This window comes from Mytilus edulis, chromosome 6 (assembly GCF_963676685.1).
Source record: "Mytilus edulis chromosome 6, xbMytEdul2.2, whole genome shotgun sequence".
NCBI lineage: Eukaryota > Metazoa > Mollusca > Bivalvia > Mytilida > Mytilidae > Mytilus > Mytilus edulis.
The window spans coordinates 38,856,453-38,917,400 of NC_092349.1; the positions used below are offsets into that span (position 1 = coordinate 38,856,453).

The 60,948-nt window shown below is 32.2% G+C and overlaps 1 protein-coding gene and 1 long non-coding RNA gene across 3 annotated transcripts; one reads left to right on the plus strand and one right to left on the minus strand.

Moving 5' to 3' along the window:
• Window positions 1-19,997: 19,997 nt before the first annotated feature.
• Window positions 19,998-60,690, minus strand: LOC139527625 (protein starmaker-like). 2 transcript variants are annotated; one of them, XM_071323154.1, is made up of 12 exons: window positions 60,581-60,690; window positions 55,680-55,800; window positions 48,877-50,703; window positions 48,122-48,184; window positions 44,569-44,658; window positions 42,888-42,971; window positions 42,243-42,326; window positions 40,739-40,822; window positions 34,927-35,095; window positions 33,731-33,820; window positions 32,584-32,742; window positions 19,998-20,075 (listed from the first exon to the last, which is right to left on the minus strand). In XM_071323154.1, exons 1-11 carry the CDS (start codon window positions 60,634-60,636, stop codon window positions 32,612-32,614), a joined length of 2,799 nt encoding a protein of 932 aa, XP_071179255.1. In that variant the 5' UTR covers window positions 60,637-60,690; the 3' UTR covers window positions 19,998-20,075; window positions 32,584-32,611. The 2 variants fall into 2 exon arrangements, with proteins under 2 accessions (XP_071179255.1, XP_071179256.1); XM_071323155.1 differs by lacking the exons at window positions 42,243-42,326; window positions 42,888-42,971; window positions 44,569-44,658.
• Window positions 23,675-31,714, plus strand: LOC139527624 (uncharacterized). The gene is made up of 5 exons (XR_011665403.1): window positions 23,675-23,865; window positions 27,679-27,813; window positions 28,730-28,856; window positions 29,893-29,977; window positions 31,577-31,714. It is a non-coding gene; the product is annotated as an uncharacterized lncRNA (long non-coding RNA).
• Window positions 60,691-60,948: the final 258 nt, after the last annotated feature.

A 60,948-nucleotide genomic window follows, 5' to 3' on the forward strand; every position in this document is an offset into this window, starting at 1 on the left:
TCATTTCAGAGCTGTTCAAATTATTTTGTTTCTCAGAGGAAGTAATTCGGCGTTTGCATAAATTTGATGAATCACTTACCTTTGACTTTGTTCAGACTTGGGTAGATACAAATGAAAATACATTGATCGAAGTACGTATGTCATGTGTTACGTCAAAAAATCTCCATGCATATTTGCATGATTTTGACAATAGACCGCCTGCTTGACTACAAAAAAGAAACATTGTTTTCTGGAAAGGAATATACAGCTGAATGGGTTAAAATTTAATTTTGCGCTTTTCCAGCAGCTTTAACGATGTTAGACAAAATGACATTTGGCGTTTACCAAGACACAAAGTCCGTATTACCAATTACTAGAGCGATGAAAGGGTAAATTATTTCAATCAAAATGTAACACAACGATAGTTTTTTTTCCTTACTGGATCATATTTAAGTTTCAAAACTTCTACAGTTATATGTATTTATTATTGTATGAAGTTTAATCATGTATATTTGCGTTTGATCAATGTATATATAGTGGGTAAAGCAAGCAACATTGTCAACCAATCTATTCTGAAACTAGACATATCTGATAAAATATGCTTTTTGAAGATGGAAGCACTATTTAATATTTATAGCATTTTTGTTACATATTGAAGATGTGAAATTCAATGTGAAAAAACATACCAAATAGTCTCATTGCCATAGATAAAACATTGTAATTGTTCTGTAGTTTTGGTTCCATGTGATGTTTCTAAGTATCGAACTAATGAATATATTATGAAGTGCATCGATATTTATGTCACAAAGTTCCGGTTTCTACCTTATTCTACCTGTCTAGGCGTGTTTTAAGTAGTTGTTAAATATTCTAGAATAATGTTTTTCTTATCAATAGATCTACTATATGTTGTTTATTTCTGATCGTTTCTACTTTGACATAAAAAGAAAAAGAAAAATACTGAACCGGAGAAAAATAAAAACGTAAAGTTCCTAATCAAATGGCAAAATCAAATTCTCAAACACATCAAACGAATGGATAACCACTGTCATATTCCTGACTTGGTAGAATTATGTAGAAAATGTGAGTTGAACCTGGTTTAAGAGCTAGGTTAACCTCTCACTTGTATTAGATTTGATTTGGTTCAACGTAATTTGTACGATGTTTTGCGTTTGCAGTTAGATTAAAAATAAACCCGACATAGCAATATAATATAGTTAATTGCCTAATTGCTACCTCAGTTTGATATTAATAAGTATTGCAATTTTCATTGATATTAAATGTTATATCAGTATTTATTACGAATATAATCTTAAATCAATCCTAATTCTATCTTATTTTTGTGAAAAGTTTAAGTCATTCAAAGGTGACGTACTTTTTTGTGTGCTGTTTTAGAATTTCAAATGTGACGTCATTTTTTGTGCCTTTGCACCATTTCATATGTGACGTCACTTTTTTCACTTTTTGCGTTGAGGCCTTGACTTACTCGGGTGTGTCTATTTTTTGTGTTAGTTTATGTAATGTATCATGTTTTTTTTTGTAATTAGTTAACACTTCAGTTTTATCATGTATATCTTTTATATAGTCATTTTATAAAATTTACTGTTTGCTAAAGTATAAATTGTTCTAAATAATAAGGATGTTCTTATCCCAAGCCGAAAACCCTAGCCGTATTTGGCACAACTTTTTGAACTTTTGATCCTCAGTGCTGTACTACTTTATACTTATTTTGGCTTTCGAACTTTTGTATCTTAGTTCGTTTCTGTGTGTGTTACATTTTACTGTTGTTTCGTTGTTCTCCTCTTATATTTAATGCGTTTCCCTCAGTTTTAGTTTGTTACCCCGATTTTTTTCCATCGATTTATGAGTTTTGAACAGCGGTATACTACTGTTGCCTTTATGTATGACAGTCGCATCAAATTCTTTATATTGGTAAAGATGCGTGAACAAAACAAACAGACGTAATAGGTAAAAATGTACAAAATACGGATACAGCAGTCAACATTGTGTTATAATCCCAATCACTATAAACACAAACAAATATGTAACAAAGAGACACAAAAAGGCATATATTTAACAACCTCATACATTGCTTTTTGTTGTTTAATTATTAGGTGTATCAATTACCACCATTTAACTGCCCCGTTTGTGTACTTTTCTTTCATGTCTTCCTTGCAATTGTGCTGTGTGGTAATTAAAGTTCTTATCAGAAGTCTCGTGGTTAAGATGACTGCATACAGAAGAGCTTTCAGCAAATTACAATACAGAAAGACAATATTGCAGCATTTTCTGAAGATTTTGATAAGGCAAATAAATAAATCACCATATATACCAGGATTAAATTTTGTATTAACGCCAGACGCGCGTTTCGTCTACACAATAGATAAGGTTATCTATTCCTGCGGTAGAAAAGTCATAGTAATTCAAAAATTCATTTTTTTTAAACGGTTAATTTATAAATATGACCATATCAATGAAAACTCAAAGGGTTTTCTTTACCATAATAAAACTACGCCATTTGGTCTCTCGTGGAGAGTTGTCAAATTGGCAATTATACCATAGCTTCTTTTTTTTATAAGCCATTAAAGTACATAAAACATATCTAAATCGGGGCATACACAATTTATATCCTTAAAATAAGTACACAAAATGAATGTTTCAATTTCGTAACCACTTTTTCTCGAATGCTACCTACAGAATTACACTTATCACATGATAGTTACTTCCATGAGCAACTCGAGGGATGCAATATATTTAGCCACATGTCTAGCAGGATCTGATCACCCTTCCGATTCACCTCGAGTTTTTATATTCGTATTGCCCAGCATTTGGTTTTGTGTACTACGTTTGTCTCTTTTTTTCTTTTTTTTTGCATGGTGTTTTTAGTTTATTTTTGCCTCCATTTTAAAAATGTGTTTTCACAAATCAATATGAGACATCAACTCAAACAAACTAAACGGATATGAATATGCCATTGTTTTGGGTATCCATCAAGCCACATGCATTTTCCATAGACTGTTTATGTGTTCTGTTTATGTAGGTTTAAGGTGTTGTATGTGCACTCCATATTTGGTTTTTTTGGGGTTTTTTCAAAAAGTTTAGTCTCGTGCATACCTGATGAAAATAACTTCCGAACCAAATGAATAGAAATCGAATGAGGTAACTGTTCTGAAGTTTAGGTTGCACATCACAGAGGCAAAAACTCCTTTCGGCAAATTGAACAGTAGTTTCGACAGTTCTATTTAGACCCTCTTGAATTTTTTTTCTTCAAATTTGATATAAATAGAATCAAAAACTTCTCTTAGAAGAGTGACGAAAGATACCAAAGGGACAGTATAACTCAGAAATCTAAAATAAACTGACAACGCCATGGTTAAAAATGAAAAAGACAAACAGATAAACAATAGTACACATGACACAACATAGAAAACTAAAGAATAAACAACACGAACCCCACCAAAAACTAAGGAGATCTCAAAAGTACCGCCATAAAGGTTATTTTACATATCGTATGTGTTTTGCTCCGAACTCCTTCGTAAATTTTCAGGATTGATTGAATAGTTCTTCTGTTCAAAAAGATTAGGGAATTTAAGAATAGCCACTTCTTTCTGCATCATAACAGTTCAGAATTATTCTTTTCACGTTTACAATCAGGGTTTCGTATGGAATGTGTTTGATGTTTATTCATTTCATCTTACTCTCAATATTTGTATCGGTCGACTCTCTGTGTAAGTATTCTGTTGAATTTTTCACTTTTCGTTTGTTATTACTTTAACCACGGCAGAATGATAATCTATTTTACATTAAAGTCGCTTCCAATCATCGTATACAATACTATATCTAATTTCCATCAAATACTATAATGTTGACATTATGCCACTATAATGTGAGTTGTAAAATTTGTTATTTTGATGTTTTATTTGACATCAAGAAGCCTATGATCGATCTTTGGGCATAGTAGCTATAATTGGTTTAGGCTGTTATCAATACTGAACCGATAAGCGATTCGGTTTCGCAATGATGCCGAAATTTATAGCCAAAAACCTCTTAAAATGGACGCTGTCATCTGTTATTATGTGTTTGTCACTGACTTAATCTTCTATAGATCTCATATAGACAGTTTAATTTTCACTTTATGACTTTGAGGACATTTTCGTGGTATAGTAAATCGGTAATCCGCAATGATTAATTATCTGGTCAATATATCGATAAAAATCCTAACGATGTCATCATCTTTGTGCAAATTAAAGAACATGAAAGATAATTATATCGATGGAACTATAAAAGATAATATTATGTTAGGTCAGTGGTTGACAGTGCTGTGTCGCTATGCCTCTCTGCTCTCAAACATACATTTTTATCCTTATTGTATTGATCACCAATTATAAATCTATCTTTATTTTCGTTTCATGAAAGGACACTTCGAAAGATATCAAAATGAAAAATTAGGATAGATGAATATATAACGTGTTGTAACCTTTCCTATTCAGAGTTCTAACATTTTAATGTGATACCGATGTTATTAATTTGATGTCGTATGTCATAACTCTAGTTTATGAAGTGAACTTAGTCTATAATTTTCTCTACTTCCTGATGTTATAAAACTTTATAGGTATATAGGTGCCACTGTGTATTTCTGTACACTGCATATGTTCAATGAGATATTTAGATTGAAATAGGTGTACCGTAAATTTGATTAGCTGAGGCGAGTGACAAAAAAGCACCAGGAATTCTGAAACAGTTAAATGTTACAAAATATATCTAACAATGATGTCAATATTGATATGTATTGTAAGTTGTTGTCTTCAACTTTGTACACTATTTGGCCTTTTTAAAAAAAATTTGATTCGAGCGTCACTGATGAGTCTTTTTTAGACGAAACGCGCGTCTGGCGTAAATATAAAATATTGATCCTGGTATCTATGATGAGTTTATTATACATATGGATTGATTTCGATGTGGATTCTATATTATTCTTTGGAAGAAATCGGAGCTTTGAATCTATTTTGGAAAAACCTTGATTTTTTCCATTAGACAAATTTCAAACCTTACGTGTACCATTTTTTTTCTCTCTAAAATATGGTTAAATGTTCGTAGTTTTGGGGTGAATTGAGTCTTTTTAAAGCTGATAGACATGTTAAACTCTAAAAAAAATCAAATTTAATTATACACAATTTTATTTTTAAATAGGATCATTGTTTTAGCACAAATGCACTGTTTGCAACTATTGGTGTACGCGATTCCAATTCCATCGGACAACTTCGAGATGATGTTAAAAAGACCCCTTTTTGGTTCATTTTGTCAATTTAAACAGGAAATTTCAATATTTTGTATTAATTCCGTTCACACGGATCACTGCTTCCAGCCGCCTTTTCATACTACCACATATCCGTGGTATTTGTTGTTGTGTTAACTGATGAAATTCATGGTGCAGTGCATTGTGCATAGGAGGTGTCATTTTCCGCACTTTTCGACCGATGATGTCCCAAATGTGCTCTTTCGGGTTTAAATCGTGGCTACATGCTGGCCAGGGCCATGTCTCCACTGACTCGTCGTGAAGATACGCTGTTACAGCCCGCGATCGATGCGATCGTCGTGCATTATCGTCCATGAAAATGGGCCTTGTCCTCAACGGCTGATTGTCAAAAATGCGGCCCAACACTTGCCTCAAGGATTTCCTGCTGGTATCTTTGCCCATAAGGGTTACCACGAACAGTTTTCAGGTCCAACTTGCAGTCATAAGACACGCATCCCAACACCATAACGGAACCACCACCGAAAGCGACTGTCTCAACAATGTTCCTTTCGGCATATTTGGTATTTGGCTGCTGCCAAACACGAATTCGACCACCCGTGACATGCAACACAAATCTGCTTTCGTCGGACCAATGCACCCTTCTCCAAGATACCAAATTCCAGCGACGACGAGCCCGTTACCACCGCAATCGTCTAGCTTTGTGTCTTGGCCTTAACAATGGCCTTTTCACGGGCCTTCGGGAACGGTATCTTGCCCTTTAAAGTCGATTTCTTAAAGTTCTTGAGGAGAGTGCACGATGTGGAAACCACTGTCTTTTCAATATTGTACTGTTAATGAAGGATTTTCTTCAAACAACTCGGCTAAGAGCTCTGTTTTCACGATCGGAAGTAACTGAAGGTTTTCCAGTTCTGGGAAGGTCCTTCACAGAATTGGTATTTTGATGTGTACTTACAATTCTGTTGATGGTTGAATGGTGGTGGCCCTCGCGTCGGGCAATCTGCCTTAACGACATTCCAGCTTCTCGCATGCCAGTAATTTGCAATCTAACATCAGTAGAAAGTTGAGTAGGACCCATTTCATCAACTGTTGATAAGTTTTCACAAACAAGCTAACATACAGCATACATTTTTACCCGTACCTTAAACTTGACTTTTGAAAGTTTTAAGTGACGGCCACTGACGCACGGACAGCTCATGGGAAAATGCATTGGCGGAAAACAATTAATTTAAGGTCAATAAGTAGGACAGGTGTACTTTATCAGATAAATAAAAATGAAAATAAAAAAAAAAAAATTTCAGTTTTTTATTTCATTTTATATTTGGTGTTGCAATACTTTTTTCCAGGTGTATAAAATGATAATTAACGTTTCTTTTTCAACAAAAAAATATTTAACTAAAAAGTATATTACTTAATTATCAAACATTCACTTATCATATTTTCATAGTTATTCAGAGTAACTCTTTTTTTTTACAATATATTGTATTAATTTCCCTCACTCGTGGCTGTTTCGAAATATAATACATTAAAATATGCTTATTAATTGTAGTTAAACGGGTTTATATTGACATATTGTAAAATGTCTTTATATTTCATAGCGAGGATGTGCAAACAAGTAAAGATGCCCCAGTAATTGTTTGTGCAATTCTAAAGATCTAAATATATACATTTCCAATGTAAAAATGTCCATCTATTGTAAGGGATTGGACGCATGACAGTTATATTGTTTACTCAGGGACGTGAAAACTGAATTATTTGACACCATAAACGCATTTGTCATGCCTTGACGTCAACCGAAAGTGTATTTTATTAACAATATTCGTTTCTATCACATCTTAACGCAATTATATAAATTGTTTCCTCTTAAATTCTTGTTACTCTGATATATTGGTGTCGTCTGCAAATATTAAGACAGTTCTACCATCACGTTAATTGTTTTAAACAGTGTGTTTTCCTCTTCCAAATATTACAGATTTGTAATTGCATTTATTCTTTTATTTCGTTTCTATCTGCACAAACGTTAAACACGTTGAAATCATACGTTACCTAAATTGCAAACATGTTGAAATCTTAATATGTCGAATTTAAAACCTGTTTTAACGGTGAACATGGTGAAGTAAATGAGAAATGTGCTTGCAATTATTGACTTAGGTAATTTTTAACGAAAGTTCTGACAAAATCATGAACAAAATATTTAGTCTGCGAAAGGAATGGTTATTAATAAACGTTAAAAACAACTTAACCAATTCGTGTATCGTTCGTGTAAATTTAGATTAATTTCGTGTAAACTTCATGAACTTATTAATTAAGGCTACCACTTTAACACTGTAGTAGAATCTTTGAATATTGTTTTCATCGGTGTTAATACTGATTTTATCATTAATAGATCAAAACAAAATTGAAGGAAACGGGTGCACCAAGTCAGGAATATGACAGTTGTTTTGCTTTAGTTCGATGTGTTTGAGCTTTTGATTTTGCCATTAATTTTGATAAAGTACTTTCAAATGTGAATTTTTCTTGACGTTAAGTTTTATCGTTACTTTACTTTTATATAGTATTGCTATACAGCTTTGAACCTTTACGGCCCTGTACTCAGTCAATACCTATATTTTGGTATAACACAAGATCATGGGGTTTTTTTTCTGACTGTTTCTGACGTCTTTACCTAAAATCAACTGTAAGTGTACTAATTGATATTTTAGTCCTTGATTCATAATTTGTTATTAGTTGTTATCCGCTTTGAAATAGCATAATGAAACTGCGTGTTCTGTCTAATACGTACTTTGTGTCTTAGGGGCTTTTGTAACTTCCTTTTTATGTTTTGTAACGATCAAATGAATCTATATATATAAAAGAAAATGTTCTGCGATTGCCAATGAGACAACGCTTCACAAGACATCAAATGACACAGTAATTAACAGCTATATGTCACCGTACGACCTTCAACAAGGAGCAAAGCCCGTCATGACCGCATAGTCAGATATAAAAGACCCCGATGAAACAATTCGAGCAATAAATTTAACGTCCTGATTTATATAGAGAAAAATGTGCGAAAAACAAATATGCGCTAATCTGTACACAAGCAATGTTCCCTACTATTGCCTTTTAGATAAACTTATTCTTAAAGTTATCTATTTACCTCTGAAGTAAACATTTTGAATATTGTCTTTTTCCTTGATTTATTTAACTAGATATTAGTGATGGAATACAATTATAACAAGTTTGAGCGTTCTAAAAAGATAAGGACTGCTTCGCTCTATCCTAATTTAAGGTAATATGTGTGCATGTGGTTGTTAATTTAGTATTGGAAATGTGGTATTTTTATATATTGATTGATATACAGTAAATTGGATTTATTTTAAGAGTGTGCGTCATACACCCTTGCTTTTAAAAAATGTGTACACTTTGTTGAAAACATTTACAAATGGACACGACTCTGGATGTGTACTTTTCTAAAATGTGTTCCTAGATTTGCGGAAGTTATAAAATACAGATAATGCATTTTTGTAAAATTGTATAGGAACATCGTTTAGCAAAACAAATGGTGCATATTGCAGATTAACAAAGCAAATAGACACGCATTTATAATTGATATTTCAATATTAAATTTCAGTGTGCAATATATCCATAGTAAAACGAACATGAATTAAAGACAGTTGAATGGAACTGTAATACACATAGTTAATTTTCCGGCATTTGCAGTCTTATTCTGAGACGAGAAAATTCTGTAATTCTTTTTCTCATTTAAGCCAAAAGCTGTTGCTGTAACTCAGCCGCATCATAAAGCAACTAATCCTAAACTATTTATAAGTTATTACTTAAAGATGGCGTGTGTGTCGACTGAAACTAATAGCTCCGCACCGTGATGCGAAGCAAACACTTATGGTGATACATCCACCTGTCGATGCAGTGTACTTTTAGCGCAAGGTCATGTTTTTCTCATACTGTTTATGACGTTTTACACATTTTGTTTGATATTTTAGTCAGGGAAAACATGATTAATCAATAGTTTGAATTGGCTTTGATCTAGATTTTGATGACTGTGAGTACTCTTAGATCTGTACTTAAAGTCATATGACAGTGACTGGTGAAAAATCCAATTCTTGAACAAATGCACACATATATCATAAACTGTGCACGACTTTATCATTTTTTTTTTCGCATAAATTTCGTATAATCGTCAATTTTTTTTTTCAATCGGTCAGTGTTGTTGTGAAAATATGGCAGGTAATTAAAGTTCGTGTTTTGAAGCCGAAGTTAAACGATTGTCACACGGTTGTCAACAATCAACAAAGAAGCATGGATATTGAGCACGTGTTTAACATGTACAATCAGATAATAGTTTATTTCAGTGACAGATCCATGCGTATTGCGATTACACGGAAATATGTCGGCGAATTGCTTCCTGGAAGCAAGCAATTAAAAAAAGTAGACTTTTCCTGAATTTTCTTCAGAAAAAAAGTATATGTAATAAGTTTGATAATGAAAACTATCCATGTTTTTTTTTTATAAAAAGCATATGCTTCATTCTTTTTTTTAATTTGAGGTTTCATATGACTTTAATATCTGGTATTTGATTGTTCGGGAATGTGTGTGCTTGATGCCGATCTTATTATTCGTGCCTTTTCTAGTCGTTTAGAATTTATTTTCATATTTTACGGCCACCCCACTGTTTCGTATGAGGGATGTTTGAGCGTTCACAGACAATCTGCCAATACCTAAATTTTGGCATTGCCCATGGTCATGATTTTCTCTGACTGTCAATGACTGTTTTCACTAAATCAATTATAATGTTGGATGTGTATTAATATAAAGTCTAACTCTTGGATACATGATGTTTTATCATTTGTTAATGGCTTTGAATAAGCTGTCAGTAACTGCGAGTACTCTCAGAACTGTTCTCAGTATCTTTTTTGTTGTTAAGGATGATGATTGGATATATACCCGGTCACGTCCTGTCGGTGTTTTTCTTTGCATCTATCTGATGAGTTTAGCCTTTTTCAACTGATTTTAATAGTTTCTTATATTGTGCTATTGCACCTCTATCGCACGTTAGCTGAGGGATGAACGCTCACAAACATGTTTAACCTTGTCACATTCTTTATGTACCTGCCCATAATCTAGAGCCTGTAGTAAGGTCATGTCTGTTATACTCATTTTTCATTAATTATTTGTTATTAATAAAGTCGTAAGCTTTCACTGTTGAATGGTTTCATATTTTTCATGTCGGGGCTTTTCACTAAATAATACAAAGTTTGGTGACTACTAGAATACAGTTGTTCGAATATATCTCATCGAACTAGAAATAAAGGATACTACATGTAGAGATACAATTAATTAGTTTGCTTCATATCTTGACTTACATCTAGAAATTGACAATAAAAGAGGAACGAAAGATAACAGGACAGTCAAACTAAGGGTCGGTTGAAAACAAAACTTCACAACAAAAGAGACGATTTAAGCTTCCCAATTGTGAACTTTTCATTTCTATGTAGCAACATTCCAGCAACGCATGTATACGGAGAATATAGCCCAATTGATACGATATTCCCGTGCTTGTATTTCCTTGATAGAGGGTTGCTGCTCACAAGGAAGCTATTACACCAAGAGTTCAAAAGAGTGAAGTTGAAATCATCCCTTCATAAATTTTACGGACGCCATTACCAGTTGGTAAACCGTTACGGAATAACCGTTTCACAGATGATATCGAATATGTTCCTTATATCGTAACTACGATACCCTTCCCTTTTTACGAATGTGACCTACCGAATTAGGGTATTTGCCGGATTTATAATACCATAAGTTACATGAAGGGTGCCACATGTGAATCTGCTTACCCTTCCGGAGCACCTGAGATCACCCCCAGTTTTTGATTGGGTTCGTGTTGCTTAGTCTTTGAGTTTTCTATGTTGTGTCTTGTGTACTACTATTAGTATTATTTGTCTGTTTTATTTTTATTTTTCAGCTATGGCGTTGTCAGTTCATTTTCAATCTGAATTTGACTGTCCCTCTGGTATGTTTCACCTCTCTTTTATTGCGGATTATACAGTCTGAATTTATCTCATTGTTGAAGACCTTACGGTTGCCTATAATTTCTTACGTCCACTGCATTTGAACATCTGTGGATAATTGCCTCATTGGCAATCATAATACATCTCCTTATTTATATATTAAATCGTATTTTCTTTCTTTGAGCGTTTCTGATGTTCACAAATTTAAACCATGTATCTATGATGAGTTAATTCACATGCAATTATATTACTGTGATTATCCAATAACATTTGTGGTATCAAAATAGAAATGGCTTAAGCGGTTTATCAAATTGCAGTTTGAATTCTTCTCCCATAAACTGATCAACTGGTAAAATATTTTAACCACTTGCTCAAGTCAAATGTTAATATGAAGTGAGTGCTTTGAAATAAAAAGTTGTCCTTACCAACCAGCTCCTGTTAGTTGATGTCTGTCATAATTTCAAACAAAATAATAACTTACTAAAATATGAGTCACTGCTTTAGAAGTTCCAACTTTGACATGGAAACTTATAGCATCAATAAATTTTATAGATAAATAGTTCAAAACATTGTTCTGTAAGTCTATAATCTATAGCTCTGTTTTCCAACAGCGTAATTGTAATTTGGATTTTTTTTTTCTAGATTACTAATCTGCAACTATTTAAGGGAATCAATTTACATCACCTTAAAATCATCAAAAGTGTGTTCTGTTTGACAAATATCAACTTCTTTCATTTTATAAGTAATTTCTTTTTATTAATATTTCCACGACTGTTTAACTTTTATCCTTTGTTCTGAAAAGAAGACTGAAATTTATTTTTTAAGATATTTAAAACTTTAAAAACAAACTGTTTAAACATATTATAAATCACATTCAAAGTTCTAAAAAGAATTTAAATTTCTCTGTATACGTAAATTAAGAAGGTTTCTCAAGCTCAATAGTCAGCAATTGTATATTGACATGAATTCAAATTGATATGGTAAAACTATAGATAACTGTTTTGCAAAACTATGAATTGTTAAAAGTATAATGATTTTCTACCACTCAGGATTAGATAACCTATTAGCAGTATAGTAAAACCTTTCATAATTTTGTATCCTCAATGCTCGTCGTAATTTGTCATTAGAGTTTTCTTAATTCAAGTCGTATTAATGAATCTTTTGAAGGTAAAATCATAATAGATATAGGAAGATGTGGTGTGAGTGCCAATGAGACAACTCTCCATACAAATAACAATTTAAAAAGTAAACCATTATAGGTTAAAGTACGGCCTTCAACACGGAGCCTTAGCTCACACCGAACAACAAGCTATAAAGGGCCCCAAAATTACTAGTGTAAAATCATTCAAACGGGAAAACCAACGGTCATAAGCCTGGTATCATTGATTAAATTTTTAATATGAAATAACTCAATAAAATTATTTCCCTTTAATGCAAACAAATCAGAAATTCATATAGAAAAATATCCAAATCACAATTACACAATAACTTTCTTCTTAGAAAATAAAGGTATAAAATATTGACCTACAAAAAAATATTTTTAACTATTCATTTATAAAATCTTTCTGCGATAGAAGTTTTCAAGTCAAAGGTAACCTTCTTAATCAGTGACTCATATTACAGTAAGTCATTATTTAATTTGCATTACATGACAAAGACATCAACTAACAACCTTTCACTTGAGCAATTGTTTAAAATAATTTACCAGTTGATAAGTTCGTGGGTGAATTCAAACTGCAATTTGGTGAATTGTTTTGATATTGTGAAACCACAAAAGATAATTTGTTTATCATGTCTATATGTACTTGTTTCATTGTTTTTTATGCATTGTAAAGCGCTAAGAGTAAATGTTTATTTAGATAAGCGCTATATAAGCACTGTAAATAATAATACTGAATAAGCACAGTAATGTACAAACACTTCACATGCTATATGTCAAGAATATTGTTTTTTTTAAGTAGAGGTCTTTTTCTAAAAAAAAAACTACAACTACGACATGAACATGAGGCAATAGACAAATTTTGCACTTTGATGTCATCAAGACATAAATGAAGAAGAAATATACACTTACAAGTAATTCAAGTTATCTTAGCACTTATTATATGAACCATAATTTTAGTTAATATTATGTAAATGTTTCTTCAGCGTCAAACAAATCATACCAACTATCCTAATGAAGTTAACTTTCTTAAGAAAATGTGCAATCACTATCCAAGTAGTTACTACCTTGTGTTAAGATGCATTATAATAAGCTTGAATTACTCGTGACACTTAAGTATTCATACATGCTTATACATGGTCTTAGTTACGTAGTTTGGTACGTCTTATTTCAGTTCTTTAATAAGCTTTACATAAACATAAACAATTTAAGCAGTAATTTTGAAAGTCATTAAATATAAAACAATTGTATCCAAAGAACTATAACTCATATTTTAAATCCATTATCTGTCCATATTTTACCTCTGGAATTTTTTCAATATTCATAAGTGTGGGCTGAGTCTGACACATGGTTAAAGCCACAAGTTGGAGAGTGAAACTACAACTAATGTACCTAAATAAGACATGAAACAATATACAATTATGGCCCGTTGAAAAGGTAAATATCCAAAATTGTCAACACGAGAAGGTTATTTCAATGAGGGCGCAGCCCGAAGTGAAATAACTTTTAAGGGTTGACAATTTTGGATATTCATCGGTTCTAAGGGGCCACAATTATTTTCTTATACCGAAATAACAGTGGAAAGGCCTATTACATACTTACTATATTTTTAACATAACAAACACAAGCTGACGTTTTAAAATACCTCAGGAAAATACATTTGTGTTCTGGAATTTCTTGAATGTCCAACAAAGGTAGAATCTTTTTGTAAAATATTGATGGCCCTGAAAAGGATCGTTTATTAGAGATATCATCGGCTGATGGCACTCTATTCATTTCCAAAGCCTTATTTCCTAGTCTCTCAATGGGCTGTCAGTGTAACACTTTGTTTATTTACGTCTGTGACGTCATTTTCATGGGAGAAAACTCGAGTACAAATCTAGACATTCAAAAGGTCATTCGCTGTTGAATAATAGGGTTATTCACCACTGGTGTAAATTTTTAGGGTTATTCATCCTTCCTTGCAATTAATTGCAAATTAACTGAATTATTCCATGTCATGTGACTAGAATTGTTTGTAATATATGTAAGGTATAATAATACGATATATTGGGTCGTTTATAAACAGGCCTTGCCACAACACTTAATGATAGCCAAAAGAAAAGAGGATGACAATCAAAATATAAAACTGTCAGCATATATATAACTACAAAAAAAATTCCCCATATTTCTATAAATTTTACAATACTATAACAAGTGTTAAAAAAAGACATAAAAAATTATGCATATTGAATTTGTTTCAAGTATAAACTTAATACTGAAATTTAACAGTTAAAGTTCTAAATCTTTAGAAATTATTATTAAACTAGATGTGTCAAAGTGACACGAATGGCCCCGTCTCAAAAAGTTAAAAAATCTGCAATTTTAATAACACATGTGGACACAAATTAAACATGATGGTAGTCAAAAATCAGCTCAAAATCTAGAGACATGCCTAAAAATAGTCCATATAACTGTGGTTTTCAACAATTTTCAAAGTTGTAAACCCTTAATTTTGGCAAAAATTAGAGGAGCAGAACGAAACTTTAACTTGATCTGTAACTAATCATGGTTAGCTCACATACCAAAATTCAGCCCAATATCTGAAAGCATTTAGAAAAAAGGTCTGTATAACTGATTTTCAAAAATTTATCAAAGTCCAAATCCAAGCAAAAATTAGCTGAGCAGAACGAAACTTAAACTTGATCTGTAATCCATCCTGAACAACTCATATACCAAAAATCAGCCCAATATCTGAAAGTGTTTAGAAAAAAAGTCTGTATAACTGTGATTTTCAACAATTTATCAAAGTCCATAGCCCGTAATTTCAGCAAAAATTAGCTGAGCGGAACAAAACTTAATCTTGATCTGTAACTCATCTTGGTTAACTCACATGCCAAAAATCATCACAATACCTGAAAGCGTTTAGAAAAAAAGACTGTATAACTGTGATTTTCAACAATTTCTCAAAGTCCAAACATGTAAATTCCGCAAAAATTAGCAGAGCGGGAGGAAACTTAAACTTGATCTGTAACTCATCATGGTTAACTCATATACCAAAAATCATCTCAATATCTGAAGGTGTTTAGCAAAAAACTCCGTATAATGGTTTGTTGCGGAATGACTATATGGTACCAACAACTTCGTTACGGGCCCTAAAATGTTCAAAATTTAAAGGAAGCTATTGATACTAAAAGCAATGTAGTTTTAAGCAAATTGATCCCAGCATATATATCTGAGTTGGAAAACAGTATGTGAAAATGATCTCGATTCTATTGACTAATAGTAAACTACCATAACATTTAAGGGAAAATTGGAAAACTGTCTAGTGTCAATGTTGGCTTATTTTATTATTTGCAATACAAAATAGTCGTGTGTAACATGTGCAAATATGACTTAAATCTGATGATATTGTCCTGCAACCCAAATGTTGCTAAACACCTATCCGACCTCCATGATAAATATGTTGTTGTCCCCGCAGACAAAGCCCCAAATAACATCGTTTTTGTCTGTAAAAGTCATTACATTAATTGCTTGATAAACGAATTAGGTACAGACAATTCACTTGGAAACTCAACATATACCCTCACGACACTTACCAAAGAGGAAATCCTGGATAATCATAGGTCTGTTCTTTGTTCCTTTAGTATTTCAACCAAAGATGAAGAACTGGATCTTCCATCACTGTATTGGATACCTAAACTACATAAGTGTCCTTACAAACAGCGGTATATTGCTGGGTCTTCCAAGTGCTCCACAAAACCTCTTTCTAAATTATTAACATCCATTTTATCAGCAATCAAAGACGGGCTTCAAAGTTATTGTGAAACTGCCTATTCTAGAGGTGGCGTGAATCAGATGTGGATACTTAAAAATTCCAAAGATCTTTTAGAGTACATACAATCTAACTCTCTTTCATCTTGTAACAGTATTAAAACATTTGACTTCTCTACTCTTTACACAAGTATTCCACATTCCAAACTTAAAGACAAATTAAAAGAGTTGGTATTACTTTGCTTCATAAAAAAGAATGGCCAACGTAGATACAAGTATCTTGTCTTAGGGAGGGATAAATCCTACTTTGTAAAGAATCACTCTGATTCAAACAAAAAATTCTCTGAAACCGATATTATCAAGATGCTTGATTTCTTGATTGACAACATATTTGTTACGTTCGGAGGACGTGTTTTTCAACAGACTGTCGGCATACCAATGGGAACAAACTGTGCCCCTCTACTTGCTGACTTGTTTCTTTATTATTATGAGGCTGACTTCATGCAGGAACTTCTTAGGAAGAAAGAGAAGAAGTTAGCAATATCCTTTAACTCTACTTTCCGCTATATAGATGACGTTCTTTCACTAAACAATTCAAAATTTGGTGACTATGTGGAACGCATCTATCCCATCGAATTGGAGATAAAGGATACTACAGATACAGTAAAGTCAGCTTCATATCTTGACTTACATCTAGAAATTGACAATGAGGGTCGGTTGAAGACAAAACTTTACGACAAAAGAGATGATTTCAGCTTTCCAATTGTGAACTTTCCATTTCTAAGTAGCAACATTCCAGCAGCACCTGCATACGGGGTATATATCTCTCAATTGATACGATATTCCCGTGCTTGCATTTCCTATCATGATTTTCTTGATAGAGGTTTACTGCTCACAAGGAAGCTATTAAATCAAGAGTTCCAAATGGTGAAGTTGAAATCATCCCTTCGTAAATTTTACGGACGCCATCACGAGTTGGTTGACCGTTATGGAACAACCATTTCACAAATGATATCGGATATGTTCCTCACGTCGTAACTACAATCCCCTTCCCTTTCATGAATTTGACCTACCGAATTAGACTATTTACCGGATTTGTAATCACATAAGCAACACGGCGGGTGCCGCATGTGGAGCAGGATCTGCTTACCCTTCCGGAGCACCTGAGATCACCCCTAGTTTTTGGTGGGGTTCGTGTTGTTTATTTCTTTAGTTTTCTATGTTGTGTCATGTGTACTATTGTTTTTCTGTTTGTCTTTTTCATTTTTAGCCATGGCGTTGTCAGTTTGTTTTAGATTTATGAGTTTGACTGTCCCTTTGGTATCTTTCGTCCCTCTTTTGGAAAGACAAGAAGTTTTTTCAAAAAGATGGTGTCAAATTTTTCAATTTAAACTTATGACATACCTTAAAATACGCCAAACAAAACCAAAAATGTCAAACAACACGTCACAACATAATATGGACTTAATATGACAAAATGAGTATCCCACCAAAATTTGACAAATAATAAACGTACCAATATGTAGTGCATGATCTACTGCTCACTATCAAGTACCAGTCTTGCTTTTGATTGAAAGGAAATACCTTAACATCTACCAGATTGTGGAAGCAGACGAAAGAAAGCAGAGAAGCACACAGGGTTAAGCTTATCTATACTATTAAACGAGAAGACCTCATTTTGTGTTTTGATTTTCTTCCTTCCACGATAAATTAATCATCATGCCTCTATGTTCTATAGGTAACATGCGTAGTCGCATTTGTCATCCATTCTAATGATTAACGACAAAAAGGAGTCCAGAAATTGATTCCGTCATCAGACTGACTTTTAGTCATAGATAACACATCCGGTTTGAAACATGCACAAGTACAACCAATTGTATGATAGATAACAAAAATGAAAAATAAATAAGCCAATCAGACGTATCCATATCATGCATATGGTGTTTAGATCACAAGAAACACAACTATTATACCTCCTTAGAGAGAACAATTGTTTTTCGCGTAGATCTACATGTAAACTACGATTATACTACTTTAATATATAGAGACTCTCTGTATTCTGTCTACTGTTTTCTTTGAAATGTTTACTATTTAAGGGGTCATATCAGTTACAAATATATTAAAAATAAGCGAAACATGTGACACAAGTACAACCAATCGTATGATAGATAACAAAAATGAAAAATAAATAAGCCAATCAGAGAGTTCTCCTAATCATGGTGTTTAGATCGCAAGAACCACAACTATCATACCTCCTTAGAGAGGACAATTGTTTTTCGCGTTTTTCTACATGTAAATTACGATTATACTACTTTAATATATAGAGACTCTGTATTCTGTCTACTGTTTTCTTTGGAATGTTTACTATTTAAGGGGTCATACCAGTTGCCTATATATTAAAATAAGTAAAACATGTGGAAACAAGAATGTGTCCATAGTACACAGATGCCACATCGGCACTATATTTACTAAGTTTTGAGTTGATTGGACTTCAACTTCATCAAAAACTACCTGGGCCAAAAACTTTAACCTGAAGCTGGACAGACGGACGAACGAACGAACAAACGCACGGATGCACAGACTAGAAAACATAATGCCCATAAATGGGGCATAAATATTTGTTGTTGAAAATGAAAGTAGAGCAGAGATTAGAGGGAGGCAGAACTTTTTTCGGGACGTTGGGATCGGGTGTTTTAAGCTAGGGATTTGGGATTGATCCTTCCAGGATCCGGGAATATATTTTTGATTTCGGGATATGAATTTCTTTAAATTCTGCATCTCGGGATTTCATGGTTTTAAGCCCGGTATTTCAGGATCAGGACCCCTCCGACAACCCCTCAAATTAGCCTCAGATTCGTATCCTACCATTGGCATGTTAATAAGGCTCTCAAAAGAAAAAGCACTGATGGATTGCCCTAGAAGCATATTTTATTACACTAATAAAAAGTAAAATCACAAAAATACTGAACTTAGAGGAAAATCAATTCAGAAAGTCCATAATTGCATGGCAAAATCAAATAACAAAATGCATCAAAAACGAATGGACAAAAACTGTCATATTCCTGACTTTGGTACAGGCATTTTCAAATGTAGAAAATGGTATAGTCTATATATAAGCAGTTACATTTACTTCATGTTTGAAGCGGTGCAAATTTTTAATTTAATTTGACTTTTACCAAAAGATGCATTGTAGCAAAGGAGAAGAATAATTGTGGTCTGAGGCCAGAAAAATGAAAACAATTATATTTAACAGAAAGGAAACAAATATTGGACTTTGGGAAAGGGAGAGGGCTTTTGATACCTTTTATGAAATTCTCCATACTTAACATCTTTTACAAAAAATCATTCTACAACAGTTCACAAGCTGTATATGCCCGCGATTTAGCGGGTGTGTTCTAGTAAATATTAAAATGTGTACTCAATATGAGGAGGTTATAATTTGCAGTTGCTAATAAGAATTAACACAATAAGAATTTCTTGGCAAATAGAGTAGATTAGTGAAGGATCTTATAATTGTCAGACAGTATAGCCTAAATATATGAAAATTGATACAAAACATCAACATTGAAGCTCTGCTTTTTTTATTTGCTGTTAGAGAAAAATGCTATGTAAATGTGTTATGGACAGACAGACAGAGAGGATGGTTTAATAAAGAAATCCACAATTTGTTTGGAAAACTGTCAAACTATCTAACTATCTATAACAATCTCAATTTGAGGATACTTTCATTCAAACACCATTTACCACATGAAAACAGCACAAACTACTACTTCTACATTTTAAGTGAATACTCCTTAAATAAACATAATCAATTGTGGCAAAAAATAAAGTTCAGAACTCAAAATATTTCAATATCATTTTGTATTTCATTAAAAGTCTACTCTCCATGACAAAATGTTACATCTTTTACATTGAATAGCACTACACAGGCAATTTTTTCCAACGTGTGTTTCACGTTTGTGCTCATCACGTGAGAACAACGTTTTTCACACGTGTGTATCACATGGGTTAAACGTTTATATCACGTGTATTTTACAAACATGATATTCTCACGTGATAATCACGTTTTAATCTGATCATGTGGTATTCACGTTAAAATATCACATTATTATTACATGTAAAAATTTTAACGTGATTTTAACGTGTAAATATTGTGTTAATTTCACATGTAAATTTTTTAACGTGATTTCAACGTGTAAAAATTGTGTTAATTTCACATGCAGATTTTTCAACCTTATTTTAACATGTAAAAGTTGTGTTATTTTCATGTCTATTTTTTCACATGATTATGATATAAATTTATATCAATATCACATGTATTACTTATGTAAGTGCAAGTTGTTTTTTCATTGGCCATGTTTGATGTTCATGTATCAAGTGAATATATAAGGTAATGCATGTGCATCATCAATCATATAAATTTTACCTTCAAATTACTGTCACAAGAAAAATAGTAATATACATGTACATGTACCTTATATTTAACTTTCAGTTCAAACAAGACTTAAATGTACAGTTATTATCACTAGCGTTGCACTGAATTAAAGCAAAAGTTTAAAATTCTGAAGTTTTATTAATATTTAATAGAAAACAGACTACTGTACTGTAACCATAGTTTTGAAAGTACAACATAAAAATTCAGCAATTGCAAAAAATGAAATTGTTCGTTATTGTATGTTGTTTACTGTACAATATTATTCCTTCACATGAGTTATTCTGAATTATGCTTTGTTATGCTCTTTGATAATTAAGTCTTTTCCTTCATTTCCTCTTCAATGTTTTATTATCTTCCTTTACTTAAAGTTGACAATGGTCTGGTCTTCAATAAAATTACAAGAGGAACATTCTGTAGCAAGTCTTTTTGACAGAAATAAACTCATTTCATATTCTGATATCTTCTTTTCACAGTCATAATAATTTACTGCTTCAGACAATTATTTCCTCTTTTTATTCCTAATAGATGTTACACTTCGCCAATTTTCCCTACAAACATAAGAAAAGTTATATTGGTCAAGAAAAGAAGTATTGTTTTTGGCCCCTTGTGTATAAACTTTTTTAGCCATAACCCCTACCCAACCTCCTTTGGGTATGGAACCTATGGTACAATTTCATAAAGATTCATTTAGTTACAAAAGTTATTGCCTGGAAACAAAAAGTCTTCAGACGATGATGCCATACCATAATATGGTTGCAAAAAAAATCAAGGTTTTATAAATATATCATGAATAATATAAGAATAAAAACTTTATTTAAGGGATTCGAAAATAAAAGTAATGAAAAGCAAATGAGGATGGAAAAAATAATTTTTGGAGGTTCAATGAATGCAAGATATTTACCATACCCCAAAAAATTAAAAACGGCATACCGGTAGACTTTTATATAAAATAAATATATAATTAGGAGATAACTGTATTGTATTTTAAGCTCCGATGGCATCAATTGGGGATTTGATGGTCGCAAATTAAGTTTACTGGGGACGCGTTAGCAAAGACAGTAAACGGGTATTTGCGATCATCAAATCCCCAATTGATGCCGTCGGAGCTTAAAATACAATATTGTTATCTCCATTCTAATGAAACTGACAGAAACAACGTTAAAACATGAATTTAAAATCTGTCATTTGCCGTCTGCACTTGCGCATACGTCCCATAGCATCAATTGTCAATTGATGCCATGTAAATAAGCGACGTTATCCAATCAAAATGAACGCTACAAACGTTGTTGCATTAGAATGTGCAATGTATATACATTAAATGACAAGCCTGCCTGATACAAAGTTATCAGTAACACTGAAGAAAATTTTGGGATGGATGATGGGACAAAAACAATCATACTAGTACTCTTGGATCTCCTTATGTACATAATGAGGTTGCATGGACAAGTTAATATACAAATGTATATAGCCTTTATTTATATCTCTAACCGAAGCGGATTATGTAAAATGTGAAGAGTCAAAAATTAGTTTTATGGTTCAATAAAATCAAAATAAATTATTGCCATTCATTATAAATAAATTTGTATCAAAAATAAGGCTTAAAGAACTTTTTATATTGTTTATATTAACAATAACAACGTACACACATGTTGGCGTATGAATACACAACGTCAGAGTGGGCGTGTCGCCATCAAAATTGACAACATTGAAAATAAATCTAATAATTTTAACCAATCAGAAAACAGTAAATACACCAAATTTATTTATTAGTTATTAATGCCTGTATCCTTTGGTCTCTTGAGTAGAGTTGTCTCATTGGTAATCATACCACATCCTCTTTTTTTGACATTTGTTTTGACATTTGTATTGACACTTATATTGAAGTCTTTGTATTAACTAACAGATGCCTCTACTGATTTTGTTGTTTGTTTACGTGCTGATTGATTGAAATATAGACATTTATCTCAATGGTTTGATTGTTACAGCCAAGATAATCAAGTATATAATACCTGCTTCTTTCACTTCTCCTCCTTATAGAAAAGTACATTTCCTTTGTTAAGCTTTTTCCCCAATGATCTCCTCAATAATTTTCTCTGTTCATTTATATCTAGGGACTTGCAGACTTGTTGTATCCCTAAAACATAAATCCAATTATTCAATTGATGGAAAATATCTAATTTTCATAATGGTAATATTGTTTGGTTAATAATATTTAATACACAATAAAAAAATAACTTCAAATAGTTTTTCACATGTAGCTTAAAAGTTTGTAGTAATGTCATTAATGTTTAGGCTAAACATGAAATAAAAGATGGCTGTTCAAAGCTGATAAAATAAATTCTATTTCTTTCAACTCCACATGCATTTAATTTTAAATAGAATATGAAGACAAATATCCGTTGAGGAGGAGTTCCATAATTGGAAGAAAATACATATAGAAGAAGAAGACAACTAATTGTTTACCACTTACCTGAGCACTTACCTACCCAAATTATATAGTTAAAATTTGCCTTATAACCTTAGGCAATCATGCAATATATGCACCCCCCCCCCCCCCCCCCCCCGCTTTTTTATCAAAATTTATGGATCCACCACTGAGTATGGAAAATAGTTCGTAAATCTGCTTGACTTGTGTCTTATAGAGTTTGTGTTAAGTGAGGTGCTATTTCTTAAACTTAGGCAATGTTAGTAGGGTAAAAAAAATCAGATAAAAAACGGTAATTTTGTTGAACTTACCTGCACTGCAAATTCTTAAAGTCACATGTACGCAGTAAAGTAGACCAGAGAAGTTTTTTTACTGCTAAAGTTGCGTTATCAGTACACAGACTGTCAGTTGTAAAGAAACGGGTACTGCATGGACAAGGAGATTGCTTGCTAAAAATAACCGCGGGAAATACCGCGCACCTTGATAAATTTCGGAAACTAATCCGTTAAGGAAACACAGCTAGCTGTGTGTGCTCCAACACTGGAGGGATTTACATAAAGAAGAAGAAGAAGAAGGTGTGTAGCCCAGAAGAGGAATCATTATTACCATTGTTTTGTTTTCAATCTGGTAGCATAGAAAGATTTAGATTTTAAATTTTATCAATATTTTGAAGGTTTGAATATGAAATGCAATCGATAAATGAAGTTTAAATGAGAATTGATGTGCTTCGTATCTCAGATCATTATCCCGTACGGTTCACGGAAACGAGCGTCCTATGCCAGACGACATGAATATTGACACCACAGTACTGGAAACGGAGAGTAATACAGCTCTTGGAGATATATAAATCAGGTATATAATTCACAAACACGTTCTAAAGGCATGTGTACAGTAGTAAATTATAGTATACCAATCCCAGAACAAAGGCAATTTGAAAAACCTCACCTGTCAATGTCATAACACCAAAATTTTAAATTTCTTAAATTTAAACAGTTAAATCATTTGATATACATGATATACCTATATTTGGTATGTGAGTTGTGTGTCCTTTTTCATTAAAATTTTACTGTCACAACAAGATTTATACGTGTCTGGGCGGTATGATTTTTATGAGTATCATGAAGACCAATAATGATAATGATCACAAAAATACACAGGCACTTGTTTTTGTCAATGTGAGGTTTACTATCCACCCCCTTACGAAAAATCGCTTCGTACAGGTGTGGATAGTAAACCCCACATTGACAGAATATGTGCCTGTGCAATTTTTAAAAGAAAATTACCACGGCACACGCTCTTGTCAATGTGGGGTTTACTCTCCACACCCGTAAGAAATATTACAAGGTAGCTAAACTGATCTGTCCTTGCTTGTCATAAACTAAAGCCATGCAGATACTTTGGAAGTCAATAAGATATAACAGATATCATATTTTATCTCACAACCCATTTAGGCAAGTTGACAATAGTACTACAGTAGTATAGTTAATTCTTGCGGTGGGTACGTTGGGGTCTAGCGAATCCAGGGCCATTCGCCCCGATTTCGGTTCGCCCTAGTTACTGTTCGTCCTAGTTCCGTTTCGCCCTGAGACTGTTCGCCCTGATACCTGTTCGCCCTGATTTTTATTTTTTATTATCATCATGGTGTTGTGTTGTGTGCATTTAATTGAATATGTTGAAGTCGGTCTACAGTTTCGCCGAATATTATATTTACGATGTATTATATTGTCTACAGCTAGCTGCTACTACATGTACATGTAGGTTATAAGTTCATGCCTAACAAATGTACATCAGTGTTTTTACCCATCCAAGCTGACTATTTTATTTGAGAAAAATGTTTTTTTCATTATTAATCATCAAAGGCAATTCATATACCAATCAGTGATATCAAAGATTTCAAATCATACCTAATCAGCAATAAAAATTCAATCAACAGTAATTAAAAGTAATTATAAGATAAAGTGTAACAATGCAGCCAAGAATTTTATTTAATTAATATTCTGTATTTAACTGTTAATAGATATACATAAATTTTAATATATACAAATATATATTTCTTTCATTAATGTAACATATACATATCATAAATGAAAATAGGGCGACAGCCCAAGGATAACAGATTACCAGGGCGAACAAACTCAGTGCGAACGAACCTAGGGCGACCATGTTATCAGGGCGAACGATCCCTCAGTAATACCGTCTCTAGCTGGGAGACCTCAATACTTAATTGATAGGGTGTGCTGCTGTGGTTTTGTTACCCCACCCTTTTTATATAAATTAGTCTAATTAAAAATGTAGACCTTTTCATATTTTACGTAGGGAAAAATGTTACCTTATCCCATATTGACTTTTATTATTGTTTTTGTTTTGGTGGTGTGAATGTAGTCCAAAGTCGTAGGAAGGCGTCCCAGAAAAAAAACTAAAATAGCCTTGCAAGACGTCATTATTATTTGGACTAGTGTGAATGTAAAAAAAGTGGAGTGCCAAAGGAGAGCAAATTAGTTGATAAAAAAACACAGCCTTCGGCTTTCTTTTGAAAGAAAATTACCAAAGACACTACAACTTTGTATAATCTCTGTAAAAAAATATCTTGATGCCCCCTTTTAAAAATCCTGGATCCCCCTTTTCCCAAATAAAATATACATGTAATTCAAAAGTTTAAAAGAAAACTAAACAGAGGCGGATTGAGGTGGGGGCCAAAAATGTGGTTGCTTATATAGGGAATCACTGAGGCGTGACTGGAGCGGGTCCCCTCTTAGGCAGTCAGTGGGCCCCCACTTATGGAAATGTCTAGATCCGCTAGTGCTAAAGTTAGTATTTATAGATACATGTACATTGGTAGATTAGTTTATATTTATATATCCATTTAAAATAAAAAATTATGAAAAGATTGATTGATTGTTGGTTGATTAACGTCCAGTGGACTGTGGTATTATCATTGATTATGAAAAGAAAAGTAGAGTTAGGTTATGAGGATTTTTTTTATTTTGGAATATCATGAATAAAGCCAGAGGAATCTGAATATCTGGCAAAAACTCAAATACAGGAGGCCTTTTTTATATTCAGCTGCAGGTTAAGATATACATGTATAACACTGATCTATCTGAAGTGGTATATAAACTTCACTTGCCATGCTTGTCTCATACTGAACATTTAACTCCTTTCCTTTAACAATTTAATATACATGATTATGATGATACATGTCAAGATTGTTCACAGAATGACACTTGAGTTATCAGGCAATTAACTTTCACTGTCCCACTATTTATGGGCGTATTGCATTTCCGCTAATTTTTCAAAGTCCCAATGCTACGTTTCCGCAAATTTAAAGTATACGTTTCCGCAATTTGTATTTATTACTTTTCCGGAAATTTACCTGGTAAACTATAAATAATTGAATATAATATATTGACTTGAAAAATGTTGCTATGTCCTTATACAGAGACAGGCGAAAGCAGTTTCCAAAATTACCTAATGTAGATTAGAAATTCACGAGACATTAAGACAAATAAATTTGAACACTAACAAAATTGAAACTCATATTAACTTTTAATTAGTCAATGATTTTGATTCCGGAATCGTTATACCAACTTGGTATGTCTATGTAATGAAATAACTGATATTTTCATAGATGGCACATTTAAATCCTGTCCGAAATTCTTCTACCAACTCAGTTTATTCGATACATGGATGTAAAAATGGTAACTACATTCGTCTTGTATTTGCGTTACTTCCACTTAAATCCGAGGAATGTTACACGAAACTGTTGGATCGGCTTATTGATGTGTGCACTACCCGAAGAATAACTCTCCAGCCCGAGGTAGTTCATAATGACTTTGAATGTGTAATGCATACTGCTGTTACGAAAACACGAATAGTGCCGAGTCTTTTCATGCCCACTTGAACGAGCAGTTTTACGCTAGCCATCCTAACATTTTTTGTTTGTTTTTATCGATGTGTTATTGAAACTGCAAACAACATCTTACATAAAGGTGAGAACTCTAACTGTAAAAGCACCCGTTTGGAAATGTGAAAAGGAGAAGATGGACTTCCTTAAGTTCTTGAACAAAATACAAAACTTGTAAACGGTGAATGTACTACTGTGGACTTTGAGCGGCGCGCGTGTTGGCTACAAATATTCTGCCAGAACTGACTTATGAACTCATATCAAGATATTTCTGATTAGTGCTGACTTTTGAACATACGTTTTCATAGATTTAAATGATGAAGTTTACTTGCATGTTATGATGACCTTTGACTTACTTAATATTTATTTTATATTATGGCTTTGCTTTCGATCAACAGGTATTCCTCAATTATTTGCGGAAAAGCAATAATTTATTTTTTCCGGAATAGTTACTTTTTTTCCGGAAAAGTAAGATATTTATTTGCGGAAATGTAAACTTTTTTTTCTGGAAACGTCATCTTTTTTTTCCGGAAAAGTAATGCCAATTTGCGGAAACGTAAAACGCCGCTATTTATCACACAATTTTGGTTGAAATCAAATTATGTTATGCCCAAATTGCAACATGGCTATAGTTATCATAATATGCCTATGGTAGTCACTGTAATTTTCCTTTAAAGTTTTATCAGACTATGACAATAACTGTATATGTTACTGTAAATGAAATGCTGAATATTTATGCATTTATTTTTTCTATATAACAGTTATTAAGCAGGTCTTGAATGAAGTCTTGATTATGGAGGATCTGTTTGTAAATTCCTGACATGAAAAAGAAAATGACAGAGGGAGAAGTCTGGGTCAGTGTTAGAAGGACAATTCAACAAAGTTCCAACAGATATGTATGCACTTATTCCATTTTATTAAATGTTATGCATTTAACATGTTTAACAAAATAGTATGCTCTAAAAATAGTATGCTCTAAAAAAAAAACCACATTCCTTTTGGCTTGCAGCAAATGCGCAGAGAAAGAATATATTTCATTTGTTACATTAATGCTACATATGATATTTAAGTAACTTTGCAACAAAATGCTAGCATTAACTATTTGCTACTTGTCAACTGAAGGATGTCATGTAATGCATACAAAAATTTATAAACATGATAAATCAAATGTTCTACAAAAATGTACTGCCTTCTACAATATTTCATTCTAAACTTTAAACAAAATTGATATGAATTTGGAGGGCTTGCAATCGTGCACTCCTATTGCAGCTGTTTACTTTTTTATTAACACACTGTACAATAAGCCTGCATATTTAGAATCATTATACACAAAAAAAAATACTGATTATGCTAAAAAAAAAATGGACACTGTCACATTTATTGATTCATTGATGTCTTTATTTCCTCATACTAAAAAGTAATTGAGGTCACTTTAAACACCATGGTGCTATTTTGTGGCATCCTGTTTTTATTAGTGGAGAAAACAAGACCTTTATAAGGAAAACTGACAATTCTAGTCAATTAAGTCTCTTAATTTAATATCACACAACAAAAGGAATAGTAAAATAAAGAGAGAAGAAAAAAGAAATGTTTATACATACAGACAAAAAAATATTTAAGTCTCTCAGCATAAAATCCCTGTGCAATGATGCCAATCTTTAATGATATAAAATATTCATAATATCAACATTACTAAAGATGAGTATGTGACATTTTTTTTTCAGTCAGTGGAAGGAGGCATACTACATGTAATATGTGTATTAAATTTCATGTTAATTAACAAGTATTTGAATATATTTATTTTTTTTCCAGAAAATAAAATCTGAATTTGAGGCAAATATATATGTAAGATGAATAGAAGACATGATACTCTAGCAGTGCTTCAGAATCACACTACAGAAATATGAAGAATTTTGATTGTAATCAAGTTAACCTGAAGGTAATTTTATAGTAAAACAAGAAAACATTTCCTATTCAAGTATACTATAATATAATTTTTTTGATGTTTAGGTCACAATAGGATAAAATTCTTTTTTCTGTCTTACTTTCCATCTCCTTACATTTTTTTAAAAAAAAAAATTGGGGGGGAGGGGGGGGGGTCATTTTCTGGTAAAGTAATGTTAAAAGTCAAAATTTATTTGATAAAGCACCATTGAAGTTTAGAACATGTTGTATATAATCTGTTAATAATTAGATATAAGAAAAAAAAAAATAATGCAACTATTTTATCTATGTATATTCTATATAAAAAAAAGAAAAGGTGTGGTATGATTGCCATTGAGTTAACTCTCCACAAAAGACCAAATGAGTCAGTTATTAACACCTTTGTCCTATAGGTCACTGTACGGCCTTCAACAATGAACAAAGACCATACAGCATAATTTACTTTATCTTTCTGCTAGGAGAGAACAAACAAGTGTATACATTTTTTTTATTTCATTGTTCAATAATGTTGTTACAACCCATAACCAAATAATGATTATATCCTTCATACTGCAGGTTATTTATTAACTTGCATACAGGAAATCTCGTCAAAGATGATTGAATATTTAGAGTTTCAGTAATTCATAAATTGTCTTATTGACAGCTCATTCAAAATTGAAATCTAAAGTTATGACTGTCCAGTAATTGTGGATTTTACAATGTTGACAGCAACAATAGCTTAAATGCTAAATTGACATAAAAAGTTAACAGCAATCTGAAACTGATGCTCAGAACCTTGAGGAATATCTAGAATTTCATTTTGATCTTAAAAACTGTATAATATAATCATTTTCTTGACCTTATTTCATTTTATGAACCATTTATTCATTCATTGACAAAGTTTTAAATGAAAGGCTCAAAGCTTTGAGATTTATAAAAAATAGTTAAGATTTCCAGATGAATGTTTGCCTTTTTTCTCCTGTTTGCTCTGTTTCAATCCTGTTCTAAAGCACATATTGACAATCTGATGTTATTTTTTTTTTAATTTACAGCTTCATAGTAAAACAGATGCTAGGCAACACCTTCACTATTCAAGTCAGACTATAAAAGGAAGCTTTTTTGTTGATAGCTGCACTTGTAAGTAATTATATCTTATGTGTATATTGTACATTTTAAAGAAGAAATAAGAAATCATTTCAGAATCTAAAGGATTATGGGTAATCTTATTGTTTGTACACCAAAATGAAAATAATGTTATGTCATTGTTTGAATTTCTATTGTTTTAGAATATTTTAAACCAACCACAACGTTTTAGTGTACACTTTTGAAAATATAATACAAAATGCACTTATTTAGATTCTGATAAGTTGAATTAAACAGGCTATAATAGAAATGATTGAAATGAAAAGATAAGGTATTATTGCCAATGAGACAACTATCCACCAAAGTTCAAATAAAGTGGATGTAAGCAATTATGGGCTACTGTACATCCATAACAATGAAAAAAATCCATAATGTATAGTTGGTTATATATATAGTTCAGTATGTGGTTAACATTTTTTTATTTAAGAAATAATTCATGGAAGTCATAGATTTCTTGGAAATTTACACATGGCCTTGGTTGTGATATTCAAATTTTATCCTGAGCATTAGCTGATAAAACAACTCTCCACAAGAGACCAAATGAAACAGAAAATATGACCTATAGGTCACTGTATAGCCTTCAAGAATGAGCAAAGCCCATACCACAGTCAGCTACATGTATGAACATGATAAATCACAAACTTTAAAGAATTCAATTGAGAAAACTGACAGCCTTATTAATGTAAAAAACAATAAAAAAAATAAAAAAATTATGTAACGCAGCAACAAACAGCAATCACTGAACTACAGGCTCCTTACTTGGGACAGGCACATACATACAGAATATTAGATGGATACAAATAGAATTACATATATAACAAAAGCACTAGTGGACATGGATTTGTAATTGTACATCCAACAACAAAAAGACAGTAATTAAAGATCTGAGAGTACTTGCAGTTACCGAAAGCTGGTTCAATTGAGAATTTTAATGGGCTTTTTCCAGGAACTTTTATTAAAATTTGATGGGTGGTGGTTATTTAAGAACACTGCTTGAATATTTAAATGAAATATCCAAATTAAAATGTATGCATGGTGGGGTCAAATAAAAAGTGCCTTCCTCCCCCTTATCTACATTTATTTTTGGAACAGCCCTCACATTGTTGTTTTACATTTAAGCAAAAGCAACATTCATATTAGAAGTAAAATAAAGCTTTCATTATGTATGCTAATCACCTGTTAGTGATAAGAAATCTTCACATCTAGGCAGTCTGGTATAGACCCACCATGGAAAAGACTTCTCCTTGGGTTTTATAGACAGATAATATGAGGATTATGTGAATTTACAATGGAGACAAAAAGCCTTTTCTTCTATCATGTCTATATCCAGACAATAACATTAGCAAACAAAGGGGTAACTTCCATTCATGAGCATGATGAGGACATCATTACAAGAGAAAACATCAATAGCATTATATAAGAAAAACACATAACAAATCAATTACAAACCAACCGCGCGCCGCGACAAAGTTACTGAGAATTGTCGAAAATCACGCGCTTACCACAGCGCTATCCAAAAATCCTGGGGAGAACACTGGCTAATATAAGATAATACTAATAACAATAAATAGAATTCTTTTTTTATCCTTTCAGATGAAGAAGAAATCAAAGAGTGGAGCATTTAGAAGATAGAACATTCAAATATTATTTGTTACTATTTCAGTAACTTATCAAATGTGAACTGTTTAAAATATTCTTAAATATGAATATAATTGAATTTCAAGTTGGAAAGTGTTTTTTCTTATTTAACATTTGGCAATATATGTCTTTGATAGGGACATTTTTTTTAGTCATAAGCTGATTATTTTTAGATCATGATAAACCTACAAGGGACATAACTCTTAATAGTTATCAAAGGTACCAGGATTATAATAAAGTACGCCAGACGCCCGTTTCGTCTACATAAGACTCATCAGTGACGTTCATATCAAAATTTTATAAAGCCAAACAAGTTCAAAGTTGAAGAGCATTGAGGAAATTAAAGAATGGACATTGTAAAATAGCTTGTTTGTATTGAAATGTTGTTTGGTATACATTTGGTTATGCATAATTTGTTGTACAATTTCGAATTCGACTTCCTTTCAAACTTTGAAAAAAAGATTTGGATTAAAATATATTGTAATGATAGTTAAGTTTTGATGTATGCTTAACATCCAGCTGCAAATATTACATACATATTCAGGATGATAACAGGTACATTAAACATGCATATGAGGTAGCTGATAATCAGTTATAACCTACAAGATAATTTATTGATGTTTAACTCACAGTTACCATACTTTTAAGATAAAGAACCAGAGAAACATCTTCAAATAGAGATGACCAAGAAAAAAAATGATATGTCAATAAGTACAACAAAGACAATATTTCATTTTTTCCAAATGGCTGTTTCACATAAATGTCCTGTTGTATTATCACGTTGATATCATGTGGCATTATACACAACGTGAATATCACGTGTGACCAACGTTTTGTTCACGTTTGTGCTCACAACGTGAATATTACGTTTCTGCTCGTTTCACGTTCTACTCACGTTGTGTGGACAACGTGAATATCACGTGATTCTCATGTTAAAATCACGTTGGAAAAAATTGCCTGTGTATCTTCTTCAAGTCTTATAACAAATATTTAATCTGACTCTTCACTTTCTATCAGATCTTTTATACGACTGAATTTGACAGGAGATACATGTGGAGCAACAGGCTGTGGTTTTCTGTCATGTCTGTTGTATTTACTTCTTGCATTACGTTGACCTATCACTAAAATGAATAAAATGCAACGTAAATTTAAAGTAAAATATAATACAAATACAGCTTATAACCACAATAAAATAAGTCCATAAAACAAACTTCATTTTACGACAATCTGTACAAATGGGATTGATATTGGTTGGGTTTTCTTCGTCATTGCTTTGCAGATATGCAGGAAGCATTTTTAGGTACACACCATTTTACCTCAGCTACACACCAGGACTTTGTTACAATTAAGCTTTATTCAATTGAACATAATTGCTCAGTGTGGGGAATTTGGTCTTAAAGACATCTTCATAAAATTTCATCAAATGCAGTTTTGGAACCTCAGTATGTATTTCCATAGTAAAAGTGTGCTTTAAGTAAAGGACAGCATACAAAATTGTTGTCATGCCAAAGTTTTTACAGTACCTGTTATGATTTTTCTTTCGAATCAGCCCCAATGTACATGAAGATAACACTCAATAGAATAAAGTCAAAATCAATGAATAATAGAATATTTTTCATTTGTCTTTGTTATAGTTCATAAAACAAGACTTACATATATTTGTATATATCATTGAAATAAGAACACATATTCAGACTTGATCTGATGAAAAGGAGATAAAGGATATACATTAATGTGACAGTAACCAAACATACACTTTAGAGACATCTAGTGGTCAACTGTCTACAAAAACAGGTGTTTATATAATATGTCAAGGTCTTAATCATATAATGTCTAAACATTTTATGAAAATACTGACATATTTGATAAAAATACTGGCATGTTGCATAGAATACCAGCATATTGTATAAACACATTATTTGGACATACTTACAAACTGTATACACATTAATACATGTATATTGTTTTAGATATATTGACTTCTGTCTTATGCTGCCAGTTGATTGCCTGTTGCCTTTTCATTATTTTCTTAGGTTTTAGACTTATTCACAGATACATTACTCGTGTGAAATGACAAGTGCGCATTTTTCAAAACCAAATGATAATAACCTTTTTCTTTGCCGATAATATTGTCAGAGTCCAGTTCAGCAGCTTCCTTTCTCAATAAGACCATTGGAACCTGTTCCTTACTTGGTTTACCTACAATGATATACCCCTACTTCATCAATCATCAAGTTTAATGAATGTGTTCAGACCAGTCCAACGAATAGGATCAAATTCAATATTATCTGGTGTGTGAATGTTTAATCCCCTCAGAACTAATCAATGTTACCTAATAATTCAATTTGTAATATAAACATATGGTAAATGCATAATTAGACTGGTTTTTTTTCAGTTTTCTTAGTTGATAAGTCAACATACAGTATTAAGAAAGTTAAGATTGATTGAAAATTGTTCACAACTTTTTGAAATAATCAGCACACATTTGTGCCCTAAATAGAATTAAGACTTTTGCTGTCAGATCTAAGTCTTTTTTGTTTACCTATACATGAGTACTTTCCTTACTGAATTTGTTCAGAACACTAGGTCCAACCTCAGTGTTTGCTTGAACTAGAACATAATTCATTACAAAAATCTCATCATTTTGTTGATTTGTTATTGATGATAATAATATCTGTTTTGGTTTTTTCTCAATCTTTCCAAGTTTTATTTGGAGATCTTGTCTTGTTGATCATTTTTGCTTTCTGTTGTGTCTACCTATCAATTACAGTCTTTAAGATCGAGTATTATTTTTCAAATTAAAAGGCAAACATTTAAAAAAGGGTAAAATTCTTCATTGACGGGCAATTACTCCTATAAGAAATCATCTAATATTTTTTACTAAAATGTGCAAAAAGTAGAGCTCAACATTCTGCAGAATTTTGCTCCCATCAGAATTTCTCTCTACATATATCTATCAGTTTTCAAATTAAAAGGCAAAACATGCATTTTACCCTTATGTTCAATTGTTTTCCATGTCAGCAATCTTGGATGGCAGACAGGGTCATCAGACATATTAGTTAAACTAAATACCCTTTTGACGATTGTGGTCAAGTTTGGTGAAATTTGGCCCAGTAGTTTCAGAGAGATATTTCTTATTTCGGTCAACAATATCCTAAAAGAAGTAGTCCTACAGTTTTGATATAAACAGACTATAAGTAGATCTCAACTTTCTCAACTTTCATAGCAGTTTTCAACATAGTAGACTTAACTTGCATTTTACCCATACATTCTTATTTCATCTTATCAAGGATCTTAGTCCATACCTTTCATTCCAAGATCTCGGAGGATTGACTTCAGTTTTTCAATTTTCTCTCCATTTGTATTTAATCCCCTCAGATGAAATGCAGCGTTTTTACCACATTGAGAACATAGACTTTTCAGTGTTTTCACATATTTATTTTCTTGCTCAGGAGTTGTTTTGTCAGTTGATTTCTATAATGAAATATATATATCATTAAAACAAATAGACAAATTAAAATGAACTCTAGATTATAAAACAATAAGATCTTATACAAGTATAACAGGAGAGGTTTATATACCCATTCTTGGCACTATCAAAGAAAGTTCTCTCATCAGATTTGGATCACAGCTCTGAAGGAAGATGTCTCATCCATCCCAGACACAGTATTCCAACTCCAAAAAAATATGTCTCATCAATCCCAGACACAGTATTCCAACTCCAAAAAAATATGTCTCATCAATCCCAGACACAGTATTCCAACTCCAAAAAAATATGTCTCATCAATCCCAGACACAGTATTCCAACTCCAAAAAAATATGTCTCATCAATCCCAGACACAGTATTCCAACTCCAAACCAGGTGCTCCGCAGGGCGCAGCTTTATACGACTGCAGAGGTCGAACCCTGAACAGTTGGGGCAAGTAGGGACAAAACATTCAAGCGTGATACAGCTCTGAATTTGGATTGTGATCAAATTTTTGACATTACATGGGTTTTTTTACACAAAACAAATGTCAAGATTTTACAAATCAATTAAAGATTTCTTCTTATTTAAATCTAAAATTAAATAGTTGACACAGCATAGGTTTCTGACACAGAATGAATGTGGTCTAATGAACTTAAAAGTTTTTTTTTGCCTTTGAGCAATTCACTATGCTGTTGAATATTAATCCTCTCAAAAAAATGTTTGAAGAAATTTTCTTTTTATTTATGAAATCTGAAATGAGAAAAATTTAACCCCCCCCCCCCTTTTTTCACATCCCCGTTTCCCTTTTTCCAAAACTGATATCAATTCAAATTTCTAATGGAGTTTGCAACAATAACTACTCTTTTAAATACATCATAAAATATTAAAATGTAAAATAAAGTGCTTGTTATCACTGAATGGTAAAGATTGCTTGGTAGTAAAAGTGAATATACATTGTTTATTGTATAAAACAATAAAAAAAACTTCATCAGCAACATTTTATATTGGCAAATTTCCAATGAAGTTATTTACATAAAGTTATTGGCAAATAAAAATAGAAAATGACATCATAGTCATGTCTGGCAAATTTCCAACATACATTATCTAAAACATTTTAGATAAGATAAGGAAAAAAAGCTTCATCAGCAACATTTTATATTGGCAAATTTCCAATGAAGTTATTTACATAAAGTTATTGGCAAATAAAAATAGAAAATGACATCATAGTCATGTCTGGCAAATTTCCAACATATATTATCAACTACTATTCTATACAAAGAAAGATAACTCCAATTGAAAATTAATTGCTATTGCACAATATTGTGCAATTAGATATTTCTTGCTATTGTGCAATACTGTGCAATTGAAAATTTCTTGCTATTGCACAATACTTGATATGGAATCCTGATTTGGACCAACTTGAAAACTGGGCCCATAATCAAAAATCAAAGTACATATTTAGATAAAGCATATCAAATAAGCCCAAGAATTTAATTTTTGTTAAAATCAAACTTAGTTTAATTTTGGACCCTTTGGACCTTAATGTAGACCAATTTGAAAACTGGACCAAAAATTAAGAATCTACATACACAGTTAGATTTGGCATATCAAAGAACCCATTTATTCAATTTTTGAAGAAATCAAACAAAGTTTAATTTTGGATCCCCATTTGGACCAACTTGAAAACTAGGCCAATAATTAAAAATCTAAGTACATTTTTAAATTCAGCATATCAAAGAACCCCAAGGATTCAATTTTTGTTAAAATCAAACTAAGTTTAATTTTGGACCCTTTGGACCTTAATGTAGACCAATTTGAAAACGGGACCAAAAATTAAGAATCTACATACATGATTAGATTCGGCATATCAAAGAACCCCAATTATTCAAATTTTGATGAAATCACACAAAGTTCAATTTTGGACCCTTTGGGCCCCTTATTCCTAAACTGTTAGGACCAAAACTCCCAAAATCAAACCCAACCTTCCTTTTATGATATAAATATATATATTTAATATATATATATATATAATAATGCTTAATAGGGCCCCTTTTTGGCCCCTTATTCATAAACTGTTGTGACCTCAACTCCAAAAATCAATCCCAACCTTCCTTTTGTGGTCATAAACCTTGTGCTAAAATTTCATTGATTTCTATTTACTTATACTAAAGTTATTGTGCGAAAACCAAGAATAATGCTTATTTGGGCCCTTTTTTTGCCCTTAATTCCTAAACTGTTGGAACCAAAACCCCCAAAATCAATCCCAACCTTCCTTTTGTGGTCATAAACCTTGTGTCAAAATTTCATAGATTTCTATTCACTTAAACTAAAGTTATAGTGCGAAAACCAAGAAAATGCTTATTTGGGCCCTTTTTGGCCCCTAATTCCTAAAATGTTGGGACCAAAACTCCCAAAATCAATACCAACCTTCCTTTTGTGGTCATAAACCTTGTGTTAAAATTTCATAGATTTCCATTCACTTTTACTAAAGTTAGAGTGCGAAAACTAAAAGTATTCGGACGCCGGACGACGACGACGACGACGCCGACGCCAACGTGATAGCAATATACGACGAAAAATGTTTCAAATTTTGCGGTCGTATAAAAAATATGTCTCATCAATCCCAGACACAGTATTCCAACTCCAAAAAAATATGTCTCATCAATCCCAGACACAGTATTCCAACTCCAAAAAAATATGTCTCATCAATCCCAGACACAGTATTCCAACTCCAAAAAAATATGTCTCATCAATCCCAGACACAGTATTCCAACTCCAAAAAAATATGTCTCATCAATCCCAGACACAGTATTCCAACTCCAAAAAAAAATGTCTTTAATTTGCTTTACTCCTAAATGATACAAAAGAGCAGCAAATACCACTTTTCAAGTTTTGATTTGACCAGGCTGGTATTTAACTCCTAACATCCAGTAACATGCTACACAAAAGATTTTCCAAAATGCTATGCTAGGGATCTGATAAATACTCTTTTTAAAAGAATTCTTTGAAAACCAGGAAATTAAATTACTGACCCCTTCTTTGGCATACAAACAGAAAATATGTAACTTCAATGAAAGAAAAAATTGAGTTTTACATTTCTAGATGGAAAAAGCAAGAGAGACAAAAATAAAACTGAAAAAAGCCAGAAACAAGAATGTGTCCAAAGTACACGGATGCCCCACTCGCACTATCATTTTTCATGTTTAATGGACCATGAAATTGGGTAAAAAATCTAATTTGGCATTAAAATTATAAAGATCATATCATATAGAACATGTGTACTAAGTTAAGTTGATTGGACTTCAACTTCTTCAAAAACTACCTTGACCAAAAACTTTAACCTGAAACTCCCACTTTCATTTATTATGTTCAGTGGACCGTGAAATTAGGGTCAAAAGACTAATTTGGCTTTAAAATTAAAAAGATCATATCATAAGCAACAAGTGTACTAAGTTTCAAGTTGATTGGACTTCAGCTTCATCAAAAACTACCTTGACCAAAAACTTTAACCTGAACGGATGGACGCACAGACGGACGCACAGACGAACGGAGCCACAGACCAGAAAACATAATGCCCCTCTACTATCTTAGGTGGGGCATAAAAATAGATTACTTTTACGATGTATGGAGCTTTAGACCAAGGCTTCCAAAAAATATTTGAGCCAGCCGGACATTTCATATCTGATCCCGATTTTAATCCCTTAAGACTTAGTCACAAAAGGCAATTATGGTAATCAGATGGCCATTTCAATGATTGACATTACATTAAAAAAAACGATTTTAAACTTTACTTTGATATGATATGAATTTGATGTTCGGATGTAACTGTTATATTGGCAGTGCATCATTCAAAGTGTGCACATCAGCGTGCTCCTATCTGCCTTAGACTTTATATTTGTGCAAAATGACATTGTCAAAAACTTCGTTTTCACATTGTTCTAACCGGATGTTGACTTGACAATGGTAAAACATGGACCATAAACGGATACGTAAATTCCGTGTACGTTTTACAAAGAACGACTGAGTAAAGAAGCTCTTTCCACGTTATTTCTTCAACAAAATACTTGAAATGAACGTTAGATACAGGTATCAATGATAATTTTAGCATTTTTGAAGAAATGTAGGATGCATAATTAAATTTCCCACCTGTGCACATGCGCACACGTGTTCTAGTTCATACGACGTAGTTCTGACGATTTTTCAATTAAAACCTTTTTAAATTTTTTATCAAATCATGTTGATAAACTAATTTCTAATAATTTTAATCTTTTGGACTAAATCAATTGGAAACAAACCGCTGAAAAGTAAGAAAAAAACTGTGAATAAACCGATGAATTTATACGATGTCCGGTACTGAACATAGTTCACCTGTCACCTGAACAGGTAGATTACAGATGTCCAACTACTAATTAGCCTTGATTAAAATTAGAAAGTATTGAAGTAGGTGTTGTTTTGATAGTAATTAATCATCATGTCACATTTATGACCGGAAATGTGTTGATGTTTTAAAGGTAAAAGGTTGGGTCAAAAAGATCGTGAATTATGTAAAAATGACCGAAAAAGCCTTGAAAACTAAAAAGTATATGACCGTTTCATGCTTTGACCAGCCGGACTTTTACCGGACATTATACAAATGACCGGAATATATGACCGTTTTGGAAGCCCTGCTTTAGACACCTAATTCCAGAGAGGTAATTTTATATGAATAAGAAACTGGATTAATCTATAAATATACTGAAGGATAATACTTAAAAAGGCCATTATTTTTACTGTAAATTGAGTTTAAAAACCCTTTACTTTAGTTTTATCAAATATGTTACTGTTACAAAATGTGTAGTTTTTTTTTTTAAACTTTCATATATATATATGGCTGTTCCATTGAAACATACATGGTTTCTTATTTTTTATAGATTAGATTCTTGGATTTTTACACTTGTCATTTTGAAGCCCTTTAAAGCTAGCCGTTGGTTGAGCCCAGGCTCCTTGTTGAAGGCCATACTTTGACCTATAATTGTTAACTTTTAATATATTGTGACTTAGATGGAGAGTGTCTCATTGGCACTCATACCACATCTTCTTAAGGTAAGCACTTGAAAATGTGGTAACCTTCAATAGGAGAAATTTTAGAATTTCTTTGAAATTTCCATCTAAAAAAATAGTGTTGAACTTTCATCCATAAATAATTACATTAGATGAATGTTTCATTATAATACGTTATTGTGATTGGCTACACTGCAATCTCGTGTTATTCCTTAATCAACTTCATTACACAATAGAATTTACCATTCAGGATGACATGAGGTCCCACAATAAAGTCCACAGGTAAATTACATAAAAACTTGATAAAAATTGTGTTTTCATGATCCTAGCTAAAAAATGTAATTACAAGTATTGAATGCTTCTTTTTGTAACTTCATAGCTATAGGGTTGTAAAAGCGTTGACCGTGCGCACATTTTTAGAATGAAGCGCTTCCGCGATAAAATGTACATGTACTTCGGTCAACGCTTTTACACCCCAATGAAGTTATAAAAAGAAGCATTCAATTCATAATTAATATTTCATAGTGATCTCATTGGGTCTCATGTATGTGTTTTACAGGTCAAAGTTTTCTATATCTGGTAATCTCTAGACAATTAATAATGTGAACCTTAGATGTTTTCTTCTTTCCTGTACTTTTGATAGGTTTACTTTCCTCTTCTGAACTACTGTCACTATCCCCATCAGATGTCACCTGCAATGTTTCAAGGATTATTTGTATCAAAAACAAAAATGACAATGTTGTTTACTCATATAATTTTCAATAATATTTTCTTATTTTTCTTAATAAAAAGTCATTTAATTAGCATTTTTATATAACTTTCCCTTTTATTTGTATTTCATTTATATCTTTTACCAATTTACCAAACAAGGGAAGTAACTTCAAATTTATATCAAGTTTTTCAAATTGACAGATCATTTATAACATAACAGTATACGTAGTTTGCCTCTCTAGCTATATATAGCTGTCAAGTTTTGCCACATAATTATTCAGGTTCTTTTATTTGACTAGTAACAATCAAACAAATTCAATAATTATGTTGCTCACCTAAATTATTGACACAACTAGAGGCTCTTTAGAGCCTGTGTCTCTCACCTTGGTGTATGTGAATATTAAACAAAGGACACATGACAAAATTGTGTTTTGGTGAAGTTGATGTGTTTGTAGATCTTACTTTACTAAACATTCTTGCTGCTTACAATTATCTCTATCTATAATGAACATGGCCCAGTAGTTTCAGGGGAAAATGTTAGTGAAAATTTACAAATTTTATGAAAATTGTTAAAAATTGACTATAAAGGCCAATAACTCCTTAGGGGTCAATTGACCATTGTGGTCACGTTAACTTATTTTTAGGTCTTACTTTGCTGTGCAATATTGCTGTTTACAGTTTATCTCTAACTATAATAATATTCAAAATAATATCCAAAAAAAAACGGCAAAATTTCCTTAAAATTACCAATTCAGGGGCAGCAACCTAACAATCGGCTATCCGATTCATCTGAAAATTCTAGGGCAGACAGATCTTCACCTGATAAACAATTTCACCTCCTGTCAAATTTGCTCTAAATGCTTTGGTTTTTGAGTTATAAGCCAAAAACTGCATTTTACCCCTATGTTCTATTTTTAGCCATGGCAGCCATCTTGGTTGGTTGGCCGAGTCATTGGACACATTTTTTAAACAAGATACCCCAATGATGATTGTGGCCAAGTTTGGTTTAATTTGGCCCAGTAGTTTCAGAGGAGAAGATTTTTCTAAAAGATTATTAAGATTTACGAAAAATGGTTAAATTGACTATAAAGGGCATTAACTCCTAAAGGGGTCAACTGACCATTTTGGTCATGTTGACTTAGTTGTAAATCTTACTTTGCTGAACATTATTGCTGTTTACAGTTTATCTCTATCTATAATAATATTCAAGATAATAACCAGGCAGGTTCTCAACATTTTTTTTCTCTCAGTATGGCTTGACAAATCCTGAAAATTACATGTCCCCATTCAAATGCATTGATCGTCCAAAAAAAGGGGGGTTCCAACCCCCGGAACCCCCCCTCTGGATCCGTGCCTGGTCTTTCAGTATCACTTAATCTTAACAATATTTAGACATTTAACCTTAGATGTTTTCTTCTTTCCTGTAATTTTGACTGGTTTACTTTCCTCTTCTGAACTACTGTCACTATCCTCTTCAGAGGTCATCTGTTATGTAAAAAAGACATGAAATTCTTTGAATATTATGAGTTTCAGTATCTATATAATTACTCAGAATATTTTTTTATTCTGAAATGAATTTTTCTCTGAATGAAAAATAATATACATCTGTTCATGAATTGTGCTTTTCCAAAAATTAAAAAAAAAATAAATACATGCTGTTCTGCATGTTTATGCTAATACCTTTCAATGTTCAGTGAACTGAGAAAACCAGGTCAACATCCTTTATTGGCATAATCTTTTAAAATTTCACATTAAAATTGAGAATGGAAATGGGGAATGTGTCAAAGAGACAACAACCCGACCATAGAAAAAACAACAGCAGAAGGTCACCAACAGGTCTTCAATATAGCGAGACATTCCCACACCCGGAGGCGTCCTTTAGAATTAATGATCCTTCTCTGTCTGAAAAATATTCTAGGTAGGATGACTTATACACCTACAAACTGCTACAATGTGAAATATCATATTCAAAATGCACTCATCAAGCAGGTATAATACAAAGCAGTGTTTATAATAATACACATATAACATTTATATATTCTCAACCTTTGTTGGTTTAGGCTTCGTTGTACTTTTGACTGGTTTACTTTCCTCTTCTGAACTACTGTTTCCATCCTCATCAGAAACCACCTGTAATGTAGAAAAATCTTTATTTGAGTCTTTAACCCTTTCACCTATTGCTGCCCAGACAGAAGCTACTCTGAGACGATGGCTTCCCTGACTACTATTACTCAAGTGGGAGATCTTCATAATAAATGTCAATAAAAACTTGTTTGTAGTTATTTGTGTATTTATTTCATTCACTAACACCATGTTCACAGTTTTGTTCATGTTTTGATAATTTATTCTTCATAAAATATTCAAATTTTCAAATTTTCGGCATTATCTAGGTGAAATTCTCAAAATTCTGCTCTAAGACCCCAAATCGTAATTTTTTAACCCAAAACGGCAAAATTTTGAAAAATTTTATGAGGCTGTACAAATTCCTCGCACTGAACGATGTCCATTCCAAGTGTTTTGTACATAAAAGGACATTTTATGTCAAAAAAGTATACTAGTTTGGCTTCAATTCTTCCATATTCCGTCAAAAAAAATGTTCCCTCATTTCAAATTCTCGTAAATTCCGTAAATTTCGTCTGATTTTGACACGGTTTTCAACAAACGGAAGCGCCATGTTTACACTTTCATCCGGGTATTCAACAAAGAAAGATAACTCATGTTTTCACTGTTTTGAGCGGAAAATATAAAAGAGGTATTCCGATCCCGGTAAAACGGGACTCATCGTCAGCTGTCTGAAGCGTGAATCCTGGTTAACCGGGACTCATCAGCGAAAGGGTTAAGGTGGTACCTAACACTACAGGGAGATAACTCTGTAAAATCAGCTAAACGTTTTAATTACGTTGTGTTGTTAACGGAATATTAAGCTTCTCAATGATTAAAATTAGTGTTTGTCAAACTGCTATATAACCAGTGTAATTTTTCTGATAAAAAGGTTGGTTCAAATTTTTTGAATTTTTTTTTTTTTCAAAGGGTCGAAGTAAAAACGATCTAAAAAAATTATGAAAATTAAACAAGCCAAATCAATTTTCGTGAAGGTGTTAGGTACCATCTTAACAATAATATTTGGAGCAAAAACATTGATATTCTATATTCAGGAAAATTTGATTTGAAAGACACTTTCTTTAATGAAGACAAACAACATGAACAATGGTTGTGTTGATAATAAATGTGGAATGAAATACATTCTCAGTTCTTTATAATTTGGCATGGTTTTTAATAACTTATATCTTAATCTAAGACCCTCTCAGCTCAGGGTCAAACTAACGAGTCCTCGCTGTCTTGACTGATCCCTCAGCTCAGGGTCAAACAAACGAGTCCTGGATGTCTTGACTGATTCTGTGTAAAATAACACATTTAAAACGCACTCAGCATGTCAGTCATGTAAAAAGCAGGGTACATATTCATTTTTTATCAACACCTTTTTAGCATGAATCTGTATATAATTTCTCACTGGATGTTTAACGGCTCTATCTTTACATGCATTATGGAAATGATCATAGTTCTGTCCAGTCAAAGTCCTTTTATATCAGAACTTCTCTTTCCAGCAGGTGAGCTTAAAATTGTACACAATTCTAATGACTTTATAAATCCCTCAACTTTTCAGAATATAATATTAATCGTGTCATTAAATTTTACGTATTAAGTTAGTTATAAAAACACAGCCAACCTTCAGCTTTGATGATTTGGACTTCATTGTACTTTTGACTGGTCTACTTTCCTCTTCCAAACTACTGTCCCTATCCTCATCAGAAGTCACCTGTAATGTAGAAAAATCTTTATTAAAGTGCGACACTTTAGGCACAAACATTGATACTTTGTTTCATACATGTCAAGTGACATGATATGCGCATGTAATACACGCTTTTTCAACGGTTTACACAAGAGGATTTTGTCACATGGCGTGTTCACCACTTTACACACAATTACACGCTTTTTTGTTCTTTTCATTTTTTGGTCGTTAGTGATATCGCTATTCTCTGGTTTTTCCTTTTTCGGGTATAAATACCGAAAAATTCGAAGTAATTGTTTGGCTGTCATATTGTTTATTTTTCTATATGGACAAACAGTTAAAGGTAAGTAGTTTGTGATTAGTTTTAACGATTTTGTGACTTTCTTTCAAATTCACTTTATAGGGGAAATGTGCACAGAAAGAGGTCACTTTCAGGGCCTGTACCGTCGTCTAAAGTGCCGATTGTTAAGCCAAAACGATGTGTATGGCAAGATTCAACAGTTCAAGATTTATAAATTATATTTTGGAGTTCGAGTTTAAATGATCGAGTGACAAGAAACGCATAATTTGTGCATTCTAGGTTGCAATGATAAACAAGAATGTGTCCCAAGTACACGGATGCCCCACTCGCACTATCATTTTCTATGTTCAGTGGACCGTGAAATTGGGGTCAAAACTTTAATTTGGAATTAAAATTAGAAAGATCATATCATAGGGAACAAAGTGTACTAAGTTTCAAGTTGATTAGACTTCAACTTCTTCAAAAACTACCTTGACCAAAAACTTTAACCTGAAGCGGACGGACGAACGGACGCACAGACGGACGGACAGACGGACAAACGGAGGCACAGACCAGAAAACATAATGCCCCTCTACTATCGTAGGTGGGGCATAAAAACAAAACATGTGAGAGGATCTAGGTCACGCATTTTCACATGCTTTTTGACATATCATGTCATGTCATGACATGATTTCCCATTGTCAGAGGTTGACATGTATGCTTTGTATGCAGGAAAATTTTATTTGATTAACATGATTAATACTGTTTGTAAAAATTTATTTATAGAGTGGATTATTAAAGTGGTTACTGGTAAAAAAATATATTCTGAGTGCTGTTATTGGTTACCCATATTGTACCCTCATACGTCTGCATCCAGCTGTCTGTAAGTATTTTGGGGTATATTTTAGTTGTGTCACAAAGCAAGTAGAGCATACACCATGTACAAGGGGGTATAATTGCATGCTTTGACTTTTAAAAATTTAAGCCATTTTCTTAATAGCCTCTTTTGTCTGAGTGATGTTATAGAAGTTATTAATTTTACATACCTTATTGCGTAAATTTTATATGAATTTGGTTAAATATACTTACCATGAAATTACATTTATATTATATAGAATATGTTTGCTTTCATGGTAAGTATATTTAACCCTATAAATTTATATAAAATCTCTTCTTGAGATTTCAAAAATTACCATTTTTGTTGGACTATTTTTTAACCTTTGGTTGGGTTGTTGTCTCTTTGACAAATTTCCCATTTCTGTTCTCAATTTATTTTATTTATACACAAAAATTGAGAAATTTGTTATACTGTCAATGACTGTTGTACTGAAATTTATAAAAAAATGATTCTGTTTGCCTTTTAATCCCTTTTGAAAAGAGTAACAGTCAAAGCAATTTTGTTGGTTTCAAACACTTGACAATGTGCTTTCCTCCTTTTTGAAGATGTTTTAAATATAGCTTTAAAAGATTTTAAGGATTCTTTGTACTTCTTCAATGCAGATGATTCAGTGTTATTTTTCTACAATTTTTCAGATCTACAATTCTTTCCCATTGAGAGATTTGTTTGTTACTTCAACCTTATCTTAATTATTGCACTCTCTTTTTGAAGAATGAAAGAAAATATCAATGTAGTTTGAAAAGATAGAAAGAAAAATATATAATAAAATCAATCAATAGTTGTCTCCCATAGACCAAGAACTATAAACAAATTAAGAAATGTAATTTCTCCACATCAGTGGCTTCCAAAATAACTTAATGTTTTGTCAATAACATGGTTTTTAATTATGTTACTTTGTTTGAATGTGTATTAATGTTCTGAATTAATTAGACTTTAATCATTCTAATCATTTACTGTGCTTTATTTTGTTATTCATTTGATTATATAGCTAAAATTTTGGGCACCATGATTGTTTAATTAAAATTCATAAGGGTTCCATGGAACCTAGTGTCTCACCTTCTTTATAAATCTAATCATTTTTTTTTAAACTTTAACTGCAGACTGTTAGTAATGTTAGGTGGAAGAAAAACTAACCCCATTTCTAAGTTATATACGGAAAAACAGGAAATAAGATTTTAGGAATATTCCTTCTAGATAATAGCTTTAGATCATTAACAAGCTTCTGTGTAAGTTTGGTACAAAGCCAGGATAGTTTAAGAAAGTTATTTAAATTTTAAATACTTTAACCACAGAGTGAATGTAATGTTAACTGGCAGAAAAACTAAGTCCATTTAAAGGTAAAATGCGGAAAAACAGAATATTTATTTTACAAAATTTACTTGTGGATACTATCTTATGATTATAAACAAGTTTCAGTCCAAGTTCAATGAAGTTTGGTAGAAATCCAGGACAGTTTAAGAAAGTTATTAAAATTTAAAAAAATTTTAACCACATAGTGAATATTCGTGGACACTGCTGATGAGAACCATGACTATATGCCAACGACAGAATATAGGATTGCTATGTCTCGCTTTAGCGATAAAACTTGCAGGCTCCACAAAAATTATCTTATCTTACAATAGTCCTTTAACATGTTTAATTCTAGATCTGATTGACTAATTTCTAGACCAATGGCAATCAGGTGCTTGATGTAAACATATTGGCTGAGAGGTAGTAACTTAATAAAACTACACAGTTCAGTCATCCCTTAATTTTTCAGAAATTAAATATATACACAGCTACTTTTGCATTGGTACTATTTCTGTACCAAAAATCTGTAGTACTGAAAATTTACTTTAAATATTTAGTACAATTTTGGTACCTTAAAATTATTGTAATATTTAGGTACATGTATTTTACAGTACTTGATTTGTACTTGAAATTAAAGTACTACAGATTTTTTGTTACACCGTTACATTTTCAGCAGTTTGTCAATTTCAAATCTCTTAAAATTTGATTATTAAACATTGAATATTGCTATCCCTGTTGGTATTATTTCTGTACCAAAATTTTTAGTACAGAACAAGTACTTTAAAATACAGGTACCTAAATATTACAATAATTTTAAAGTAAAGAAATAGTACTAAATATTAAAGGTACATTTCCAGTACTACAGATTTTTAGTACAGAAATAGTACCTATGCAAAAGTAGCTGTGTATATGCCTCATGAATCCTGTCATCAGCATTTTTAATATCAAGTATTTATATGTATACATGTAATGTATGTATAAACAAAGTATGTATACATTCAAGTTATAAAAACACAGTGTACCTTTGCTGTACTTTTCTCTGGTTTAATTTCTTTGTCTGAACTACTGTCCTCATCAGAAGTCACCTGTAATCAATAAAAGTCAAATCATGTATAAAAGTGTTTAACAATGTCATATAAGGCAATATCATAGCTATTTATATATATATTCTATCTGCATTCATGAATATTTAATTTGATAACTAAATGTTGTTGAACTTGTTATTTTTGTAGGACAAAGTACATCTCATCATGTGATCAATGTAGCTTAAGTTGTGATGCTTTTGCTTTTTCTAAAGTTTATAATTTATCAGCAGTCACTACATCAGTATTTGGTTGGTTCATAGAGGAATCTGTGTTTTTATAGAAGTGAAGAGGTATGGTATGATTGTCAATGAGACAACTATCCTAGCCTCCAGAATTCAAATTGAGTGGATGTAAGAAATTTTCAGTAATCATATGGCCTTCAACAACATAAACAATGAGACCAACTCACATCATATAGTTGACTATAGTGATAAAGGGTCAGACAAGTAAAATGTGAGATTATACAAAAAGAAAACCAACACAATAATTTATAAAAAAAAAAAAATTTATTATCATATAAATCCTCATCAGAAATCACCTGTAATGTAGACAATCTTTATTGAGATGTCAACCTAGACAAAAACATAGATATTAAGTATTCATCAAAATTTCCTTTTATTTAAACTTTTATAATTTATAACTTTTATCATCATGATCATCATGATCATGTTAAACATTGTTTATATAAATACCTTGTTAATGCTGGCTAAAGGTAGTTCCTCATCAGATGTTTCCTCATCAAAAACTGAAGTCTTAGACTGATTCTGAGATTTTGGAATGTCAGTGCTTGATTTTCTTTTCTTTGAATCTTTAAAAGAATCTCCTTTTACATTGTTCCTTTTTTCTCTTTTTTCTGCATCACTTGATATGCTATTAGTTTTCTTATTACCGGTTGAAATATTGATCAACATTTCATCCTCTGAACTTGAAAGTACTTCATTCTTTATTTTGTCTTCATCCTGTGACTCACTCTTAGTTTTCTTATTAGAGATATTAATCAGCATTTCATCCCCTGAACTTGAAAGTCCTGCATTTTTATTTTTTTTTGCATCCCCTGAACTTGAAAGTCCTTCATTTTTTATTTTTTTTGCATCCCGTGACACACTATCAGTTTTCTTATGAGCCTGATTAGAGATATTAATCAACATTTCATCCTCTGAACTTGAAAGTTCTTCATTCTTTTCTTTATCTTCATCCTGTGACACACTGTTAGTTTTCTTGTTAGAAATATTAATCAACATCTCATCCTCTGAACTTGAATCCACTACAATCTTCTGTCTTTTCTTTTCTTGTTTAATTTTGACCTTTGACGATTCTTTGTTTTTAGAAACGGACTTCTTTTTATTTTGTTTTTTACTGTTGATCAAATTTGTTTTTTCGTTCCTTTTCTCCTGAAAATCATTGTCACTGTTGATATCTTCAGAACTTTCACTATTTGAAATCATTTTTCTTTTATTTCCTTTTGTCTTATTCTGTTTTTCATTCCTTTGTTTATGTTTAGATTTAGATTCCTCTACATTTCCTGTGTCATTCAAATCACTTTCTGACTGACTTTCATATTTTTTTATTGATTTTCTCTTTTTCTTTTCTTTTAAACCTGTGTCAATGTCCTTCTCGTGTTGTTCTGACTCCGATCCACTATCTATATTAAAACTCTTTCTTTTTCTTGAAGTCCCTTTACTTTTTCCTGTATTTTTAATTTTTATAGGACTTTCTTCGTTATGAGATATTTGTTTTTTATTCATTTTTCTCCTATTCTCTCTTGTGTCATTATTCTTTCTTTTAAGTTTTTCCATCTTCTCTTCTTCTTGGTCATCATCACTGTCATATGCCCTATCATTTATTACATTCTCATCCGCTTCATCATCAGAATCACTTTCAATGACATTTCTCCTCTTTTTTGACAGGGACTCGTCAGCAAATGGTTTCCAGTCCATTTCATCATCTGAATTGGTTACCATATGGCTGAACTTTTTTCCTGGTGAGGAGTGTAGTTCTGTTTCAGATTTACTACATTCCTCTTCACTTTCTGCATCACTGATTTCTTCTTCTTCCTCGCTACATTCATTAACATCCAAGTTTAGAACAGCATCAAGCACCTGATTAGCACTTAAACGTTTAGTTCCTCCTGGACTAATAGTCACATTTCCTTTTTCACAGCTTTTACTATCAGCAGAACTTTTGTTTTTAAGTGGTTTATCATCAATTCTTTTTTGGCTAGACTTGTTACCAGATACAGATTTTTCTAAGCTTAAACCTGTTTTCATTTGGGGTGTTTTCTTCAGCAGACTATCATGATTATCCTTAATTACTTTAGGTGGTGAACGTATTTTTTGGGAAGATTTCTTTTCTGATTTAAGTATTTTAGATGGAGTTCCTTCATTTTTTGTTTTCTTTGGTGCAATGACTTTACCACATGAAGATGTATTTTGTTCCTCTTTTTCCTGTTTCTTTTCATTTTCTTTGTTGTCCAAGTTTACAGATGAATTCAAAGAGGTTCCATCTGAGAAAGAACTACTCTGAAAAATATATGAACAAGAGTTCACAAGCTGAAATGTCTCGCCTTCTTTACTCATCATTAATGTTCACTTGATAGTACTAAATATCATGAATATAAAGCTTTATTACACTGTCACATAAACTTAACATCAACCAAGAAAACTAAAAATTGACCAATGAACCATGAAAGTATGGTCAAGGTCAGATGAACCATGCCAGGCAGACATGTACAGCTAACAATTCTTCCAAACAACAAATATAGTTGATATATTGCTTATACACTGTAGTTTAAGAAAAACAGGCCAAAATACAAAAAAACTTAACACTGAGCAATGAACCGTAAAAATGAGGTCAAGGTAAAAAAAAACTTGTGCGACTGACATAGAGATCATAAAATGTTTCCATACACAAAATAATGTTGACCTATATAGTATTATAAAAAAAGACCAAAACTCAAAAACTTAACTATAACCACTGAACCATGAAAATGAGTTCAAGGTCAGATGACACCTGACAGTTGGATATGTACACCTTACAATCCTTTCATACACCAAATATACTAGACCTATTGCTTATAGTATCTGAGATATGGACTTGATCACCAGAACTTAACCTTGTTCACTGATCCATGAAATGAGGTCGAGGTCAAGCGAAAATTGTCTGATTGGTATGAGAACCTTGCAGGGTATGCACATACTAAATATAGTTATCCTATAACTTATGTTAAGAGAGAACTTAACATTGCAAAAAATCTTTTTTTTGAAGTAGTCACTAATTAACCATGAAAATGAGGTCAAGGACATTGGACATGTGACTGACGGAAACTTCGTAACATGAGGCATCTATATTCAAAGTATGAAGCATCCAGGTCTTCCACTTTCTAAAATATAAAGCTTTTAAGAAGTTAGCTAACACCACTGCCACCAGATCACTATTCCCTATGTCAAGCTTTTTGCGACAAAAGTCGCAGGCTCAACAAAAACTATTTGAATCCTTTAAACTTGTACATGTAAATGATGTATGTACACTGTATCTATAGGAAATATTACTGATTTAGTTGGGGGAGACATAAAAAAATCAATGAAGGATAAACAAGAATGTGTCCAAAGTACACGGATGCCCCACTAGCACTATCATTTTTCATGTTCAATGGACCATGAAATTCAGTGATATTGTTGTCTTTTTTCAAAACTACCGCTACCATTTTTTATTGGGGAAAATGCATATTTTTTATTGAAATTGGGAAATTTATATATTTTATTCTAAACACATCTCTGATTTTTTGCTGGCTTTGCTGTCTTTTTTGCACTGTTTTTTCATGTATATTTTTGTTGTCAGACATTTTCAATCTAAAAGGTACTTTTCGGAGAGGAGAAAGAAACAGAAGCAATGATGGTACTTAATGCATTGAAAACTACATGTGTTACAAACACAATAATGATTCTGATCAGAAAACTGAATCACAAAAGTACTTTCTAATATCAAAATAATAACACGAATACGATATTTACAAACATTACTACCAATGCCATCACTGTTTGGGGAAAATTTTAAACTCTTTGGGAGGAATTTTAAGCCATTTTTTCCAGTAATTGGGAATTTTCTCCAGGGGAAAAGGCAGAATTTCGGCTGTAATTTGAGGCAAACAATATCACTGAAATTGGGTAAAAAAAATAATTTGGCATTAAAATTTGAAATATCATATCATAGGGAACATGTGTACCAAGTTTAAAGTTGATTGGACTTCAACTTCATCAAAAACTACCTTGACCAAAAACTTTAACCTGAAACTCCCACTTTCATTTTCTATGTTCAGTGGACCATGAAATTGGGTTCAAAAGTTTAATTTGGCTTTAAAATTAGAAAGATCATATCATAAGCAACAAGTGTACTATGTTTCAAGTTGATTGGACTTCAACTTCATCAAAAACTACCTTGATCATGTTAATCAAAAACTTTAACCTGAAACTCCCACTTTCATTTTCTATGTTCAGTCGACCATGAAATTGGGGTCAAAAGTCTAATTTGGCTTTAAAATTAGAATGATCATATCATAAGCAACAAGTGTACTAAGTTTCTAGTTGATTAGACTTCAGTTTCATTAAAAACTACCTTGACCAAAAACTTTAACCTGAAGTCGGATGAACGGACAAACTGACAGACGAATGGATAGACGAACTAACAGATGGACGGACGCACAGACCAGAGAACAAAATGCCCCTCTGCATTAAAATGCAGAGGGGCATTTTGGGGCATAAAAAAATATTTCAAATAATTTGGGGGTGGGGATCAAAATTGCTGCAAGCTTTATTAAATTGACATCGATTTTATATATATCCTTATTGGTCAAACAATTTTTCCCGAATAAAGTTAAGAGGGGGGGGGGGGGGGGTAGTGAAAAAAATATATGAACTTTTGATGTCGTCCCTTACAAGTTATCGATTTATTTAAACAAACCTCTATCATATTCAGTTTCAATTCTTACATGCCTAGAGTAATCATGGTAATAAATAGTTTAGACTTGGCATAATGTTTTCTGGTATGTTGCGGCTTACATTTGTACTTGCCCATGCATCTATTTAAAATTATGTCAGTTCAGCAATTTATCTTTCCAGTATTAGCAAAATTAGGTTAAAGCTTTTGGTCAACATACATTCAAAGAAGTTGAACATGCAGTTGAAGTCCTATCAACTTCAGATCTTTTCCCTTTAATACTTATTTTTTGCTGGAAAAGGCATTTTAATAATTTTGGCCAATCAGAGAAGTTTTTTTTTTTAAATTGTTCTACATTTTATAGCAAATTGCACATTTGAATCATAAGACATTCAGTATAATAAAAATAAAAACATACTACTTTTGGATGAAGGTGTTCGGGTGATTTATACACTCAGTGACCATAGTGACAAATGTTCACCCTCAACCATACCTGTCAACCTGTGACGATGAAAATGCAGGTCATGACCTGCATTGAAGAATCAAATCTCAGGTCATAACGCGTACAAACTTTTTCGAGCTGAATTTCAGTATTTATGGTACATTTTTTTATAATGTATATCAAAGTTACTAAAACATCAATGCATGTTCACTTTGTTAAGTCATTTTTAATCTTATTTAATATTATTTCATTGCAATTTTAAAGATTTTTATAAATTTGTGTAACTCTATCTTATGTGCTTTACTTTTAGAGAAAAAATACTACAATCATCAAACACTAGAATTTACTAATGTAATTCTTAAATGTTTGAGACTAATGACTTTGTAGCCTTTAACCATAATATTATTAATTGAACAAGGAAATTAGACTATGAATCATAGTATGATAAAATATAGTAATACAGTTAAAGGAAGTATTTATGTAAAAAATAATTTTCAACTTTTTAAAAAAAAATTGTATAAAGGTATAAAAATAATGAAAAGTTATTTTCCAATATGTATTTGAATTTTATATTTTTATGATTTAATCTTTTTCACCCATAAAACGTAAATATAAGGAATAATTTTGAATGGTGACAAATAAGGGGAAGTAACTCTAGTTCAGTTTGTTGCAATTTATTTACGACCTACAGCTAAGGTAATTGGTGTTAATTAACAGTGTGTTTGACACCAAAGCTGTCAAGTGAAGCCATGCACTTAATGGGTCACTTAATTTGACAGTTTACATAGCTAGATGAACTTCCTGTTCATGGAAAAATTACTAATTTGCCGGTATTTCAAAGGAATATTACTTATGAAATCAATCTCAAGGCTAAGAAATACGGGTGAAATCGGGTCATTTTCGGAATTCCCGGGTTATTTCAATGACCCCGCGGGTGTTCCGGGTGATCCCTCAGAATTGTGAAAATCGCGGGTCACACCCGCAAAATACGGGTCAGTTGACAGGTATGCCTCAACTGTGTCTTGGATGATAATTTTTATCCTCATGTGTTAATCTATCCTAACACCTTCATCCAAGGGCAATATGTTTAACTACATTTTGTACAAGGAATAAACATAACAATTACTTTATGATGTCACCTGATCGACAATGTCGGGTGACATATTGCTTTTCCTCTGTTTCTTTTTCCCTATTCTTATTATTATTTTTCTTCCACCTACTTTTGTCCGGCAGTTTCTCAGAGCCAATGGAACCAAACTTAATGATAGTTCACTATAACAAGGACCACTGACTTTAGATTTGCAGTGCAACTTTGGAACTATAAAATGGCTGCCGTTACCATGGAAACAGCAAAATTGTCAAAAAAAAATCAAAATTGCAAATCCATTCAATCTTTCATTATAAGACCCAACTTGATGAAACTTTATGGAACTGTTGCCTGGCATGCCAAGATGTGTTGACCATATTTATAAATTCCAAAATGGCTGCCATTACAATGGAAACTGGATACACATTTACCATTAGACCCTATGGGAAATTCTTAAAACTAGCAATTACTCACTTATAATGGTACATGTAGGTCAAATCCATTGAAACTTTTATGGTATGTTCCCTCCCATGTACCAATGTGGCATCTGTCATTAAAATTTTAGAATGATCTCTGTTACCATGTAGAAACCAGCCAAAATGTTAGAAATTTCAAAAATTTCAAAATGCTCCAAAATTGATAAAAATTTGAAAGAATGTTGACTGTCAAGTCTGCATGAGACTTTTGATGTTGGAATTTCCAAAATGGCCACCGTTGCGATTGAAACTGCAAAAATGTCAAATATTTTCAAAATGCTCCAAACTTAATGAAACTTATTGATATGGTTAACTGGCATGTTTAGATGAGACTTTTGACTTTGGAATTTTCAAAATGGCTGCCGTTGCCATGGAAACAGCAAAAATGTGAATTGTTTTAAATGCTCTGAAAATTTACAGAAAGATATATTAGCCGTGCATATATATCATGCATTGAAATGGCTCCCGCTTAGTGTCAATGGGGGTAAGGGTGACATTCGCTATTACTTGCAATGGCAAATCTAGTTAATTTTCTGATTTAAAAATTTCATTGTTTACCTTGTTAAGTTCATCCAAGTATTGGTATACAAGTTTGTTGATGGTCAGTTTTTCTGTACTTTCCAGTTTCCTCCCAACATGCTGACTATAGGCATCTCTCACCTGACGCTTTGTCAACACACTGTTAATATAAATAATGCTTTCATTAGGAAATCAAAATTGTAATCTGGCCTGGCCTACTCACTTGAATCAATCAGGCAATATGCAAATATTTTACTAAACATGTTATAGAACAAGTACAAACATGACAAAGAAACTGCATGCCCAATATGTCCAATTCTAAACTAATATTTACTTGCAGCACCTCATGCAACCTCATTCTGGAATACAATTATTGGCAGGCCCAGGGATACAGGAAAGAAGACTGAATTAGGCCAACAAATATAATGTATTACATGTGTTTCTGCTTACCCTACTTCATGACCTTACTTCATTTTGAGTGCCTACCCTAACACTTTTTATGCCATTTTTTAAGCACTGTTAAAGTTGGACTGATTCCCTTATGGTAACCAGCTTAAAAATGTTTGTAAAATTACATGTACCTACCCTATTTTTTTTAACACATTAGCGGAAACACATATGTAAAAAAGATGTGGTATGATTGCCAATGAGACAACTATCCTCAAAAGACCAAAATGACACAGACATTGGGGTCAAAACTCTAATTTGGCATTATAATTAGAAAGATCATACATGTATAGATAATAGGGAAAATAATCATGATAATTGTGTACATGTACTAAATTTCAAGTTGATTTGGACTTCAACTTTATTAAACACCACCTTGACCAAAAACTTCCAACCTAAAGAGGGACAGACTAAAAACATATATAATGCCCCTACATGTAGCTGGGGCATAAAAATTATTTAGAGAAGCAGGTACATGTACATTTAATTAGTTCATAATACAATACAATATAAATATGTTTATTATTGTGACATACATGTACAAAAAAAATGTAGTGTATAACAAAATATGTTAATTAAATCCTGATAGACCTACAGTACCATTAAAAAAGGACCAGCTCTCCCAAACCCTACACCAAGGAAAATGTCGGAGTCACTCCGAAAAATCCGATATTCCTCCCAAAATGTTGGGAGGAATTTAGGAGTTATCTCTCCCAAAATTGTGTAAATGTTTATTGTGATAGAGACCTCACTCCCTACACTGAGGAATGAATTGCCCTTATCCTACTTTGATCTCTACCGGCACACCACTGATAGGATAATTGGATTACTTGACAGGTAAAGATTGATTTAATAAAAAATTATATCTACGGTCTACTGTACCAGTTTAAGTGTCAAACAGTTGGATAATTTTAATTGTCTTTTTATACTGGTTAAGTTTAATTTTTGTGGTAATAATAAGTTAAAATATTTTCGTATTTCTTGCTTGCCAATCTAAAAATATTTAAATACCTAAATGTACTTGTTTTTAAAGAAAAAAAAGGATTATAAAATATGAATATAGTGGAAAATTTGAAAAAACGCAATATTTTTTTCAAAATTAAGGTTTTTATTTGAAAATTATGTGTCTCAAAGTTTTGTACATCATGTATATATGCAAGTAAAAAGGAAAATTTATTCACCATTCGTTAGCATTGGTTAGGCATTAGAATTATGTAAGTCTACAGCATTTTCTTTTTACGATTATCTAATTGCTTGAATGAATAAAAGATTTAAAAGCATAATGTTGTTGTTAATTCTTTGAATTGCATTAAACATGTTAAATTTCTATATAGAATAAAAACTGTACTTAATTTTGACCTTGATGTCTTCACCATTAAATTATTATATTATTTATGAAATGGACATACATGAAGTTGTGTAAAAATAACTGGAAACTTCCGCTAAATTAATGAGAGCAGTTTAAAGAAAATCATAAAAATTATGTGTCACAAAGTTTTGTATACATATATGAAATTAAAACAGAAAATATTATTCACCATTCGTTATGCTTAATATTTAAGTCATTTTTGGTTTTAAGATCTGTTGGCATTACTTTAGGATAATAATACATTTCTGTTACAACAGGAATACTTCCACAACAGTTTGGGTTGAACTTAAACTTGACTTACTTAACAATGTTAAATGCTAAAAATGGTTAACATTAATTTTATCCACAGCACAAGATTTTTAAAGGGCTGAAATAATATCACATACCAGTAAACTTAGGTGACCTTTCTGGATGACCGTGGGAAAATTAATTCAGGTTTTTAAAGTTGCAGAACAACATTTTTGTGTGTTCGTATTGAGGCTCCTTTTACAATTGATTAACCGGAATCTAAAATATAATTCTTTTCCGAATAAACATGATAAAAGAGAACACACAATCTTTAGCTATTTGATTTTTTATGTTTTATCAGCCAAAATAGGACGTAGACCTGAACATTAGTTATACGTCCATGGTCAATAATATAAATATATGGTTGATGAAATATTGAAATTATGATAGAAATTGTCCGGGGGGAGCAATTGTGTTCAAATGACAAACATACGATAAAGAACTGCCAATTGTGGGCAGTTGAGAAATTTTGAAAATGAAATGCTGACTGATTTAACTGAAATAGAATATTATGATGGGCATTTGAGGTTTAATAATAATTAAAGGATTAGTGACCTATTGGATGGCGATAACGGATCAATTAATTCCATTTCAATTTATTTTTAGTGCAGTCTGTGCCAAGAACTATTTGAAGCACTAGCCCTATGGGCTAGTTAAAAAAAAATTACTAGCCCAAATTTATATGTACTGGACCGAATAAAATCTGTGTCACCGGTGAGGATCACAAAGTGATCCGAACCAGCTAGGGGGGTTTGGGGGCATGCCCCCCCATGAAAACTTTGGAATATTAGATGTAAAATCCTGCATTCTGAGGTTACATTTTTGTATCTGGAAGTGTATATAACTTTTCAAAAATATAGTTTTTTCTCCATTTAATATAAAAAAAAATCAACTTTCCTTAAAAAAAAAACCTTTACAAAACTGTTGACAAGACTGTTTCAGAATCTTTGCTTTGAATTTAAGACATACATGTAAAATAAATGTATACATGTAGATATAAACCCCTTGCCATCACATTTTGTTTAAATTAATTTCTCATTCAAATTTGACTTTGGAAGTTAAAGAGATCATCCTTTCTGATGCAGACCAAGAAAAGAAGAAAATCAATCAGTTAAAATTTTATTCTTCATAATTTTTCATATTATTTTTCAATTTGCTGAACAACTCCTGTTTAAATACAAATACAGGTACAAATTTGCCTCCTTTTCCCTGCTCCTTACAGTACATGTAGCTACAAAACATAACTAGATGATCCTAGATTCTCGTACTGGACATGTGGAGCCAGGGTCAGGGACGACCGTCCATCCAATGAGTTTTAAATTCTCGGACCCATTTATCCTCGTATTTTTTTTAGCCTCCGTAACTTGGTCGGACTTGCGAGACAGCCTTGTTGGTGCCTTTCATGGTCTTGCACTTTCCGACAGTGAAGCCATGTATATTAAACAATGTTTGTGACCAAAATTGGAAATGAAAACAAAACTGGTTCCACTTCTTCATAAAATTAACAGTAACCAGTCACTGAAGTCGTCCTAATAACCAATCGTCTAAAATATATACATGTATACAAGATGTCAAGCAGGCAGTTACAAATTAATATCTTCCGACGCAAAAATGTTCAATGTTTTTTTATTTTCTGTTATGATTATATTTTTTTCAGTCTATGCAACATAAATCAATCAATAATTACCAAAATTTGACATTTTCAAAATAAGTGGTACTGACCGTTTTCACGCTTTTTTTAAATTTTGAACAATCGGTTATTAGGGAGACCGCCAAAACTGGTTTACGGAATTTTTGCAAGGAAGAGAAAATCAGTTTATTAATATCGATGGCGTTGAGTGACTGATTAAAAAAGTGCACACAGATATGCACTAGACCGGTCGGACTATTGGCAGTGTACGTTAACTAGTCCGAGCTTATTTAAACTAGACACGGGCTTCGAGCTACCGCTTAACGTCGCAGACTGTTAATAGTGTTAAAATTTCCTAAAACGAAATTATAACACGAAATGTTATCGTCTTTGCATGTCAACGAAACTAGGTGACATCATATGTATGTTTTTGTAAACAAAAATTCAAATGTAAACATTGGGGGTTTCAAAGCTTCTTGTACAAAATGTATGCCTCAGAATGCAATAAAATTACATTTAAAAAACATCTATTATATAATTTATATATATATTAGTCCAAATAATTATGACATCTTGAAAGGCTATTATACATGTATGTATTTTTTTTTCTTTGACGCCTTTAATACATCGACAAAAGACGTCAAAGCAAAAATTTAAAATAGCCTTCCAAGACTTCATAATTATTTGGACTATATATATATGTGAAGAATGCGATTTTAAAACAAAAAATATTATTATGATTATTGTAATATTGAATTATAAAATTACTAGCATTTTCATATCGAGGTAAAACCGAACAGCCAAAACAGTATTGTTTGTATAGGGCTTACACCTCTTTATTTTAAGGATTAATGTTGCATTTGCTAGGGGACATGTGGTTAAAACCACCCTTTAATAATAGGCTTTATCCTGGGTGGGGTCTCCCCCCCCCCTTTTCCTTTTTAAAAATGGCTTGATCCGCCTCCGAAACACTCATGCAATCTATGAAAAACATTCATTACCCTGGCCTGGGTGGGGAACCCCCCTTTTTAAAATGGTTCGATCCGCCTCTTAAACGGACCATTTTTTATAACATAGTCTGTCATAGTAGATCATAGTAGGCTACACTGACATAAGAATCCTTGAATTTATGATGTGTAATGTTCGGATATTTTTAATCAAATGAAAATTATAATTGTGGATATACTCTATACTATCTTATAATACCTCAAATCAGATGAACTTATGATACTTTTTACAAATTTCTTTAAATTTGTTTGCATTATGACTGTTTTGGTTTTTTGGCGCGTTTTTTAAATACAACTTCCGGTTCACACGACGGGACTAATAACCATACATAATTTCATATGAAACAACACACTCAAATGTACGTATTACAATGTCGTGACTGAACAGGGGCGGATCCAGAACCTTGATGTCTGGGGAGGGGGGGGGGGGCACCATGAAACCAAAATTTTAATTTTTTTAGAAATGTATATACGGTATATGCGAGTGTATGTGAGTGTTTTGTTTTTTTGGTTGTTGTTTTTTAAAAGGGGGAGGGTCAGATCATCGTTTCTATATCTCTATATTTA

Excerpts from the sequence above, each read along its gene's own strand:
- LOC139527625 (XM_071323154.1), bottom strand. The coding sequence starts at position 60,636 with ATGCAAACAAATTTAAAGAAATTTGTAAAAAGTATCATAAGTTCATCT. Across the intron at positions 42,972-44,568 it reads CCAAATCATCAAAGCTGAAG|GTGGTTTCTGATGAGGATGG; the intron begins GTTGGCTGTGTT and ends TCTACATTACAG. Across the intron at positions 35,096-40,738 it reads GAAAGAAGAAAACATCTAAG|AAATCAACTGACAAAACAAC; the intron begins GTTCACATTATT and ends ATTTCATTATAG.